Here is a 60,948-nt window from a genome sequence, read left to right as displayed (position 1 = left end):
ATACGTGTGTGTGGATTTGTTGGTGTGTCCATGTGTGTGCATGTGTGCATATATGTGTGAGCATGTGCGTGCATGCATGTGTGTGTTTGTGTGTGTATGTATTTATGTGTATGCTGATGTATGTGTGGGTCTGCTTGTGAGTGTGTGTATCTGTGTGTGAGTGTGTGTCTGTGTGTGTATCTGTGTGTGTATGTATGTGAGTGAATGTGTGTATGTTCGTGAATGTCTCTGTATGTGTGGGTGTGTTTGTGAATCCTTGTGTGTATGCATGTGCATGCATGGGTGAGATTGTGAGTGTGTATATGTGTGTGTGACTGTGTGTGTTTCTGAGTGTGTTTGTGTGTGTTGTGTGTGTGTGTCTTTGTATATGAATGTGAGTGTGTGTGTGTGTGTGTGTGTGTGTGTGTGGGCATGCTTGTGAGTGTGTATGTGTGCCTGTGTGTCTGTGTGAGTTTGTGTGTGTGTGTGTGTGTGTGTGTGCATGTGTGTTGCGAGTATATGTGTGTGGCAGTCTCTGTGTGTGTATATGTGTTTGTGAGTGGGAGTATGTTTGTGTATGTGTGAATGTGTTTGTGAGTGTGTGTGTGTGAGTCTGCATTGTATCAATGTCTCTCTGCAATTTTCGACAATCCTCTACACTATCCACCACACCACCAACCTTTGTGTCGTCTGCAAACTTGCCAACCCACCCTTCCACCCCCACATCCAGGTCATTAATAAAAATCACGAAAAGCAGAGGTCCCAGAACCGATCCTTGTGGGACACCACTGTGTGTTTGTGTCTGCTTGTGTGTCTGTGTGTGAGTCTGTGTGTATGTGTGGGTGTGATTGTGAGTGTGTCTGTGTATGTATGTGAGTATGTGTCTGCATCTGTGTGTGAGTGTGTGTATGTGTGGCCTGTTTGTGAGTGTATGTGTGTTTGTGATTGTGTAGGTGTATGTGTGTGTTTCTGCATGTGTATGTGTATGTGTTTGTGAGTATGTATGTGTTGTGCGTGTGTTGTGTAGGTTTGTCTGTGTGTGCCTCTGTGTGTGTATGTGTATGTGTTGTGTGTGTGTGCGTATCTGCTTGTGTTTCTGTGTGTGTGTCAGTGTGTATGTGTGTGTGTATGTGTGCTTGGAGAAGGCAGGAGATTGGAATTGAAAGGGAAAAGGATCAGCCATGATGAAATGGCAGAGCAGACTCAATGGGCCAAATGCCCTAATTCTGTTTCTGCATCCTTTGGTCTTATAGCCTAATTAATTAGTTAATGCTTAGAACTTGAATTGTGGAGTCCTTGAAAGTGAGTCTGTAGGCTGTGGAATCAGTTCAGTGTTGAGATGAGTGAAGATATCCAGGTCAGTTCAGGATCCTGATGGCTGAGGGGTAAGAACTTTTCCTGAACCTGGTGCTGTGGGACTTAAGGCCCCCATGCCTTCTTCCCAAGGGTAATACAATGTTAAGTTTGACTCCACCTACTCCTTTAGGAGGATGTGTTGGATCCCTATTTGAAAAAATATCAGAAAAATTCTGTCTGTTTTCTACACATTTTGAACTGCTTATCTGGTCATCATTACATTGCTGCTTATGAGAGCTCCTGAACCTGTGTTCATGGGTGTTCATGTCTGGTTGAATGACAAACTTGAACTTGAACTCGAGAGTTTACGGTATAAACACTGGCTGATAATTTTCGCAATCACAACATTGATTACAAGCACTTCATCTGATACTATGAATACAAGGCTTTCTTTCTTTCAAATAACCCTGTACGAGCAAAACCATCAAGGGCTCAGTTGACTGAATAGCCTCCTTTTCTACTGTAACAATGCAAATAAACATATCCACCTACTTTAAAAATTATTCTGTGTGGACATAATTTGCATATTTTAGTTGCACACTGAATTCCTCATTGAATAAATTAATCATCGTCGAATTCTTATGGCTTTTGGTATTGAACTTTGGTATTGGTACTTGGCTAAATGCCTGCTTTATAAACACGCTCGCTCAGAATGGTAACACAGCAATTTTCCTGTTACAAGCATCTGAACAAGAAAATGGCCTGAAAAGCAAATAAAATCATGAAAGGATTTTGCAAACATAGCCCCAGAGCATAAAGGAACAAGGTATATGTTGTTTGTTGAAGAGTAAACTGTACTATAAAGACTGCTTTAATCTTCAGCATGTTTGGCTCCAGGCCAGTCGTCTTTGTTAAACTAATCTCTACATCAGTGGAAAAAATCCTTAAAGCTTTAAGTATTATCTTGACAAGTGTATCGGAGAATAAGTGAAAACTTCACAGCTGAGCTTGCCCAACAATTGGAAAGATACTTTCCCAGTGCTAGTTAAGGACAGTATAAAAGCAATATAGAGCATAAGAGCAAGGATGTATAAGGCATAAGGCATTGGTCAGACCACACTTGAAGTATTGTGAGCAGTTCTGGGCCCCTTATCTAAGAAAGGATGTTTACAAGAATGGTTCCGGAATGAAAATGTTAATGTAAGAGCACTGTTTGATGGCTCTGGGCCTGTGCTCACTGGAGTTTAGAAGAATTGGTGGGGGGGAGGGTTGCAGGGGAATCATTGAAACCTGTCAAATACTGAAATGCTTCAAAAGAGTGGATGTGGACAGTGGGTTAACACACACAAAATGCTGGAGGAACTCAGCAGGCCAGGAAGCATCAATGGAAAAATGTACAGTTGACGTTTTGGGCCGAAACCCTTCAGCAGGGCTGGAGGATAAAAAGCTGAGGAGTACATTTGAAAGGTGTGGGGGTGGGAGGGGGGGAAGGAACAGAGAAACACCATGCGATAGGTGAAACTTGGGGGGAAGGGTTGAAGTAAAGAGCTGGGAATTTGATTGGTGAAAGAGACAGAAGGCCATGGAAGAAAGAAAAAAGGGGGGAAGAGCACCAGAGGGAGGAGATGGGCAGGCAAGGAGATAATATGAGAGAGGGACAAGGGTATGGGTTAGGGTGAGGGGGGTGGGGGAGATGGAGGCATTACTGAAAGTTTGAGAAATCGATGTTCATGCAGTCAGGTTGGCGGCTACCCAGACGGAATGTGGTCTTATCACAACAGTGGCAGAGGCCATGGATGGGCATATTGGAATGGGAATGAGAAATGGAATTAGAATTAGAATGGGTGGCCACTGGGAGATCCCGCTTGTTCTGGCGGGTGGAGTGTTGATACTTGGTGAAGTGGTCTCCCAATCTATGTTGGGTCTCACCAATATACAGGAGGCCACACCGGGAGTACCAAACAAAGTAAATAACCCCAACAGACTCACAGGTGAATTGTCACCTCACCTTGAAGGACTGTTTGAGGCCCTGAATGGTAGTGAGGTATATCAGTGAGACCTGACGTAGATTGGGAGTTTGCTTCGCTGAGCATCTTCTACCAGAACAAGCAGGATCTCCCAGCAGCCACCCATTTTAATTCCACATCCCATTCCTATTCTGATATGTTCATCTATGACCTCCTCTGCTGTCGGGATAAGGCCACACTTAGGCTGGAGGAACAACACCATTTGGGTAGCCTCCAGCCTGATGGCATGAACACCGATTTCTCAAACTTCCAGTAATGCCTCCATCTCTTCTGCTCCCCTTCACCATTTCCCATCCCCTTGTCCCTTTCTCACATTATCTCCTTGCCCACCCATCACCTTCCTCTGGTGCTCTGCCCCCCCTTCTTTCTTCCATGGCGTACTGCCTCTTTTTTCCAATCAACTTCTTTATTTCATCCATCCCCTTCCAAGTTTCACCTATCGCCTGGCATTTCTCTCTCCTCTCCCTCCACCTTTCAAATCTACTCCTCAGCTTTTTGTCTCTAGTCCTGCTGAAGGGTCTCGGCCGAAATGTCAGCTGTGCTTTTTTCCATAGATGCTGCCTGGCCTGTTCAAGTTCCTCCAGCATTTTGTGTGTGTTGCTCGGATTTCCAGCATCTGCGGATTTTCTCTTATTTGGATAGTAGGCTAATTGTATACTGTAAATTACCTCCAGTGTATAGGCCTTTTATCCATGTGTCTGTCTAAGAGTCTCTTAAGTGTCATTGTTCCATTCCTCATTCTGGCTTTCTTCTTACCCCTTCTCTTTTCCTGCCTATCTCCTCTCTCTGTGCACTTCCTCCTGAGCTTTCTCCCATGGCCCACTCTCCTCACTTATCAGATTCTTGGTTTCAGTCCTTTACCTCTTCCACCTATCACCTCCCAGCTTCTCTCTTCATTCCACTCCCCCACCCACCTACTTTCCTCCTCCACTGACCTCACCTATCACCTCCCAGCTTCTCTCTTCATTCCACTCCCCCACCCACCTACTTTCCTCCTCCACTGACCTCACCTATCACCTGCCAGCTTCTCTCTTCATTCCACTCCTCCACCCACCTACTTTCCTCCTCCACTGACCTCACCTATCACCTGCCAGCTTCTCTCTTCATTCCACTCCCCCACCCACCTACTTTCCTCCTCCACTGACCTCACCTATCACCTGCCAGCTTGTACTCCTTCCCTTCCTCCACCTTCTTATCCTGGCTTCTGCAACCTTCCTTTCCAGTCCTGATGATTGATGTCAGCTTCTAAACCCATGAACTTTAGTGGAAATAAATCATCTTTAATCCGAAGGGAATGTCTAAAACGATGAGACAAAGTTATTAATGACCAAGTAAAGTGGTCAACAGTGAAGTTATTGGAAAAATTCTGGGGGGGGGGGGGGAGCAATTAATCTATACATTGAAAACTAGGTGTTGATTAGAGATAGAGAGCATCATGTTCTTGGTGGGGCTTCCTGTCTGACTAATTTGATTGAGATTTTGAGGAAGTAACTAAATATATTGATCGTAAGACATGGGAGCAGAATTAGGCTATTCAGAATAGGCCATGAAGCAGAATGGTGGTTGACTCTGCTCGACCATGGCTAATTTATTATCCCTCTCAACCCCATTCTCCTGCCTTCTTGCTGTAACCTTGGACGATAGAAGTTCAGTTGATGTAGTCTACATGGACTTCAGTAAGACCACGTGGAAAACTGGCCCAAAATGTTAGAGCCCTTGGGATCCAAGAGAAGTTGGCAAATTGGCTTGGTAATAGGAGACAGAGGGTGATCATGGTGAAGGTGTTGGTAGTGATGAGAATAGCTGTAGGTTACAGAATGATATTAATCATGTGGTTAAGTTGGGCAAAGTTTATAATTCCAGATGTAAATTGATATTGAACCACATCATATCGATTCCAAGAATATAGCAAGTGTGGCCAATTGATTCCAGAATGAACCATTTGAGCCTCCTATGTGCAGAAAGCACTCTCTTTTGGCACCGGTTTTACAATAGACAATAGACAATAGGTGCAGAAGTAGACCATTCGGCCCTTCAAGCCTGCACCGTCATTTTGAGATCATGGCTGATCATCTACTATCAATACCCGGTTCCTGCCTTGTCCCCATATCCCTTGATTCCCCTATCCATAAGATACCTATCTAGCTCCTTCTTGAAAGCATCCAGAGAATTGGCCTCCACTACCTTCCAAGGCAGTGCATTCCAGACCCCCACAACTCTCTGGGAGAAGAAGTTTTTCCTTAACTCTGTCCTAAATGACCTACCCCTTATTCTCAAACCATGCTCTCTGGTACTGGACTCTCCCAGCATCTGGAACATATTTCCTGCCTCTATCTTGTCCAATCCCTTAATAATCTTATATGTTTCAATCAGATCCCCTCTCAATCTCCTTAATTCCAGCATGTACAAGCCCAGTCTCTCTAACCTCTCTGCGTAAGACAGTCCAGACATCCCAGGAATTAACCTCGTGAACCTGCACTTAACCTGCACTTCCTCTACAGCCAGGATGTCCTTCCTTAACCCTGGAGACCAAAACTGTACACAATACTCCAGGTGTGGTCTCACCAGGGCTCTGTACAAATGCAAGAGGATTTCCTTGCTCTTGTACTCAATTCCCTTTGTAATAAAGGCCAACATTCCATTAGCCTTCTTCACTGCCTGCTGCACTTGCTCATTCACCTTCAGTGACTGATGAACAAGGACTCCGAGATCTCTTTGTATTTCTCCCTTACCCAACTCTACACCATTCAGATAATAATCTGCCTTCCTGTTCTTACTCCCAAAGTGGATAACCTCACACTTATTCACATTAAACGCCATCTGCCAAGTATCTGCCCACTCACCCAGCCTATCCAAGTCACCCTGAATTCTCCTAACATCCTCATCACATGTCACACTGCCACCCAGCTTAGTATCATCAGCAAATTTGCTGATGTTATTTTCTATGCCTTCATCCAAATCGTTGACGTAAACGGCTGTGGTCCCAATACCGAGCCCTGTGGCACCCCACTAGTCACAACCTGCCATTCCGAGAAACACCCATTCACCGCTACCCTTTGCTTTCTATCTGCCAACCAGTTTTCTATCCATGTCAATGCCTTCCCCCCGATGCCCTGAGCTTTGATTTTACCCACCAATCTTCTATGTGGGACCTTATCAAATGCCTTCTGAAAATCGAGGTACACTACATCCACTGGATCTCCCCCGTCTAACTTCCTGGTTACATCCTCGAAAAACTCCAACAGATTAGTCAAGCGTGATTTACCCTTGGTAAATCCATGCTGGCTCGGCCCAATCCTATCACTGCTATCTAGATATGCCACTATTTCATCCTTAATAATGGACTCTAGCATCTTTCCCACCACCGATGTCAGGCTAACAGGTCGATAGTTCTCTGTTTTCTCCCTCCCTCCTTTCTTAAAAAGTGGGATAACATTAGCCATTCTCCAATCCTCAGGGACTGATCCTGAATCTAAGGAACATTGGAAAATGATTACCAATGCATCCGCAATTTCCAGGGCCACCTCCTTTAGTACCCTAGGGTGCAGACCATCTGGACCTGGGGATTTGTCAGCCTTCAGTCCCATCAGTCTTCTCATCACCGTTTCCTTCCGAATGTCAATCTGTTTCATTTCCTCTGTTACCCTATGTCCTTGGCCCATCCATACATCTGGGAGATTGCTTGTGTCTTCCTTAGTGAAAACAGATCTAAAGTACTCATTAAATTCTTCTGCCATTTCTCTGTTTCCCATAACAATTTCACCCAATTCATTCTTCAAGGGCCCAACGTTGTTCTTAACTATCTTCTTTCTCTTCACATACCTAAAAAAGCTTTTGCTATCTTCCTTTATATTCCTGGCTAGCTTGCGTTCGTACCTCATTTTTTCTCCCCGTATTGTCTTTTTAGTTAAGTTCTGTTGTTCTTTAAACACTTCCCAATCATCTGTCCTCCCACTCACCTTAGCTCTGTCATATTTCCTTTTTTTTTATTGCTATGCAGTCTCTGACTTCCTTTGTCAACCACTGTGGCCCCTTTCCTCCCTTTGAATTCTTCCTTGTCTGGGGGATGAACTGATTTTGCACCTTGTGCATTATTCCCAAGAATACCTGCCATTGCTGTTCCACTGTCTTTTCTGCTAGGCTATCCGTCCAGTCAACTTTGGCCAGCTCCTCCCTCATGGCTCCATAGTTTCCCCTGTTCATCTGCAACACTGACACCTCCGAGCTGCCCTTATCCTTCTCAAATTGCAGATAAAAGCTTATCATATTGTGATCACTACCTTCTAATGGCTCTTTTATTGCGAGATCGCTTATCAAATCCTGTTCATTACATAACACTAAATCCAGAATAGTCTTGTCCCTGGTCGGCTCTCGTACAAGCTGTTCCAAGAATGCATCCCGTAGGCACTCTACAGACTCCCTATCCTGTGGTCCAGCACCAACCTGATTCTCCCAGTTCACCTGCATGTTGAAATCACCCATAACTACTGCGACATTACCTTTGCCACATGCCAATGTTAACTCCCTATTCAACTTGCACCCAATATCCATGCTACTGTTTGGTGGCCTGTAGACAACACCCATTAGGGTCCTTTTTCCCTTACTGTTCCTCAGTTCTATCCACACAGACTCTACTTCTCCTGACCCTATGTCCCCCCTTGCAAAGGACTGAATCTCATTCCTCACCAACGGGGCCACCCCACCCCCTCTGCCCACATTTCTGTCCCTACGATAGCACGTATACCTTTGTACATTCATTTCCCAGGTCTGATCTCCCTGCAGCCATGTCTCCGTTATCCCAACAACATCATAGTTACCCATTCGCACCTGGGCTTCAAGCTCATCCGCCTTATTTCTGACACTTTGTGCATTCAGGTATAGAATTTTTAGCCCATTTCTCCTCTCTCTGTTTGAATCGCTGCCTATTGTGCTTAACCCAGCTCCCCGAACTCCCATCGGGCTATACGCCCCTAGAATTTTGTTGTCCTTCCTAAATTTACTTATTCTTTCTGCACATTTAACTCCATGTTCCGTCAGACCATCCCTCTGTACATGAGTCCTCCTTATCACTTGTTCCGCCCCACCTTCCTCTACTACACACTTAATATTCCGGAACCGGATTGCACGTTTTTTGTTTTGGCTAGACCAATTTGTCACTGCCGCATTATAGGTTGCCCAGCAACTAACATGACTCAGTAAAAATGTTCTTGTCCCATTGCCATTCTTGCTCCACACATACCAACAAAGTTCAACGTACAAAGTAAATTGTTTATCAAAGTATGTATATGTAATCATATAATAACTTCAGATGAGATTCATTTCCTTGGAGGTTATTACAGGAAAAATAAAGAAATTCAATAGAATCTATGAAAAGCTATACATAAACCAAGACTGACAAACACCCAATGCCCAAAAGAAGACAAACTGCAAATGAAAAACTACTGAGAACATGAGTTGTAAAGAGACCTTGAAAGTGAGTCCGTAGGTCATGGAATCATTTCAAAGTTGTGGTGAGTGAAATTATCCATAAGTGTGAAAACATGCATTTATGGAGGACTAATAAGAGACAGATATACTGTACACTATGAATGAGAGGACTCTAGGAAGTACTGAGGAAAATTGGGATCTTGGTGTGCAAGTTCAATCATCTCTAAAGGTGAAGAATAATGAAGAATGATAGCTGGTCATCATTAGCTAGGGCATAGGAGAGTCATGATGAGACAGAATAGTCATGGAATGAAACCCAGATAGATAAAGTTGTAAGAGCTTTTGGCACATTGGCTTTCTTGAATCAAAGTATTGCATGCAGGATGTTATGTTGAAGTTGTATATTTGGAGTATTGTGTACAATTATGTCTACTTACTTACAGTAACGATGTAAACAATGTTGAAAGACTTCAGGACAAATTTACAAGATTGTTGCCAGGTCTGGAGGACCTGAGTTATACAGAAAGATTGAAAGATTTAAAAAGTTAGAACTGTATTCCTTAGAACATAAAAGATTGAGAGTAGATTTGATAGAGGAATACACAGAACAGGCATGACCTAGAGAGGTTACAGAAATTTACCAGGATTTTACCTGGTATAGAGTGTCTCAAGAGAGATTGGTCAGACTGGATTTGTTTACCTTGGAGAAGAGGCAGACAGGAATCCACTAGGGGATTATGAAGAGCATAGATGGGGTGGACAGTGCTAAATCTTACCCCATTTTAGACTTAGAAATACACTTCAGTATGCGGTGGAAACCATTCTTTATCTCCCAGTAACAACTTTTAGTTCCTTACAGGATGGTTGTCATTACCTTGGTTGTTTGTGATGAACACTGAATTAATCTAAAGGAGCACTGGTTTGGAACCTGAGCTACTGAGTGCAGCTAAATGCTTTTCTACAACATATGCTAAATTATAAACACATTAAAAAGTAAACCAATGTCCTTGGAGATCAGGCAGCATCTATGGAGAGACCACTTTGTCAAGCACCTTCACTCCGTCCACAACAAAAGGCAGGATTCCTCAATGGCCTTCCATTTCAACTGAACTTCCCATTCCCATTCCAACATGCTGTCCATTGCCTCCTCTACTGCAACATTGAGGCCACACTTAAGTTGGAAGAGCAACGCCTTATATTCCATTTGGGTAGCCTCCAACCTGACGGCATAAACATCGATTTCTCTAACTTCCAGTAATTTCTCCTCCCTTCTCCTTTCTTTTTCCACTCCCCATTCAGATTTTCCTCTCACCCCTTCTCTTCTACGTACCAGTATATTTGCTTCCTCTGGTGTCCCTCCTACTTCCCTTTCTCCCATTATCAATGGTTGTCTCCTCTCAAATTCTTGCTTCTTCAGCCCTTTACCTCTTCCACCTATCTCCGCCCAGCTTCTCACTTCATCGGTCCTCTCCCATTCACCTGCCTTTCCCATCACCTGTCAGCTTGTACTCCTTGCCCTCCCTCTACCTTCTTATTCTGGCTTCTTCCCCCTTCCTCTGCTGTCCTGATGAAGGGTCTCAGCACAAAACATCAAATGTTTATTCCCCTATGTAGATGCTGCCTGACTTGCTGAGTTCCTCCAGCATTTTGTGTGTGTTGTAGAGTCAGAGTCATAGAAACGTAAAGCACATAAATAGGTCCTTTGGCCCATCTAGTCCATACCAAACCATTTAAACTGCCTAATTCTATCAACCTGCACCAAGACCATAACCCTCCATACCCAACCATCCATGTAGCTCTCCAACCTGGCAGCTTGTTCCACACTTCTCATGACCCTTTGAATGAAGAAGCTGCTCCTTAACCTTGAACTTTAAACTTTTCACCTTTCACCCTTAACTCATGACCTCTAGTTGTAGTCCCACCTAACCTTAGTGAAAAAAAGCCTGCTTGCATTTACCCTAATTATAACCCTCATAATTTTGTAAACCTTTATCAAATCTCCTCTCAGTCTTCTACGTTCCAAGGAATAAAGTCCTAACCTATTCAATCTTTCCTTATAACTCAGGTCCTCCAGTCCTAGCAACATCCTTGCAAATTTTCTTTGGATTCTTTCAACCTTGTTTACACCTTTCCTGCAGGTAGGTGACCATACAATACTCCAAATTAAGCCTCACTAATGTCTTATACAACTTTAACATAACACCCCATCTCCTGTACTCAGTACTTTGAGTTATGAAGGCCAATGTGCCAAAAGCTTTCTTTATAACCTTATCTACCTGTGACACACTTTCAATCAATTATGTACCTGTATTGCCAGATCCCTTTGTTCTGCAGCAATCCTCAGTGCCCTACCATTCACTGTATAAGACCTACCTTGGTTGGTCCTACCGAAGTGCAACATCTCACACATTACTGCATTTAATTCCATCTGCCATATTTTAAGCCCATTTTTCCAGCTGGTCCAGAGTCCTCTGCAAGCTCTGATAGTCTTCCTTGTTGTCCACTACACCCCGAACCATGGTGTCATCGGCAAATTGGCTAATCCAGTTAACCAATCATCAACCAAATCATGGATATACATGACAAGCAACAAAGGACTGAACACCAATACCTGCAGTACTCCACTAGTCACAGTCAGAGAGGCAACCAACTATGACCACTATCTGGCTTCTCCCACAAAGCCAATGTCTCATCCAATTTATTAGCTCATCTTGAATGCTGAATGACTGAAACTTCTTGACCAACCTCCCATGTAGAGCCTTGTCAAATGCCTTACTAAAGTCCATGTAGTCAGCATTCACTATCTAGCCTTCATCAACTTTCCTGGTAATGTTCTCAAAAAACTAAGATTGGTTAGACATGACCTATCACGCACAAAGCCATGCTGACTATCCCTAGCAACACACACAAAATGCTGGTGGAACACAGCAGGCCAGGCAGCATCTATAGGAAGAAGCACTGTTGACGTTTCAGGCCGAGACCCTTCATCGACTATCCCTAGTCAGGCCATGTCTATCCAAAAACTCACATATACAAACCCAAAGAATACCTTCCAATAACTTTCCCACAACTGATGTCAGGCTTACCAGCCTATAAATTTGTGGTTTATTTTTTAAGGCTTTCTTAAACAATAGAGCAACATGAGCTATCCTCCAATCCTCCAGTACCTCACTTGTTACTAAGGATGGTTTAAATATCTCTGCTAGGGCCCTTAGAATGTCTGCACTTGCCTCCCTCAGTGTCTGAGAGAACACTTTGTCAGATCCTTGGGATTTATCCATCCTAATTTGCCTCAAGAGAGCAAACACTTCCTCTTCTGTAATCTGCATAGGGTTCATGAAGTTGGTGCCGCTTTGCCTCACTTCTATAGATTGTGTCTAGCTCCCAAGTAAATACAGGTGCAAAAAATCCATTAAAGATCTCCCCATCTCTTTTAACTCCACACATGGTTTCCCATTCTGATCTACCAGAGGACCAATTCTATCCCTTGCAATCCTTTTGCTTCTACCATATTTGTAGAAGCCCTTAGGATTCTGCTTCACCTTGTCTGCTAGAGCAACCTCTTGCCTTCTTTAAGCCCTCCTGATTTCTTTCTTATGTGCTCTCTTGCATTTCTTATACTCCATAAGCACCACATTTTTTCCGACTGGCTGATACCTGCTGCATATGCACCTTTATCTTCTTAACCAGGGCCTCAATACCTCTTGAAGTCCAAGGTTCTCTGAACCTGTTATCTTTACCTTTTATTCTGACAGGCATATACAAGCTTTGTACTCTAAAAGTTTCACTTTTGAAGGCTACCCACTTTCCAAGTACACCTTTGCCAGAAAATAATCTGTCCCAATCCACACTTCCCAGATCCTTCTGATACCATCAAAATTGGCTTTTCTCTAATTTAGAATCTCAACCCATGGACCAGACCTACCTTTTTCCATAATTACTTTGAAACTAATGGCATTAGGATTACTAGATGCAAAGTGTTCCCCTACACAAACTTCTGTCACCTGTCCTGTCTTATTCCCAGTATTGCACACTGTCTCATTGCGACTTCTATGTACTGATTAAGGAAACTTACCTGAACACATTTGACAAACTCTTTCTCATCTAGTCCTTTTACAGTATGGGAGTCCCAGTCAATATTTGGAAAATTAAAATCACCTACTGCAACAGCCTTATGTTTCTTGCAACAGTCTGCAATCTCTCTACAAATTTGTTCCGTTAAATCCCACCAACTGTTAAGTGGTCTATATAATCGTCCTATTAATATGGTCATACCTTTCTTATTTCTCAGTTCCACCCATAATGCCTCACTAGTCAAGTTCTCCAGTCTGTCCTGACTGAGTACTGCCGTGACATTTTCCCTGACTAGCATCGCCACCCCTCCTCCTTTAATCACTCCCACTCTGTTACGTCTGGAACAACAGAAGCCCAGAATATTGAGCTGCCAGTCCTGCCTCTCCTGCAACCAATGGCTACAATATCACAATTCCATGTGTTGATCCATGTCCTGAGCTCATCTTCCTCTCTTACATTGAAACTTAAGAGTATTTTGCATTGAAATATACGTAGCTCAGGACACTAGTTGCATCATGCTCAACTTTTTGGTTCCCGACCTTGTCTGAGAGCTTATCAACATCTATCTCCACAACCTCTCCACTATCTGTTCTGGCACTGGTTCCCATCTCCTGCAACTCTAGTTTAAACTCTCCTGTGCAGTATTAACCAACTTTCCCACTAGGGTATTAGACACCCTTCCAGTTCAGCTGCAAACCATTCCTTCTTACAGGTCCCACCTTCCCTGGAAGAAAGATCAATGATCCAAAAATCTTGTGTCCTCCCTCCTACAAAATTCCTTAGCCACATATTAAACTGTAGAATTTTCCTATTTCTGGCCTCACTAGCGCATGACACAGGTAGCAATTCTGAGATTACAACCCTGGAAGTCCAGCCCTTTAATTTAGCACCTAATTCCCTGAACTCCTCATGTAGAAACTTGTCACTCTTCCTACCCATGTCATTGGTACCTACATGGACTATGACCTCTGACTGTTCACCCTCCCACTTGAGATTGCTGAGGACTCGATCTGAGATGTCCCAGACCCTGGCACCCAGGAGGCAGCATACCATCTAGGGATCTCATTCTTGCCCACAGAATCTCCTGTCCATTCCCCTAACTAACAAATCCCCTATCACCACAGTGTGCCTCTTCTTCCTCCTTCCCTTCTGAGTCACAGAGCCAGATTCAATGCCAGAGATCCGACCGCTGTGACTTTCCTCTGTTAGGTCATTCCCCCTTCCCCCAACAGTATCCTGTGATATACCTATTGTTAAGGGGAATGGCTACAGGAGCACTCTGTACTGGCTCCTTCTCCCTTTCCCCTTCCAGACTGTCACCCAGTTTGCTGTGTTCTGCACCTTGGGTGAAACTCCCTCACTGTCTGTCCTATCACCCCCTTTAGCCTCCCTAATGATCTAGAGTTCATCGATTTCCAGCTCCAACTCCTTAACACGGAGTGTTAGAAGCTGCAGCTGAATGCACTTTACAGTTGTCATCGTCAGGGACATTGGGGGTCTCCCTGCCTTCCCACATCTCGCAAAAGGAGCATTCCACAATCCTGTCTGGAACCTCTAATATTCTAACTGAGCAGATATAGATGAGGAAAAACAATAAATAAACTGAGACCTGTAGTGTTTTTGCCTTCTCTCACTCAAGCCTCTCCTCACTGAAGCCTCAAAGAGCTAAATCTTCAAAATCCCCACTAATTTATTTTAATTTGCTCTTGCCAATCAATCTTGATCGTTGATTGGCCGCTGCTCAAAACACCAAACTGCTGCGCATTCATGCCTTACGAACTCTGCAAACCTGACTGAGCTACGTCTTCTCGCGCTTCAGATCTTCGATTGGCTACTGCTCAAAAAACCTTGTTGCACAAGTTTTCCAGCATCTGCAGGATCTCCTGTATTTATAATCAATGTCCTTGCCTCCTCTGATAGACGGCAGCTTGGAGTTGCAGGAACTGGATTGAGTGGAACAGAGTTTAGCTTTTAGTTCAACTCTGACTCTACCTGCCAATGCTACACTCAGTAGCCAAATTATTAAGTGCCTCCTGTACCTAATAAAGTGGCCACTGAGTGTATGTTTGTTGTCTTCTGCTGCTGTAGCCCATCCATTTCAGGGTTTGATGTGTTGTGTATTCAGAGACACTCTTCTGCACACCACTGTTATAAAGTATGGTTATTTGAGTTACTGGCACCTTCCTGTCAGCTTGAACTAGTCTGGCCATTCTCCTCTGACCTCTCTCATTAATAAAGTGTTTTTGCCCACAGAACTGCCACTCACTGGATTTTTTCACTCCATTCTCTGTAAACTCTAGAGGCTGTTGTGCATGAAAATCCCAGGAGATCAGCAGTTTCTGAGATACTCCAACCACCCTGTCTGGCACCAACACTTATTCTAGAGTCAAAAATCACTTAGACCACACTTCTTTTCCCCAGCCTAATCCCAAAGGATGGTCAATGGTGTTGTAAACTTATTTCCTTCAATTCCCTAGCAATGCTTCACAGTGCCAACTGTAAAATTGAGGTTCAATTCCCACTGCTGTTTATAAGGAGTTTGCTCATACTCCCTGTGACTGCATCAGTTTCCTCCAGGTCAATATTAGTGTTAGCAAGCTATGTTGGTGCTGGAAGCATAGCCACGTATTTGATTTGATACAAACAATGCACTTCATTGTATGTTTTGATGTACCTGTGACAAATAAAGCTAATCTAATCTAATCCAATTACTTTACAGAAGTTGACTTTAATAAGAATAAAAACGAGGAGCAATGCAAAAAGGATTCTAACTTATTACAGTCTATCATCGACAAAGGTCAGCATCTCCTGTATGTGTGAGTGCAATTGTGAGAATTATCTGTGAAAGTGTGCAGAAGTTGCACATGAGTGTTTGAATGTAGAATTGTGTGCCGACATAACAGTAAGTGTCAACGTGGCTGTAAGTGTGCTCATGTGTATTTGCTTTGGTGAATGGGTGCCACTGTTTTTTGCTTCCTGGTATGTTTACAATTCTTTCTGAGTACTCACCTTAAGAGAAGTTTAGATAAGTACGTGGATGGGAGGGGTATTGAGGGCTATGGTGCAAGTGAGGGTCAATAGGAATAGGTAGAATAACAGTTCAGCATGGACTAGATGGGCTGAAGAGCCTGTTTCTGTGCTGTGGCACTCTATGACTCTCTACATCAATTATTTGGCAATTCATACAAAAGGATCAATGTTGCCTCTGTAACTCAGTTGTACAGGGAACTGACAGTATCTGCAATTTCAATCATATTATATCATTCCATTTGCAATGGTGGGTGAGATGGATTTAGTCTGCTGACCATTTGTACTGTGGTTATATTCTCCACAAATCACTGACAGCCTGTGCATGTCAATGCCAGATTCTACAGGGAGCTACCAACTCAGGAAAATGGCAGATGAAGTAAGTTTTCCAAGCGTGAAACCTTTCCATTGTTAATTCTGAAGACACCAGCAGCTGTTCCATTTCCAGTTGGTGCACTTCAGAACATTTTCTACAGTTCATACCCTGTCAAGATTTTGAAGGCTTGTTTCACAGAGAGAAAATATTCAGTGGGATTGCACTTTTCAGTTTGAGAGGTGCTGGAGCAGGTGAGTGGGTCTCTTTGGCTTAGGGCATACCCCACTGAAACAGATCATTCTGCCCATCTAGACTGTGCCAAACATTATTCTGCCTAGTCTTATTGGCATGCATTAGCCCTCTACATTCCCCACCCCCCATCCATGTTCAAGTTTAAGTTTATTGCCAGTAATGTATACCGCCAAATGAAACAGTGTTCCTCTGAGGCCAAGGTGCACAACGCAATACAGATAACTCACACACAACACAAAGTAAAATAGATTTAGGCTACGTCCACACTACACCGGATGAATCCGTAACCGAAGCTTTTTCTCTTCGTTTTTACCCTCTGTTTTCGCCCCCCGAAACCGGAGGTTTTCAGAAACACTTTCCAGGGTGTGTAATTTTGAAAACACTGCTTGGGCAGATCAGTGTGGACAGGGTAACTGGAGAAATCTGAAAACGCTGTCAGACAGCAGCGCATCATTTCATTGATTTCTTGAACGCAACCTAACAATTTCAGAACAGACGGCAACGAAACTGAAGCCAGAAGAGTTAGAAATGTACTCACTAAATACTTTGACCCATAACTTACTGAATAAATAAGTATACTCACTTTGCCCTGTTTTCTGTCCTTGCTTGTATGAAGGTGGTTTACCTATTTATGCAAGTACTTCTCTGACAGTAGATGTGTAACAGCCTAATGTAACATTGTATGGAAATATAAGATAATACTGATGCAGACATGTTTTATACATTTAACAAGGTGCTTTATTAATGCAACAGAGTTAGTCAGTTTTTCAATGTTCGTCGTCAGCTGGGTCATACAGTCTGTGAACTCCCAGTCGGTTGCCTCCATACACTTCAGTATTTGTTTTCTTTATTTTTAAATCTTCCTGCGTGAGAGCCAACAGCTACCCGTCGTTAAAGTTTTTCTAGTCTGTAACTGAACAAACACGCATCAAGTCTTTCACTGTAAGGTTCAACACCAAACATGTCGCTTGTTTTCGGTAGATGTGTCCTGCGCATGCGCAGTAGGAGGAGATTCACCAAAATATCCGTTTCAATGTAGACAGAGATATTTTTTAAAACGCATAGTGTGGACGCCTATCGTTTTTACATGAAACCGACGTTTTCAAAATTATCCGGTCTAGTGTGGATGTAGCCTTAGTACTCCTTATCTGAAATACTTGGGGCCAGAAGCATTTTGGATTTCAGATTTTTCTTGGATGTTGTAATTTTTGGGATTGCCATAATTTCTGACTCTGAATTTATGTTTTACCGATAAATGTTTTTGTCTTATATTTGCTCATCACACATGTGTACTTAACTGTAAAAATTATTACATACCACAAATTTATTGAAAATATAATATGAGCACAGTAACAAAAGCAGCACAATACCTGAATCAGTTGCTGAACAACAAATTTTTTAAATTTCTCCGCCTAAGATGTTATGTTTTCATTAAAAGGTTACAGTACACTGTATTTGTATTTTACTTTTTTTTTAGCTTTTATGTAAGGTATAAAAACAATCTGCAAGCTTCCTTCCCCTCCCACCACCTTTTTATTCTGGCATCTTCCCCCTTCTTTCTCAGTCCTGAAGAAGGGTCTCAACCCAAATGGTTGATTATCTATTCCTTTCCATAGATGCTGCCTGACCTGCTGAGTTCCTTCAGCATTTTGTGTGTGTTACTCTGGATTTCCAGCATCTGCAGACTTCCTCGTGTTTATGATCAGCATTATAGATTTATTCTGGTGTTGGATTTTCATCAGTGACAATCTCAGCAAATCAGTGGATTTCTGTACTGCTTCATGATCAGCAGACATTTAAAAAAATTTAATGCCATGCCTTTTCTTAATTTTTTGCAACCAGCTTGCTGAATATTCACAATTATCTTCAATTTTCAGTTCTTAATGATAGATCTTTGTTTCATGATCGGCATACTGTTAATCGATATATATTCACTCCAATGCTGATGAATCCACTCTCTCAATACACAATCAAGATCTTTATTTTTTGCTTTAGGCAGCGTTTTTTTTCTATTTTTCATTAACTTTTGTTCATTACACATGTGAGGTCACTTCTCAGAATTGTCTGTTGTGCTCAGAGACCCGTGGATCATCTGGGAACCTTCCCAGTGCCTTATGGAATTTTTCATTTGTGACATCATGTCAGCACTAAAAAAAAAATTGGATTTTGGAGGTTTTCGGATTTTGAAATTTAGGATAAGGGGTATTCAACTTGTATTACCCCAAATAAATTAACAAATAATAAAATATATTCCAGAAGGTCTGCGTTCAGTATAAGGTTCATTTACACAAAAGTCAAAAGTAAACAGTATAACTCTACTAGTGCTTCATAAGTGATGAGACTTGTGTGGTGGCTGGGAGTCTCATGGCCTGGGGGAATAAGCTATTTCCCATCCTAACAGTCAATGTCCTAATGCTACTGTATTTCCTGCCTTATGTGTGTGGGGGGGGGGGGGTAGTCAAAGAGATTGTGAGAGTGATGGAAGGGATCCTTGACAATGCTAATGGCCCTGTGTACACAGCATTCCTGTTACATATCTCTGATGGATAGAAGAGAAACCCTGATGATTCTCTCAGCAGTCCTCAGAATTCTTTGTAGGATCATGGAGTGAGATGCTTTGCAATTCCCATACCAGATGGTGATGCAGTTGATAAGGACATTCTCAATAGTCTTCCTGTAAATGGTCCACCACTCATCAGAACACCACAGACAATTCACACTGACCAATTAACTTACCAACCTGCTCTCCTTTGGGATGTGGGAAGAAATTGGACACCTGGGGGAAACAGCATGCCTGCAGGGTGAACATGCAAACTCCACACAAACAGCACTGAAGATCAGCATTGAACCAAGGTAGCCGAAATTGTGAGGTAGTGGCTCCACCAGGTGTACCACTGTGCTACCCTGATCTTCACCATTCTAACACTAACCGAATTTCAGATCATTACTGTTCTCTGTTATTTTCATCATATTCACCTTGTCTTTTAGACCATAAGACCACAAGACATAGGAACAGAATTAGGTCGTTGGGCCCATTGAGTCTGCTCGGCCATTCAGTCAGGGCTGATCCTATTTTCCCTTCCTCAGCTCCACTCCTTAGCCTTCTCCCAATAACCTTTGATGTTGTGTCTAATCCAGAACCTATCAAGCTCTGCATTAAATACACCCAACAACCTGACCTCCACAGCTGCCTGTGGTAACAAATTCCACAAATTCATCACCCTCTGGCTAAAGAAATTTCCACATATAACATATAACCATATAACAATTACAGCATGGAAATGGGCCATTTTAGCCCTTCTAGTCCGTGCCGAACGCTTACTCTCACCTAGTCCCACCAACCTGCACTCAGCCCATAACCCTCCATTCCTTTCCTGTCCATATACCTATCCAATTTTTTTTAAATGACAATATCGAACCTGCCTCTACCACTTCTACTGGAAGCTCGTTCCACACAGCTACCACTCTCTGAGTAAAGAAGTTCCCTCTTGTGTTACCCCTAAACTTTTGCCCCTTAACTCTCAACTCATGTCCTCTTGTTTGAATCTCCCCTACTCTCAATGGAAAAAGCTTATCCATGTCAACTCTATCTATCCCCCTCATAATTTTAAATACCTCTATCAAGTCCCCCCTCAACCTTCTACGCTTCAAAGAATAAAGACCTAACTTGTTCAACCTTTCTCTGTAACTTGGGTGCTGAAACCCAGGTAACATTCTAGTAAATCTCCTCTGTATTCTCTTTATTTTGTTGACATCTTTCCTACAATTTTAATATTACATCCCAACTCCTATACTCAATGCTCTGATGTATAAAGGCCAGCATACCAAAAGCTTTCTTCACCACCCTATCCACATGAGATTCCACCTTCAGGAAACTATGCACCATTATTCCTAGATCACTCTGTTCTACTGCAATCCTCAATGCCCTAACATTTACCATGTATGTCCTATTTGGATTATTCCTACTAAAATGTAGCACCTCACACTTATCAGCATTAAACACCATCTGCCATCATTCAGCCCACTCTTCTAACTGGCCGAAATCTCTCTGCAAGCTTTGAAAACCTACTTCATTATCCACAACGCCACCTACCTTAGTATCATCTGCATACTTACTAATCCAATTTACCACCCCATCATCCAGATCATTAATGTATATGACAAACAACATTGGACCCAGTACAGATCCCTGAGGCACACCACTAGTCAACGGCCTCCAACCTGACAAACAGTTATCCACCACTACTCTCTGGCATCTCCCATCCAGCCACTGTTCAATCCATTTTACTACTTCAATATTAATACCTAAAGATTGAACCTTCCTAAATAACCTTCCATGCGGAACCTTGTCAAAGGCCTTACTGAAGTCCATATAGACAACATCCACTGCTTTACCCTCGTCAACTTTCCCAGTAACCTCTTCAAAAAATTCAATAAGATTTGTCAAACATGACCTTCCACGCACAAATCCATGTTGACTGTTTCTAATCAGACCCTGTCTATCCAGATAATTACAAAGTATATATACCATCTCTAAATATACTTTTCATTATTGTACCCACCACTGACGTCAAACTTACAAGCCGATAATTGCTAGGTTTACTCTTAGAACCCTTTTTAAACAATGGAACCACATGAGCAATACGCCAATCCTCTGGCACCATCCCCATTTCTAATGACATTTGAAATATTTCTGTCAGAGCCCCTGCTATTTCTACACTAACCTCCCTCAAGGTCCTAGGGAATATCCTGCCAGGACTCGGAGACTTATCCACTTTTATATTCTTTAAAAGCACCAGTACTTCCTCTTCTTTAATCATCATAGTTTCCATAACTACCCTACTTGTTTCCCTTACCTTACACAATTCAATATCCTTCTCCTTAGTGAATACCGAAGAAAAGAAATTGTTCAAAATCTACCCCATCTCTTTTGGCTCCACACATAGCTGTCCACTTTGATTCTCTAAGGGACCAATTTTATCCCTCACTATCCTTTTGCTATTAATATAGCAGTAGAAACCCTTTGGATTTATTTTCCCCTTCCTTGCCAAAGCAACCTCATATCTTCTTTTAGCTTTTCTAATTTCTTTCTTAAGATTCTTTTTACATTCTTTATATTCCTCGAGCACCTCATTTACTCCATGCTGCCTATATTTATTGTAGATCTCTCTCTTTTTCTGAACCAAGTTTCCAGTATCCCTTGAAAACCATGGCACTCTCAAACTTTTAACCTTTCCTTTCAACCTAACAGGAACATAAAGATTCTATACCCTCAAAATTTCACCTTTAAATGACCTCCATTTCTCGATTACATCCTTCCCATAAAACAAATTATCCCAATCCACTCCTTCTAAATCCTTTCACATCTCCTCAAAGTTAGCCTTTCTCCAATCAAAAGATCTCAACCCTGGGTCCAGTCCTATCCTTCTCCATAATTATAATGAAATGAATGGCATTGTGATCACTGGACGTGAAGTGCTCCCCAACACATACCTCCATCACCTGACCTATCTCATTCCCTAACAGGAAATCCAACACTGCCCCTTCTCTAGTTGGTACCTCTATGTATTGCTGCAAAAAACTATCCTGCACACATTTTACAAACTCCAAACCATCCATCCCTTTTATAGTTTGGGCTTCCCAGTCTATGTGTGGAAAATTAAAATCTTCCACAATCACAACCTTGTGCTTACTACAAATATCTGCTATCTCCTTACAAACTTGCTCCTCCAATTCTCACTCTCCATTAGGTAGTCTATAATACACCCCTATAAGTGTTACTACACCTTTCCCATTCCTCAATTCCACCCAAATAGTCTCCCTAGACAAGCCCTCTAATCTATCCTGCTAAAGCACCGCTGTCATATTTTCTCTGACAAGCAATGCAACACCTCCCCCTCTTGCCCCTCCGATTCTATCACACCTGAAGCAACAAAATCCAAGAATATTTAGTTGCCAATCACACCCCTCCTGCAACCATGTTTCACTAATAGCTACAACATCATATTTCCAGGTATCAATCCATGCTCTAAGCTCATCCACCTTTCTTAGAATGCTCCTAGCATTAAAATAGATGCATTTAAGAAACTCTCCACCTCTTACTCTCTGTTTATCCCTAACGGTGCAAACAACTTTATTTTCTTTTTCTTCCTTCTCACCTACATCTTTGGTCTGAGCGCTCCCCTTCTCTGTCACCTGCCTATCCTCCCTCACACACTGTCTACTCACTTTTTCTATTCGTAAACTAACCTCCTCTCTCCTAGTCTCTTCAATTTGATTCCCACCCCTCAACCATTCTACATATCTATTTCTCCACATCTCTGTTTTAAATGGGTACCGCTCTATCCTGAGGCTGTGCCCAATTGTCCTAGACTCTCCCATCACGGGAAATATCCTTTCCACATCTACTCTGTCTAGGCCTTATAATGTTTGAAAGGTTTCAATGAGATCCCCTGTCATCCTTCTAGATTCCAGTGTGTACAGACTCAGAGCCATCAAACGTTCATCATATGAAAACACTTTCATTCCCAGAATCACCCTTGTGAAATTCCTCTGAACCCTTTCCAATGTCAGCATATCTTTTCTTAGATGAGGAGCCCAAAACTGTTCACAACACTCAAGGTGAGACTTTAGCATTACAACCCTGCTCTTTTATTCTAGACCTCTTAAAATGAATGCTAATGTTGCATTTGCCTTCCTCACCACTGACTCAACCTGCAAGTTAACCTAGGGTGTTCTGCACAAGGACTCTCAAGTCCCTTTGCATCTCAGATTTTTGGATTTTCTCCCCATTTAGAAAATAGTCTGCACATTTATTTCTACTATCAAAGTGCATGACCATGCATTTTCCAACATTGTATTTAATTTGCCACTCTCTTGCTAGTAATTTCCTTTCTGTTGCCTTTCTCCTTTCTTAAAGATTGAAGTGACATTTGCAGTGCTCCAGTCCACTGGCACCATGCCAGAGTCCAATAATTTTTGAAAGATCATTACTAATGCCTCCACAATCTCTACCGCTACATCTCTCAGAACCCTAGGGAGCAGTTCATCTGGCCCGGCTGACTTATGTGCCCTTAGTTCTTTCAGCTTTTTGTGCACCTTCTCCCTTGTAATAGCAACTGCACTCACTTCTCTTCCCTCGCAGCTTTCAACTTCTGGCACACTGCTAGTGTCTTCCACAGTGAAGACTGATGCAAAATACTCATTTAGTTCATCTACCATCTCCTGCCTCATTTTTCTAGTGGTCCTATATCCACTCTCATCTCTCTTTTATTTTTACATACTTGAAAAAGCTTTTACTATCCACTTTGATATTGTTTGCTAGCTGGCTTTCATATTTTACCCTAAATATTAAATCTCTTACCCTGGTCCATATTATCCCTATGCCCTCTAGTTTTAGATTTCCCTGCCCTGGGAAAAAGAGTGCGACTATCCACCTTGTGGTTTTATAAACCTCTATGAGCTCATCCCTCAGGGTAAACAGCCACAACCGATCCACTCCACTTTCTTCAGTTATGAATCCCAGGTGTCAGGGTAATAAGCCACAGTAAGATGGTAGGAGGAGGGGAAGGAGTACAAGCTGGCTGGTGATAGGTGACATGTGAAAGGTGATAGGCTTCTTCCATGATCCCCTGTCCTCTCCTATAAGATTCTTTCTTCTTCAGCCCTTTACCTTTTCCACCTATCCCCTCCCAGCTTCTTACTCCTTTTACCTCATTTGGTCTCACCTACTATCTGCCAGTTGTACTCCTTACTGTCCCACATCTTTTTATTCTGGCTTCTTCCCCATTCCTTTCCAAGCCTGATGAATAGACATTGACTGTTTATGCCCCTCCAGCATCAAAATCAGGTTTAATATCACTGGCATAAGTTGTGAAATTTGTTGTTTTGTGGTAGCAGTGCATTGCAATATATAATAGTTTAAAAAACTATAAATTACAAGAATATATGTTAAATATTAGTGCAAAAAGAGAGGGAAAATGAGGTAGTGTTCATAGACTCATTTTCCATTCAGGAATCTCCATAGTTCCTCCAGCATTTTGACTGTGAAACTATAGCTCGTTCGCTCTCAAGTCCCCTATCATTATTACAAGGCAAGGTCACAATGTCTGTTGTCTTCGGTTCAGGCATGATTAAATAGAAGTAGAGGTGGACCACTCAGCCCCTTAAACCTGTCCTACCAATCAGGCTGGCCAGCCCCAGGCCTCACATCCTCTTCCATACCAATTCCCCATAGCCCTCAATTCCCCGATCTTCCATAAATGAGATGAGGAGGAATTTCTTTAGCCAGAGGGTGGTGAATCTGTGGAATTCATTGTCACATATGGCTGTGGAGGCCAAGTTATTAAATCAGAAGTTGACAGGCTCTGGAGTAGTAAAGGTGTCAAAAGTTACAGGGAAAAGGCAGGAGAATGTAATTGGGATAATAATTCAGCCATGATAGAATGGCGGAGCAGACTCGATGGTTTGAATGGCCTAATTCTGCTCCTTTGTCTTATGGCTTATGTCTGCATGCACTACCTTGAGATTCACTTTCTTGCAAGCATTCACAGTAAAACAAAGAAATATAATAGAATCAATGAAAAACTGTGCTTCTTTAAATACCCTCTCTTGATCCAACCTCCATGATCCTCTAGGGTAGAGATTTCCAGTGATTTGCTACCTTCTGCAAGAAATTCCTACAGACCTTAGTTTTAAATGACTTAACTTTGTATCTATGTCCCTTATATTCAATACTCTCCCACTGGTGAAAACATTCCAACATCTACCCTGTAATGCCCTATTAGGATCTTGTCTTTCATCCATCATTCTTCTAAATGTCAAAGTAGGTAGATATAATTTCTTTAGTTGCTCATTTTAAGACAACCCTATTATCCCATGCCCCTTCTCATTCTTCCTACCAAGAAGGACCCAAGGGTTAATTTCTTCATGTACAGAATAGAGTTCTGTATATAGAGTGACCATCAGAAGTGGTTGAACATTGAACAGTATTCAATGGAAGTGGTTGAACGTTGAACAAGATGTGCTAATGTTTTAACTTACTACAAGATAAATCTAATGTTTCCGTCTTACAGACCCCTCCATTTTATCTTCATCTATGTGCCTAACTAAGAATTAGCCGAATAAATCTCTTTTGGGCTGCCTCCAATGTCAACAAGTACAGTGGATTCCACTTAATTGGGCCATATCAACACCAATACACCCTATTAAGTGGTTGCCCCAATTAGCTGAAACATAGCACAATACAGGCCCTTCCGCCCACAAAGCTGTGCCAAACATGTCCTTACCTTAGAAATTACTTAGGGTCACCCATGGCCCTCTATTTTTCTAAGCTCCGTGTACCTATCCCGGAGTCTCTTAAAAGACCTTATCATTTCCACCTCCACCACCACCGCCGGCAGCCCATTCCATGCACTCACCACTCTCTGCAGAAAAAACTTACTCCTGACATCTCCTCTGTACCTACTTCCAAGCACCTTAAAACTGTGCCCTCTTGTATTGGCCATTTCAGCCCTGGGAAAAAGTCTCTGACTATCCACATGATCAATGCCTCTCATCGTCTTATACACCTCTGAAGTTTCTTTGAAATAGTTAAACAGGTATAAAAAAAGACCAGCTACCATTTAACTGAGTAACAAATTACAGTATGTATTTAAATGAAATACAGAACAAATTAGAACAGTACCAATGCTACTACAGTACTATAAAACTGTGTATTAATCGTTAGCGATGGAGGAATTTATCCAGTGTATGCTGTTATGTTCTTTAGATTTTGTGTAAATGAACAAAGTCAGCCCAGACACCTCATGCAGATAATGGACTGCCTTCATACAATGCTACTGGTGATTACGTTGTCCAAATCTTCATTTTCTTTGTATCATTCAACATGATTGTCAATACCTTCAAATTCTTCGTAGTTTCTAACTTGTTAAAGTAGTGAAATTATTTCATTTTCACTCCCAGCTGTTTTTAGCATCTCTAAGCCTGAATACTTGAAACCACGTTGAACAAAACAGTCCCAAATTGTCTTACTGCTTAACAGTGAGAAAAATCACTGTTTTTTTGAACACAAACTCATGTAACTATTTTAAAACTTTGCTCTAAGCACGGTGTAGTGCCTGATCACTATACGAGTGCATGCATCTGACGTTAGAAATTTTTTGGCAATGAAGGAAATCCAGGCTATTTTCTCAATTAGCTTTTTTTTAAGAGTTGTCCCAAATGATTGGCAGCTGCAATTAACCGATGGTCTAATTAGCCAGAATACATTGTAGTTCATTTAGTAAGAGGAACAAAACTACTCACAGAGTTGCAGTCACGGCTTTTTAGGATTTGAATTGGTTTATTATTGCCACATGTATCAAATACAGTGAAAAGCTTTCCTTGCATGTTATTCATACAGATCAGACCATTACACAATGCATCAAGGTTGAACAAGGTAACAATGACAGTAACAATGCAAAATAAAGTGTAATAGCTACAGAGAAAATGTGGTGCGGGTAAACAGAATCAGAATCAGATTTAGTATCACTGACATATGTCATGCAATTTGTTGTTTTGTGGCAACAGCACAGTGCACTATATAAATTATAAAACACAATAATAATAAAGTATATAAGTAGTGCAATGGAGAGCAAAAATATTGAGGTGATATTTGGGTTGGTTCATTGTCTGTTCAGAAATTTGATGGCAAAAAGGAAGAAACAGTTCCTGAAATATTGAGGTGTGCCTTCAGGCTCCTGTGCCTCATCCCTGATGGTAGCAATGAAAGGAGGGCGTGTCCTGGGTGATGGGGGTCCTTAGTGATGGATGCCGCCTTTTTGAGGCATCACCGTTTGAAGATGTCTTCAGTTCTGGGGAAGCTAGTGGCCCATGATGGATCTGGCTGAGTTTGCAACCCTCTACAACGTTTTCTGATTCTCCCTACCAGATGGTGATGCGACTGTTCTCCATGGTACAACTGCCTAAATTAGCTGGAGTTTTTGGTGACATACCAAATTGTCTGAAATCCTATAGCCACTGTAGTATCTTCTTTGTAATCACATCAATATGTTGTGTCCAGGATAGATCTTTAGAGATGTTGACACCCAGGACAAAGTAGTGTGAGGGTGAAGAGTCTACCTTATTGTACTATTGAACTATTAGTCCATGTGAATATTCAAAGTTCAAAGTAAGTTCATTATTGAAGTATGAATAGATTACCATATACTATCTTGAGATTCATTTTGTTGTAGGGAAAAAAGAAATACACAGATTTTATGAAAGACTGTATGTAAACAGATAATGACTGGCAAACACTAATTTGTAAAAGACATTAAAAAAACTGAGAAATGAGTTGTAACAAATCCTTGGAAGTGAATCTGTAGGTCACAGAATCCAGCTAAGGTCATTACATTATATGGAGCAATGGTAGGGAGCTTGAGTTAGGTTATAGAACAGTAATGATCTTATGAACAGTATAATGAGCTGGAGAGGCTGACGAGCCTGTTTCTTCTCTTCTTGGAAGACCTTGCAAGAGCTTTATTTCATGAATAAGTATAGTCTCTATAAGAGTCCTATCTCCATAATGATGTGTGGGTAAGCAGCACATGGGTTCAGATATCCTTGGGTAGGTAATTAGGGAGCAGTGCTGGGGTCTGCCTGCCTAGCAGATTGAATTAAATGACATGAAACATAAAAATTCTACTGAGCATACTGAAATGTTCGCTAAACTTCGCTCCCTCATACTGTGGGCCTCAGAGCTTTTGTTTTAAACTCAAATATTGTAAGGTAGGAAAGAGAAACAATTAAAATTATGCATGTGAAAACAAAGAGGGGGCACCTGGATTTGAACCAGGGACCTCTTGATCTGCAGTCAAATGCTCTACCACTGAGCTATACCCCCACATGAAGGAGTCATTGCAGATTCAGTAAAACGCCAATAATCCAGCATTCTCAAGATTATGACACTACCAAATTGACAAATTTTCCAGCTCATTGGATGTTACTTCTATTAATACCCTAAGATGTTTTCAACTCACCTTTTTTGGGTGTTATGAAAAACAAATATAATAAAGTTAATAATACTAGTTGGAATAACTATCTTCAGTACGCAGTGCCTCAAAAACACAGCATCCATTATTAAGAACCCCGTCATCCAGGTCATGCTCTCTTCTCATTACAGGGAGGAGGTACATGAATCTGAAGACATACACTCAATGTTTTAGGAACAACTTCTTCCCCCCTCACCATCAGATTTCTGAACAGAAAATGGACCCATGTATTCATGAAAGCAAAAAATTTCAAGACAGATATTAGTGTCAGTAAACCTGGTCCTGATTTTGATTCTGTCACACTCCAATCTGAACAAATATGCAACCAACATGATCTTAATCAAACACAAATAATCAGGTAAACACGAGGAAAGTCCTGACGAAGGGTCTCAGCCCGAAACATTGACAGCGCTTCTCCTTATAGATTCTGCCTGACCTGCTGTGTCCACCAACATTTTGTGAGTGTTGCTCAAATAATCAGGTCCCCTTGGGCTGGGTTTAGGTAGTAAGGCTTTGCTTTCCTCTACACCAGGATATCTGGCACAGATTTGGCACATTATTTGCTGGGTAGCTCTAATGAATTCTGTAGATGTGGCTTTGATGGCTGTGCAGTTGCCCCTAAAAGAGCAGAACAGGAGTGAAATAGAGAATTAAAAAGGGAAAAGCAAAATGCTGAAGAAAGTTGAGAAAAAGCTAGGAACAGCGAGCAGGTCAAACAGCATCTGTGGCATCATCCTGAGTTTCTGCAAAGTTGTCATTTTAATAAAGCTCAAGACGAAAGAGAATGCAGATGCTAAAAATTTGGAGCATTACACAAAGGTACTGGAGGACCTCAGTAGGTCAGGCAGCATCTATGGAGGCAAGTGGACAGTTGATGTTCTGGGCCCAGACCATTCATCTGGAATAGAAAGAAAGACAGGGCACAGTCAGTATAATAAGGTGAGGCAAAGGGATGAAGTAAGAGCTGACAGGTGATAGATGGATCCAGGTGGAGGGAAAGGGTTGATAGAAGGTAAGTGAGGGAAGAAATGTAAGAAATTGGGAGATGATGGGTAGAAATGATGAAGGGCTGAAGAAGATGGGAGATAGTCAGTATAAAAGGATCGTATCAACCAAACAGATCTGATGATGTCATTGATCTAAAACATTAACTGTACCTCTTACCATGGATGCTGCCTGATCTGCTGAGTACTTGTTAGATTTCATGTTTGATTTCACATTTCCAACCTCTGTGGTATTTTGCTTTTGCCATTTTAATTGTGTGTTTCAGTCCCATTCTGCTCAGTCAAACATTAGCCTCTTCGGCATTTCCAGTAAAACACAATAGAACTTTTACTAACATCGCCTCATCTTTCCTTCCAGACTCAGTCATGAGCCCAAAACTTCCAGATCAAAACCATGGCTTCCATGTTTCAGAACAGCTGCAGAAAGCCCAGTGCCATTTTTGTTTTCCCTTCCTCTATGCTATCTCTTGTTTCATTTCTTGTCTCATTATCATTCTATTTGATTTTCCATCACCATCACTCTGTTGGTTAGTCTCTGTTTTTCACCATACACCAATCTTCCCTCTGTCCTGTCCTCTCCTCCTCACTTTCTCTACATCACCACTTTAAATTTTTGTCAACCACTATGACATTTCCTTCATCAACAAGAGATTCTGCAGATGCTGGAAATCCAAGCAACACACACAAAATGCTGAAGGAACTCAGCAGTCCAGGCAGCATCTATGGAAAAGAGTGAACAGTCAATTGTTCAGGCCAAGACCCTTCATCAGGACTGGAGAAAAAAGATGAGAAGTCAGAGTAGGATGATGGGTGCAGAGGAAGAAGTAATACAAGACGGTAGGCGATAGGTGAAATAAGGAAAGAGGGTGAAGTAAACAGCTGGGAAGTCAATGGGTGAAAGAGATAAAAGGCTGGAGAAGGGGGGATCTATAGGAAAAAAAAGGGCAGGGGGAGGTGCACCAGAGGGAGGTGATTGGCAGGTAAGGAGATAGGTGAGAGAGGGATATGTGAGTGGGGAATGGTGAGGGAGAGGAGAGGTAGCATTACAAGAAGTTCGAGAAATCAATGTTCATGTCATCAGGTTGGAGGCTAGTCAGATGGAATATAAGGTGTTGCTCTTCCAACCCGAGTGCGGCTGCATTGCAGCAGTAGAGGAGGCCGTGGATTGACATGCTGGAATGGGAATGGGAAGTGGAATTAAAATGGGTGACCACTGGGAGATCCCACTTTTTCTGGCAGGTGAATGTAGGTGCTCAGCAAAGCAGTCTCCCAATCTATGTTGGGTCTCACTGATTTACAGGAGGTCACACCAGGAGCACTGGGTACAGTATATGACCCCATCAGACTCACAGGTGAAGTGTCGCCTCACCTGGAAGGACTGTTTTGGGCACTGGATGGTAGTGAGGGAGAAGGTGTAGGGGCAGGTGTGGCACATGTTCCGCTTGCAAGGATAAGTACCTTGAGGGAGTTCAGAGGGGAGGGATGAATTTGGACAAGGGAGTTGCCTAGGGAGTGATCCCTGCACAAAGCAGAAAGTGCCTGTGCCATGTGACAGTGAGAATAGGAATAGAGTCAGGTGGAGGATAAATGCGTGGCTGAGGGATTGGAGCACGGGGCAAGCATTCAGATTTATGGATCATTGGGACCTCTTTTGGAGCAGGTGTGACCTGTACAAAAAGGATGGGTTGCAATTGAATCCCAGGGGGACCAATATCCTGGTGGGGAGGTTTGGTGAGGCTACTGGGGTGAGTTTAAGCTAGAATTGTTGGGAGGGTGGGTGGGAACCGAACTGAAGAAACTGGTGAAGATATGGTTAGCTCACAAATAGAGAAAGCTTGTAGACAGTGTGTGAGGGAGGATAGGCAGGTGATAGAGAAGGGACGCGCTCAGACTGAAGGCTTGAGATGTGTCTATTTTAATGCACGGAGTGTTGTGAACAAAGTGGATGAGCTTAGAGTGTGGATCAGTACTTAGAGATATGATGTGGTGGCTATTACAGAGAATTGGATGGCTCAGGGACAGGAATGGTTACTTTAAGTACCAGGTTTTAGATGTTTCAGAAAGGACAGGGAGGGAGGCAAAAGAGGTGGGGCGTGGCACTGTTGATCAGAGATAGTGTCACGGCTGCAGAAAAGGTGGACGCCATGGAGGGATTGTCTATGGAGTCTCTGTGGGTGGAGGTTAGGAACAGGAAGGGGTCAATAACTTTACTGGGTGATTTTTATAGGCCACCCAATAGTAACAGGGATATCGAGGAGCAGATAGGGAAACAGATCCTGGAAAGGTGTAATAATAACAGAGTTGTCATGATGGGAGATTTTAATTTCTCAAATATTGATGGGCATCTCCGTAGAGTAAGGGGTTTAGATGGGGTGGAGTTTGTCAGGTGAGTTCAGGAAGATTTCTTGACACAATATGGAGATAAGCCTACAAGAGGAGAGGCTGTACTTGATTTGGTATTGGGAAATGAACCTGGCCAGCTGTCAGATCTCTCAGTGGGAGAACATTTCAGAGATAGTGATCATAATTCTACCTCCTTTACAATAGCATTGGAGAGAGATAGGAACAGACAAGTTAGAGAAGCGTTTAATTGGAGTAAGGGGAACTATGAGGCTATCAGGCAGGAAATTGGAGGCTTAAATTGGAAACAGATGTTCTCAGGGAAAAGTACGGAAGAAATGTGGCAAATATTTGTGTAGAGTAGAGTTCTGTATAGGTACGTTCCAATGGGACAGGAACCGTGGTGTACAAAGGCTGTAATAAATTTAGTCAAGAAGAAAAGAAAAGGCTTAGAGAGCTAGCTAATGTTAGAGATCTAGAAGATTATAAGGCTAATAGGAAGTAGCTTAAGAAGGAAATTAGGAGAGCCAGAAGGGGCCATGAGAAGGCCTTGGCGGGCAGGATTAAGGAAAACCCCAAAGCATTCTACAAGTATGTGAAGAGCAAGAGGATAAGACGTGAAAAATAGGACCCATCAAGTGTGACAGTAGGAAAGTGTGTATGGAACCGGAGGAAATAGCAGAAGTACTTAATGAATATTTTACTTCAGTATTCACTATGAAAAAGGATCTTGGTGATTGTAGAGATGACTTTCAGCAGACTGAAAAGCTTGAGCATGTAGATATTAAGTAAGAAGATGTGCTGGAGCTTTTGAAAAGCATCAAGTTGGATAAGTCGCCAGGACCGGACAAAATGTACCCCAGGTTATTGTGGGAGGCGAGGAAGGAGATTGCTGAGCCCCTGGCAATGATCTTTGCATCATCAATGGGGACGGGAGAGGTTCCGGAGGATTGGAGGGTTGCGGATGTTATTCCTTTATTCAAGAAAGGGAGCAGAGATAGCCCAGGAAATTATAGACCAGTGAGTCTTACCTCAGTGGTTGGTAGTTGATGGAGAAGATCCTGAGAGGCAGGATTTATGAACATTTGGAGAGGTATAATATGATTAGGAGTAGTCAGCATGGCTTTGTCAAAGGCAGGTCGTGTCTTACAAGCCTGATTGAATTTTTTGAGGATGTGACTAAACACATTGATGATGGTAGAGCAGTAGATGTAGCGTATATGGATTTCAGCAAGGCATTTGATAAGGTACCCCATGTAGGCTTATTGAGAAAGTAAGGAGGCATGGGATCCAAGGGGACATTGCTTTGTGGATCCAGAATTGGCTCACCCACAGAAGGCAAAGAGTGGTTGTAGATGGGTCATATTCTGCATAGAGGTTGGTCACCAGTGGTGTGCCTCAGGGATCTGTTCTGGGACCCTTACTCTTCGTGATTTTTATAAATGACCTGGATGAGGAGGTGGAGGGATGAGTTAGTAAGTTTGCTGATGACACAAAAGTTGGAGGAGTAGTTTATAGTGTGGAGGGCTGTCAGAGTTACAGTGGAACATTGATTGGGTGCAAAACTGGGCTGAGAAGTGGCAGATGGACTTCAACCCAGATAAGTGTGAAGTAGTTCATTTTGGTAGGTCAAATATGATGGCAGAATATAGTATTAATGGTAAGACTGTTGACAGTGTGGAGGATCAGAAGGATTTTGGGGTCCGAGTCCATAGTACGCTCAAAGCAGCTGCGCAGGTTGAATCTGTGGTTAAGAAGGCATTCGGTGTATTGGCCTTCATCAATCATGGGATTGAATTTAGGAGCCGAGAGGTAATGTTGCAGCTGTATAGGACCCTGGTCAGACCCCAGTACTGTGCTCAGTTCTGGTCACCTCACTATAGGAAGGATGTGGAAGCCAAAGAAAGGGTGCAGAGGAGACTTACAAGGATGTTGCCTAGATTGGGGAGCATGCCTTATGAGAATAGGTTGAGTGAACTCGGCCTTTTCTTGTTGGAGCGACGGAGGATGAGAGGTGACCTGATAGAGGTGTATAAGATGATGAGAGGCATTGATCATGTGTATAGTCAGAGGCGTTTTCCCAGGGCTGAAATGGTTGCCACAAGAGGACACAGGTTTAAGGTGCTGGGGAGTAGGTACAGACGAGATGTCAGGGGTAAGTTTTTACTCAGAATGCATGAAATGGGCTGCCGGCAAAGGTGGTGAAGATGGATACAATAGGGTCTTTTAAGAGACTTCTAGATAGGTACATGGAGCTCAGTGACATAGAGGGCTATAGGGAAGCCTAGTAATTTCTAAGGTGGGGACATGTTTGGCACAACTTTGTGAGACAAAGGGCCTGTATTGTGCTGTAGGTTTTCTGTGTTTCTATGTTTCTAGGGGTGAAAGGGAAAGATGTGTTTGGTGGTGGGATCCCTTTGGAGGTGGTGGAGGTTGCAGAAAATTATGTGCTGGACGCAGAGGCTGGTGGGGTGGTAGGTGAGGTCAAGAGGAACCCTCTCCCTGGTGGGGTGTTGGGAGGATGGGGTGAGAGCAGATGTGTGTGAAATGGAAGAGATGCGGTTGAGGGCGGTGTTGATGGTGGAGGAAGGAAAGCCCTTTTTTTTGAAGAAGGAGGAAATCTCCTTAGTTCTGCTATGAAAAGCATCTTGAAAGCAGATGCGGCAGAGATGGAGGAATTGAGAGAAGGGGATGGCATTTTTGCAATTAACAGGGTGGGAAGATGTATAGTCCAGGTAGCTGTGAGAATCAGTAGGTTTTCATAGACATCAGTAGATAAGCTGTCTCCAGAGACAGAGACAGAAAGATCAAGAAAGGGGAGGGAGGTGTCAGAAATGGAGCAGGTGAATTTGAGGGCTGGATGGAAGTTGGAGGCAAAATTGATTAAGTCGATGAACTCAGCATGGTTGCAGGAAGCAGCACCAATACAGTCGTCGATGTAGTATAGAAAAAGTCGGGGAGTGATACCAGTGTAGGCTTGGAACATAGACTGTTCCATGTAGCCGACAAAAAGGCAGGTATAGCTGGGAACCATGCGAGAGCCATGGCTACCTTTTGTTTGAAGAAAGTGGGAGGAACTGAAGGAGAAATTATTGAAAGTGAGGACAAGACCTGCCAGACAAAGGAGAGTGTTGGTGGAGGGGAACTGTTTGGGTCTGGTGTCCAGGAAGAAGCGAAGAGCTCTGAGGCCTTCCTGGTGGGAGTATAGGGACTGAACATCCATGGTGAAAATAAGATGATCAGGGCGTGGGAACTTGAAATCATTGAAAAGTTTATGAGCATGTGAAGTGCTCCTTCATCCTGAAATGTTAACTGACCTTGCTCTGAGTATTCATTTATTCATTTTTTCTTCAATGTTCAAAGTAAATTTTATTATGAAAGTACAAATATGCCCCGATATACAACCAGAAGATTAATTTTCTTGTGGGAATACTCAACAAATCTATAGAATAATAACTGTAACAGGATCAATGAAAGATCAACCAGAGTGCAGAAGACAACAAACTGTGCAAATGCAAATATAAATAAATAGCAATAAATAATGAGAACATGAGATGAAAAGTCATTGCAAGTGAGTTCATTGGTTGTGGGAACATTTCAGTGATGGGGCAAGGGAAGTTGAGGTCAGTTATCCCCTTTAGTTCAAGAGCCTAATAGTTGTGGAGTAGTAACTGTTCTCTAGTCTGGTGGTGCAAATCCTGAGGCTCTTGTACCTTCTTCCTGATGGCAGCAGCAAAAATTGAGCATGACCTGGGTGGTGGGAGTCCCTGATGATGGATGCTGCTTTCCTGCAACAGCGTTTCATGTAGATGAGCTCAATGGTTGGGAGGGCTTTACCCGTGATGTACTGGGCCACATGCATTATTTTTTGTTGGATTTTCCATTGGTGCTTCCATACCAGGCTGTGATAAAGCCAGTCAACATACTCTCCATTACACATCTATAGAAGTTTGTCAATATTTTAGATGTCATACCAAATCTTTGCAAATGCCTAAGGAAATAAAGGTGCTGTTGTGCTTTCTGCACAATTGCACTCACATGCTGGGCCCAGGACAAGTCCTCTGAAATAGTAACACTATCATAAGGTGGGTGCTGGGAGCGGACACAGACACTGAAGTACTAGGAACTGGACTAGACTAGAATTAGGGACAGGACAGGACACAGACTAGGAGATAGGACAGGAACACAGACTTGGGCTAGGACTTTGGCCAGGAAATCAGGACCAGTACAAGGAACTGGGAACTAGGAGCCTGGGCTTGGACTCCGAGCCAGAGACTGGACAAGGACCCCGAAACTGGGTCTTGACTCGGGCTCGGACTAGGCGAGGACATGACGTGGCTACTGGACGGGACATGGCTTGGGTTCTTCGAGGCTTGACTGCAGGACAAGACATGGAACTCCTGCACAGCACGAGGCACATGGACAGGACAAGAACCCAAAGCCTTGACTTGATCTTGGGACACCTGAACAAAGCCTTGGACTCGAGAGAGACAAGAACATGGAGCCTTGGTCCTGAGAGAGACAGGAACATGGAGCCTTGGTCCTGAGAGAGACAGGAACATGGAGCCTTGGTCCTGAGAGAGACAGGAATACAGATCCTTGCTCCTGAGAGAGCCAGGAACACGGAGCCTTGGTCCTGAGAGAGACAGGAACATGGAGCCTTGGTCCTGAGAAAGACAGGAACACAGATCCTTGGTCCTGAGAGAGACAGGAACATGGAGCCTTGGTCCTGAGAGAGACAGGAACACAGATCCTTGCTCCTGAGAGAGACATGAACACAGATCCTTGCTCCTGAGAGAGACAGGAACACGGAGCCTTGCTCCTGAGAGAGACAGGAACACGGAGCCTTGGTCCTGAGAGAGACAGGAACACAGAGCCTTGGTCCTGAGAGTGTGGTGAACTACATATATCTGTCTGGACACGCCCCTCTGCTGACTGCTCCTGTGGCTCCTCCCACAGACCTCTGCCCTTTGTTGTTCAGGTAGACGATTCTGACATCTGAGTCGGGGCAGTCTTGTCCCGACATTCCACTAACAATTTTTTTTTAAAAATGCATCACTGGGCTTACTTTTTGAAGCGGTTGTCACCAGCCGAGTCCAATTATGATATAGGTAACCAGTAGTTGTTGGCTGGTAAACTGGCATTAGAAGAGTGGTGACACTGGTTGCAAGGAGCTGAGCATCCGTTTGTTGTATGGACGGATCACAAGAATTTAGCTTATAGAAACATAGAAAACCTACAGCACAATACAGGCCCTTCAGCCCACAAAGCTGTGCTGAACATGAAATTACCTAGGGTTACCCATGGCCCTCTATTTTTCTGAGATCCATGTACCTGTCCAGGAGTCTCTTAAAAGATGCTATTGTATCTGCCTCCACCACCGTCACTGGCAGCCCATTCCACACACTCACCACTCTCTGCGTAAAAAACTTAGCCCTGACATCTCCTCTGTACCTACTTCCAAGCACCTTAAAACTGTGCCCTCTCGTGCTAGCCATTTCAGCCCTGGGAAAAAGCCTCTGACTATCCACACGATCAATGCCTCTCATTATCTTGTACACCTCCATCAGGTCTCCTCTCATCCTCTGTTGCTCCGAGGAGAAAAGGCTGAGGTCACTCAACTTATTCTCATAAGGCATGCTCCCCAGTCCAGGCAACATCCCTGTGAATCTCCTCTGCACCCTTTCTATGGTTTCCACATCCTTCCTATGGTGAGGTGACCAGAACTGAACACAGTACTCCAAGTGGGGTCTGACCAGGGTCTTATATAACTGTAACATTACGTCTCAGCTTCTAAATTCAATTCCACAATTGATGAAGGCCAATACACCATACGCTTTCTTAAGCACAGAGTCGACCTGCGCAGCTGCTTTGAGTGTCCTATGGACTCGGACCCCAAGATCCCTCTGATCCTCCACACTGCCAAGAGTCTTACCATTAATACTATATTCTGCCATCACATTTGACCTACCAAAATGAACCACCTCACACTTATCTAGGTTGAGCTTATATCCAGAATGCCAAAGACTTAACTCAGGACAAGCCCATTGGGCATTGTTTTTTAACTGTTTTGATTTTGTCATCGCTTATCGTCTGGTTTCCAAGAACCTATAACCTGGCACCCTTTCCGGGCAATTTGATTCCCCCCACCTATAGATATGTCAGAGTTGATTCTTTCAGAGAATAAACTTTTGGCTCCTGTCACTTGGGATGTTGGTTCTCTCGTTAGACAAGCACTCGAGGGGAGTAATCTAGTTCCCAGTAATGTTCCCCTAGGTCACCTTTCTGTGCCACCCGAACTTAAGTTGGAGGTCCTCAAATGGAGGCACCACATCCAAGATAACAGCCCACCCTGGAATTTCACGCACCCTAGAATTCATAATCCAGCTGCTCAGGATGCTCTCAATACAACCCTTGTAGAATGTGATGAGGATGAGGGGTGAGGTCAAGTTATTATACATTTGTATTCATTTCTAAGATTCCAATTCTCCTCCTCAGGGTCTTCTCCATGCCCTCCCCATCCCCTCCCACCCTTGGCCCTATCTCTCCCTGGATTTTATCACTGTCTTGCCTCCTTCATGCTCCTTCACTGTTATTTTAGTTGTTGTTGATCAATTTTCCAAGGCTTGTATTTTTCCCTCCCTAAATTGCTCACAGCCCGTGAAACTGTGGACCTTTTATTGCAGCAGGTTTTTAGTGTACATGGAATTCCTTCCGATATTGTCTCTGACAGGGGTCCACAACTTACCTCCAAGGTTTTTGGTAAACTTATTGGAGCTACTTCTAGCCTTTCTTCCAGTTGTCACCGACAGATGAATGCTCAGATCAATAAGACTAACCAAGATTTGGAATGCACTCATTGTTGCCTTGTTTCTGATAACTAATCCTCCTGGAGTGACCATTTAATTTGGGCAGAGATAACCCAGAACACCCTTCACCACTCTTAACTTAACATGTCTCCTTTCAAATGTCAGTTTGGATTTAAGCCTCCTCTCTTTCCTGAGCAGGAAGTAGAAGTTGGTGTTTTGTTTGCTAAACAGGTGGCGGAGTGCTGTAAGCAGTGATGGCTTAAAGCCGAGGGCTTTGGACTTACTTTGGTGAGGCAGCAATTCCATGTAAACAAGAGGAGACGAATGGATCCTTCTTTTTGCATAGGTCAGTGGGTTTGGCTTTCTACCAAGACCTCCCCCTTAAAATAGAATCCAGGAAGCTAGCTCCTTGCTTCATTGGGCCCTTTAAGATTGTTAAGGGGTTCAATCCAGGTCTCTCAGAATCCATCCCACCTTTGACAACTCTAAACTTAAACCCCTACTCTGCAGCCCTTTTGCCCTTACTCCGCTTCCCCTCCCTCCTAGAATCATAGACGGAAAACCTATTTACACTTTCTGCAGATTGCTTGACTCCTGGCAAGTTAAGGGGCAGTTCCAGTATTTAGTCAATTAGGAGCGGTATGGGCCGGAGGAAAGGAGTTGGGTTCTGGTCCGGGAAATTTTGAATTACTGATTTTCACCAGCTTCACCCAGATCACAAGAGTCAGCTTTAGAAGAAGCATTTTGTCACAACCTGGGGTTGTTTAAAAAAGAAAATATTTATTTTAGTTAGTATGTGGATTGTGCTTTCTCAGGGTCACCTCTTGAGTATGCAGTGTTCCTTGGTTTGTTTACCTTTTTATATCTGATTGTTTGTCTCTGGGTTTTCACTTTGTTTTGCAGGCGTCTGATTTGGGATCATGGGGATTGTTAAACTCTCTTTGTATTCATCACTTTTATTCAATTTGTGGTAATTAAATGAGCATGGGATTTTCAACGGCTTGCATTATACTTGTCTTTGGGGTTACTGTTTTGTCTGAACAACGAATTGGTCCTGCAATCCTACCTGCTCCAGGGCATTTTTCAGGGGGCACCTTTTTGCTCAGTCATTGTGGATTCCTGTCTGGTGAAACACTTGATTAAGTTCTCTGTGCATCATGATTTCAGTTCCTCAACATTTTGTAGAGTTTGCCTGAGTTCTTGTTAGTCTTGTTAATTTTCTGTTATGAATCTCTTGTTCAGTTTGAATTGCCGAAGTCTTTGTGATTCCTGCATTTGAGTTCACGAGTGACCCTTGACATCTATGGAGACCATACCATCTGAAACCATATAAAAAATCTATGGTGCCTAAGAGTTTTGCACAGTACGGTATATGTCATGATATATAACCCTGAGATTCATTTTAAGCTGCCCGCAACACATCGCCATGGTTCACCAGTGCCATCTTGCCTAGTCACCTCGTTTCCACGAAGATTTCCTCCGGGTGCTCCAGTTTCCTCCCACATGCCAAAGATGTACAGTTAGTGTTTGTGAGTTGTGGGCACGATCTGTTGATGCTGGAAGTGTTGCAACACTTGCAAGCTTCCAAGCACAATTTTTGCTGATCTGATTGACAGAAATGATGTATTTCACTAGATGTTTCAATGTACATGTGACAATTAAAACTAACTTTTAGTTAACCTAACCTTTCAAGTGAAGTGTACACTTGATTATTAAATTCCTCTCAATTTATTAAGCATTCTTTTGGTTCATCACAAAGACCCTTATCTGAGACATAACTTCTCATTTCTAACATCAGGGAGGAGATAAAGGAGCCCACATTTAGGAATGGCATTTTCCACTCAACCATCAGATTTCTGAATGTTTTATGTAGCCATGAACACTAATTCTTTATCATTTTATTTATTTATTTATTTACAGCATAGTAACAGGCCCTTCTTGTCCAACAAACCCATGCCATCCAATTATACCCATGTGACAATTAACCTACTTACTTGTAGGTCTTTGGAATATGGGCAGAAACTGGAGAACCCAGATGATACCCATGCAGTGATGGAATTGAACCCAGGTCACTAGCATTATCAAAGCTTTGCGCTAACCACTATGCTACTGTCTAGTTTTGTAATTTATAGTAAATTTTATGTCTTTGCACTGTACCTGCTGCCTCAGCACAACAAATTTCACATCATAAGTCAGTGACGATAAATTTGATTCTGATTTTATAATCTTTTCCATTCTGGAACAAACAATATTGGACTGGAAATAGATACGGGGAGAGTACATATAAATATCATTTACACTTCCACGTACTTTTCTCTCCTTCAATTGGTTATTGGAATAACCAATAGCAACAATGTTCCTGAAACCATAACCACTAACTGGACTGATTATGGAATTGGGAATGCTATGCTTACTCGATGATGTTCTCAGGAAATGAAAGGATAGATTCTCTCAGGGGTAAAAAGAAGATGAAAGGCAACTTAGTAGAAGTGTACAAGATGATAAGAGGCAACGACGAAGCAGATAGCCGGAGACTTTTTCCCAGGGCCAAAATGGCTAATACAAGGTGCATAATTTTAAGGGGATTGGAGGAAAGTATGGGGGGAGAGTTACAACAGAGATCACGTTCTTTCCACAGATAGTGGTAGGTGCATGGAATACATTGCTAGGCAGGTAGAGCCAGATATTTTAGAGACATTTAAGAAATACTTAGATAGGCACATGGATGAAAGAAAAACAGAGGTAGAGGGCTATGTCGGAGGGATTGATGTTAGAGTGGGTTAAAAGGTCAGCACAACATTGTGGGCTGAAGTGCCTGTACTGTGCTGTTCTATGTCCTAGCTACATAACTGTGCAAAAGTCTAAAGCACATAAACATAAGTCAGGTGCCTAAGATTTTTGCACAGTACTGTAGTAATTTTATGTATTGCACTGTACTGCTGCAAAAAAAAACAAATTTCATGATGTCTGTGACTGATGATAACCCTGATTCTGATACGGGTCTCTATTGTGGACTGAGAGTGGGAAGGGGAATCATGGCTGGTAAAAGTGGAAGGGAGGAGGGAGTGGGAAGCACCAGAGAGACATTCTGTAATGATCGCTAAATCAATTGTTTGGAATCAGGTGACCTTACCTGGTGTCTTCACCCACACCACACCCACTGCTAGCACTCCTCTGCCACCTGTCCCACACCCCTCCTGCGGTGCCCCACCCTCACCATTCCTTTGCTCCTGCCAGATTTGCAAATTCGCTCTTTGCTCTACATTAGCCAATACAGTACTGGGCAAAAGTCTTAGGCACTCTAACTATATATCTGTGCCTAAGATGTTTGCACAGTACTGTATGTCCTATGTTCTATGAAATGAAATCCAAGCTGTAACTGGATGTGTGGATTAAGATGTGTAATACTGTTCTCAAGTACATCAGCTCCCCCTGCAGTATTAGTCTGATCTAAACTATTTAAATCTATTAGTTTAATAGTTTATAAATTTGCACAAGTAACAAAGATTAGCTTACTTTGTCACATGTACATCAAAACATAGAGTGAAATATACCATTTTTGTCAAATCATATTAGTAAAGATTGTGCTATGGCAGAGCCCACAAGTGTTGCCAACTTATCAACTCTAACCCTAGCCCTAACCTAGGTATATCTTTTGTAATGTGGGAAGAAACCTATGCGGTCACGGGAAGAACATGCAAACTCCTTACAAACAGTAGTGGGAACTCAACCCCAATCAGTGATCACTGGTGCTGGAAATTGTGATTGTGCTAACCACTGCACTACCTTGAGGCATGATGTTAAAAAGGTGAACCTGGAGATTGTCTTTGCTTGTGTTGGATCTACTTGAAGAGCAGAGGGCACAACTCTGTGACTCTCTGACAGTTCCGGTTAAAATTCAGATGACTTTTCTCCAATCCTCTTCATCAAATTACTTTAAGCTTAATGGCATGATTTTCTACATTTCCTCAAAAAAAATGTGGAAAATTGAAATAAAAACAGAAAATGTTGGAAACGTTCGGCAGGCTGCATCTAGTTAGGCCACATCTGGAGTATTGCATACAGTTCTGGTCACCCCACTATAGGAAGGATGTCAAGGCTTTAGAGAGAGTGCAGAAGAGGATAACCAGGATGTCGCCTGGATTAGATGGCATGAGCTATTATGAGTGGTTGGACAAACGTGTTATGAGCATGGTGGACTGTCACTTTAAGAGCACCTGAGATTGAGGCGAGACTAACTATGATGTCAGCCACCCGCTTTCTTGGCTCACTTCTGATTTTTACACAGAGAGAGAGACACAGAGAGAGAGAGAGAGAGAGAGAGAGAAAGAAACCATTGGAATGAGAGAGACAGAACAGCTACTCTCATAGTCTGAGTAGGACTTGGAACTAAGATCTGCCGGGGTAAGGTTTGCTCCAGAATGTGTGTCTGTCACTTTGTATAATCCAAAGGAGTGGATTTAGGAATGTCCGGTGGGACCACTCGAAGTTAACCCTTGCCTGGGTATGTTATGTGGTAATCACTTGAAGACGACATTCCTCTGACAGGTCACTTTGGTGATATATCTAAGTGGATTTTGGAACGACTCAATGGACACGAACTTTGACGACGGCTTATTTGTTTACTTGTGGAACTTGACGTAATCACCTTCTCTCTGCATTTGCCCTAGATTACAAATATCTCTCTTCCATAATTCACTTTGTGGACAACTGAACTTTCCTATTTTACCCTCGTAAGACTCTAAGCTTTGTTTCCAAGTTTGTTACCTTGGAAGCCACACACACATATACCTGCATAACACTGTTAACTTTTGTTTATCCTGTTTAAGTTACGATATTATGAGTAGTTACTAATAAAGACAGTGGTTTTAACATCAAAACCAGACTCCATGTGTAATTCCATTGCTGCTGGATACGTAACACTTGGGTTGTTTTCTCTGGAGAGGCAGAGGCTGAGAGGAGAAATAAAGAGGTTTATATGATTATGAGAGGCATAGACAGAGTAGGCAGACAATGGTTGAAAATTCTAATACCAGAGGGCATGCATTTAAAGTGAGAGGGGGCAATTTCAAAGAAGATGTGAAAGGCAAGTTTTTTTAATACACAGAGAGCAGTGGGTGGCTGGAATGCTCTGTTTGGTGTGGTGGTAGAGGCAGAAACATTAGGGGCTTTTAAGAGCCATTTAGATAGGCACATGAATGTGAGGAAAATGGAAGGATATGGACATTGTGTAGGCAGAGGGGATTAGTTTAGTTAGTCATTTGATTACTAATTTAATTGATTTGGCACAACATTGTGGGTTGAAGGACCTTTTCCTGTGTGGTACTGTTCTATGTTCTGTGTTCTATATTCTAAAATGAGAATGGACATCTCATGGCCCAAACCAGAAGTCCTGGCTGAACATAGAGGTGCACTCTCTACTAAAAGCCCAGGATGCTGTTTCAAGGCTGGTAACAGAGCAGCTCTTAGAGCACCCAGGAGAGCCCTCATCCTAGGCATCAAGGGAGCAAAGACTGGAACACTTGTCCGATAACGATCCCCAGCATATGTAGCTGGCCATCAAGGACATTACTGACTATACAAGGAAAAACAGCATTGACTGTACCAGTGAACCTCCCTCTCTGACCCTCGAAACAACTTTTATTAACCCTTTGAGGTATGCAATACCACACCAACCATGAAAGCTGCCTCCCTCCCAGGTGAGTAGGCACTGTCCGAACATAGAACATAGAATAGTACAGCACATTACAGGCCCTTCAGCCCACAATGTTGTGCCGACCCTCAAACCCTGCCTCCCCTATAACCCCCACCTTAAATTCCTCCATATATGTCTGTAACAGCATAAAACGTGAAGAATACTCTGCAGAGACTCAACCCCTGTAAGGCAGCCGGGCCAGACCACATCCCAGGCTGAGTATCAGGGAGAGTGCACATCAGCTCATTGACATCATCAACACTTCACTCATCCAGGCTGCTGTCCCCACACGCTTCAAATCAGCCACCATCGTCCCTGTATCACACAACTTGACACTTGGTAGCAGAGCAGCTAGTGCAATGCTATTACAGCTCAAGGCATCAGAGTTCAATTCTGGCATCCTCCATAAGAAGACACTATACCCATGGAATGTGTAGGTTTTCCCTGTGATTTTCGTCTTCCTCCCACATTTCAAATACGTACTGCATTGGTTAATCGGTCATTGGAAATTGTCCTGTGATTAGGTTAGGGTTAAACCAGAGTTGTTGGGCATTGCTGAAGCAGTGCAGCTCGAAGGCCAGTGAATCTACTTTGTACTCTACCTCAAAATAAATATAAAATAAATGACTACCACCCAGTGGCACTGACACCAATAATCATGAAGTGATTCAAAAAGCTGATAATGATAAATATCAAAAACTCCATTCATAAGACCATAAGATATTGGAGCAGAATTAAACCATTTGGCCCATTAGATCTGCTCCACCATTTCATTATGACGGATTCAATTTTCCTCTCTGCCCTGATCTCCTGCCTTCTCCCCATATCCCTTCATGCCCTGACCAATCAAGAACCTATCAACCTCTACCTTAAATATACATAAAGACTTGGCTTCCACAGCTGCCTGTGACAATGAATTCTACAGATTCACCACTCTCTGGCTGAAGAAATTCATCCTCATCTTCGTTCTAAAAGGACGCCCCTCTGTCCTGAGGCTGTGGCCTCTGGTCTTAGACTCTCCTACCATAGGCAACACCATCTCCACATCCATTCTATCAAGGCCTTTCACCATTCGATAGGTTTCAATGAGGTCACGCCTCATTCTTCTGAATTTGAGTGAATACAGACCCAGAGTCATCAAACACTCTTCATCTGACAAGCTGTTCAATCCTGGAATCATTTTTTGTAAAACTCCTTTGAATCCTCTCCAGTGACAGCACATCCTTTCTAAGATAAGAGGTCAAAACTGCTCACAATACTCCAAGTAAGGCCTTACCAGTACTTTATAAAGTCTCAACATTACATCTTGTTATTATATTCTAGTCCTCTTGAAATGAATGCTAACATTGCATTTGCCTCCCTCACCAGAGACTCAACCTGCAAATTAACCTTTCGGGTATCCTGCACAAGGCCTTTTGCATCTCAGATTTTTGTATTTTCTCTTCATTTAGAAAATAGTCAACTCTTTCATTTCTTCTACCAAAGTGCATGACCATACATTTTCTGACACTGTTTTCCATCAGTTATTTCTTTGCCCATTCTTCTAATCAATGCTCCTCAGACAGGATGAAGAGATCAATACTCCCCAATGCCATTCGGCTTTACAATTCAACCGCCAGGAGTAAGATATGTTAAAGTGCCGGGGTTAGGACTCAATGTATTTAAGTAAACTACTTAAGAACTTTTTTAAAGCTATTATTAATGCTTTTTGAGAGGGTGATTTTAGATGCATATCATATTTTTACTGAGTTAAGTATTGTATGTAATTAGTTTTGCTACAATAAGTGTATGGGACATTGGAAAAAATGTTGAATTTCCCCATGGGGATGAATAAAGTATCTATCTATCTATCTATCTATCTATCTATCTATCTATCTATCTATCTATCTATCTAAACTGTCTAAGTCCTTCTGTAGCCTCTTTACTTCCTCAAAACTACCTACCCCTCCACCTATCTTCATATTGTCTGCAAACTGTGCAATAAAGCCATCAATTCCATCATCCAAATCATTGACATATAACACAAGAAGAACCAGTCCCAACACAGACCCCTGTGGAACACCACCAGTCACTGGCAGCCAAACAGAAAAAGCTCCCTTTATTCTCACTCTTTGCCTCCTGCCAATCAACCACTACTTTGTCCATACTAGAATCCTACCTGTAACACCATGGGCTCATAGCCTCATTTATGATACCTTGTAAAAGGTCTTCTGAAAATCCAAGTATGCAACATTAACCAATTCTCCTTTGTCTATCCTGCCTGTTATTTCTTCAAAGAATTTCAACAGGTTTGTCAGGCAAGATTTTCCCTCAAGAAATCCATGCTGATCATGGCTTATCTTATCATGTGCCTCCAAGTACCCTGAGACTTCATCCGTCATAATTGACCAACATCTTCCCATCCACTGAGGTTAGACTAACAGGCCTATAGTTTCCTTTTTTTCTGCGTCTCTCCCTTCTTGAAGAGTGGAGTGACATTTGAAATTTTTCAGTTTTCCAGAACCACCCCAGAATCTAGTGATTCTTGAAAGATCATACTAATGCCTCCACAATCTCTTCAGCCACCTCTTTCAGAACTCTGGGGTGTGCACCATCTGGTCCATGTGACCTATCTACCTTTAGGCCTTTCAGTTTCCCAAGAACCTTCTCTGTAGTTATGGTAAGTTCACACACTTCATACCCTCTGACTCCTGGAACTTCCACCATTTTGCTAGTGTCTTCCACAGTGAAAACTGTTGCAAAATACTTATTCAGGTCATCTGCCATGTCCTTGTCACCCAATACTATCTCTCCAGTATCATTTTCCAGTGGTCCGATATGCACTCTCGGTTCTCTTTTACACTTTATGTACCTGAAGAAACTTTTGGTATCCTTTTTAACATTGTTGGCCAGCTTACTTTCGTACTCCATCTTTACCTTCTTAATGTTTTTTTTAGTTGCCTTCTGTTGGCTTTTAAAAGCTTCCCAATCCTCTAACTTCTCAGTAATTCTTGCTATATTATATGCCCTCTCTTAGGCTTTTATGGTGGCTTTGACTTCTCTTGTTAGCCACTGTTGTATCATCTATCCTTTAGAATACTTCTTCCTCTTTGGGATTTATATATCCTGTGCCATCTGAATTTCTTCCAGAAATTCCACCCATTGCTGCTCTGCCATCATCCCTGCCAGTGTTCTTTTCCAACCAATTCTGACCAACTTCTCTCTCATGCTGCTCTAATTCCCTTTACTCCACTGTAATACTGAAACATCTGACTTTAGCTACTCCTTCTCAAATTTCAGGGTGAGTTCGACCATATTATGATCACTTGTTCCTGAGGGTTCCTTTACCTGAAGCTCTCTAATCAATTCTGGTTCATTGCACAACACCCAATCCAGAGTAACTGATCCCCTAGTGGGTTCAACCATGAGCTGCTCTAAAAAACCATCTTGTAGGCATTCTAGAAATCCCTCTTCCTAGAATCCAGCACCAAGCTGATTTTCCCAATCTAGCTGTATATTGAAGTCCCCCGTGACTATTGAAACATTGCCCTTTTGGCATGTATTTTCCATCTCCCATTATAATTTGTAGACCACATCCTTGCTACTGTTTGGGGGTCTGTATACAACTCCCATAAGGGTCTTTTTACCCTTGCAGTTCTTTAGCTCTATACATAATGATTCAACTCCTTCTGACACTATGTCATCTCATGATTTGATTTCATTTTTTACCAACAGAGCAATGTGCTCCCTCTGCCTTCCTGCCCGACCTTTCAATACAATGTTTATCCTTGGACATTAAGCCATAATCTTCTTTCAGTCATGATTCAGTAATGCCTATAACATCATACCTGCCAATCTGCAACTGAGCTGCAAGTTCATCTATACTGCACACACTCAAATATAACAGCTTCAGTCCTGTATTCACCCTTTTTGATTTTGTCCACCTTTTGCATTGCAACTCATCCTGTTGCTGCAATTTTGCCTTATCAACAGCCTCTCCTCATGACACATTGTAAACCAGTTACCTCATCTTCAGCGGTATTATCTGCCTTTCTTACGGTACTTCTTGCATTGAAATACAGGCAGCTCAGGTCACTAGTTGCACCATGCTCAACCTTTTGCTTACTATCTTTGTCTGTCTTCTCAACATCTGCCTCCACAACCTCTCCACTAACTGTTCTGGCACTCCAGCTCCCATCTTCCTGCAATTTTAGTTTAAACCCCACTGTGCAGCATTAACAAACCTTCCCGCTAGAATATTAGTCCTCCTCCAGTTCAGGTGCAAACTTTCCTTCTATAGAGGTCTCTCTGTCCCTGGAAGAGAGCTGAATGATCTGAAAAACTTACGCCCCCCCCTCCTTCACCAACTCCTTAGCCACGTATTAAACTGTATAATCTTCCTTATTCTGCCCTCACTGGCACGTGACACAAGTAGCAATCCTGAGATCACAACCCCGGAGGTCCTGCACCTTTATCTTAGCACCGAACTCCCTGTGCAGAACCTCATCATTCATCCTACCCATGTCATTGGACCATTACTTCTGGCTGTTCACCTTCCCACTTAAGAACGCTGAGATGTCCCGAACTCTGGCATGTGGGAGGCAACATACCATCCAGGAATCTCATTCTCACCCACAGAACCTCCTGTCTGTTCCCCTAACTAACGAATCCCCTATCACTAGAGCATGCCTCTTCTCTCCTCTTCCCTTTTGAGTCACAGAGCCAGACTCAGTGCCAGAGACTCAACCACTGTGACTTTCTTCTGTTAGGTCACCTCCCCTGACAGTACCCGAAGTGATATATCTGTTGTTGAGGGGGATGGCCACCGGGGTACTCTGTACTGGCTCCTTAACCCCTTTCCCTTTCCTGACTGTTACCCACTGTATTCTGCACTTTAGGTGTAACTACCTCTCTATATATTCCTGCTGTATTGGACATTCACCAATATGATTACCAACAGAACTGCTCTATGACTGATGCATCCATCATGCATTTGGGCCTGACACACCTAGAAAACAAGGACACTTATGTCAGAATGCTGTTTCTGGGTTTCATTTTATTATTCAACACTATTGTCACAGACCTTGAAAAAAACTCCTACTCCTCGATCTAAGTACACTGCTGTGTTACTGGGCGATGGATGTCCTAAAGAACAGACTTCAGATAGTCAGGACACTCCTCCCTCCCCATTATCTTCAACACAGGAGCTCCCCCCAGTGTTGTGTGCTGAACCCATTACTGTACACTCTGCTCACACACGTCAGCACGGCCAAATACCCTAACAATGACATCGTCAAGTTCGCGTCTGTCTAGTTTGTATTTTCTGTTGTGTGTTTATTATGGGTAATTTGTCATGTAGGTTGGGGAGTGGTCTTAGTTCATTGGTTAATCTAGTTGAGAGAGGCAATTGGGAAATGATTTTTTTGTTGACCGCTTGTTTACAATCTTTGCTAATCATGACAATTTCACTTATTTTGTTATTTTACTTATTTCTAATATTGCTATAAAATTGCCCGTTTTGCTGGTTTCATAATAAAGGATCAAACTTACTTTTTTTGACTTGGAACTCAGTTATTTGGAAGCGCATTACACAGTGTCAACTCCCGTACTTAATCTCTCAGTGGTTTTGAAGTAACTGCTACATTTTGTCAACAAAAATATAGTTACACCAAATGAACGTCAGTCTACAACATAAGATTGCCTCGGACCTTTTGGAGAGACTGGAGTAGCTCGCAGCAAGTAAAGACCTTTTGTGGAGTCATGCTGTGCATTTGTGGTATGAACACAATTTTGAATGGTCAGCACTATCTGTTCATTGGGGACCGTTCCTCATTCATAAAGTGTTTGCCTGAGAGTTCGTTGCTTTGTTTTATTGGAAGGTATTCTAAGGAACTGGATACATTTGGTCACTGCAATTTTTCCCCATTCTTCTTTACAAAACTGCTCAAGCTTTGTCAGATTGTGTGGGGATCATGAGTAAACAGCCTTTTTCAAGTCCAGCCACAAATTCTCAATTGGGTTGAGGTCTGGACTCTGACTGGGCCACTCCGGGACATTAATTTTGTTGTTTTTAAGCCGGTCCTGTGTGGCTTTGGCTTTATGCTTGGGGTCATTGTCTTGCTGGAAAAACAAATCTTCTCCCAAGTCGCAGTTCTGTTGCAGACTGCATCAGGTTTTCCTCCAGGATTTCCCTGTAATTTGCTGCATTCATTTATGATTGACTTAACTGTACTCTAAGAGATATTCAGTGACTTGGAGATTTTCTTGTATCCATCTCTTGACTTGTGCTTTTCAATAACCTTTTCGTAGAGTTGCTTGGAGTGATTTTTGTCTTCATGGTGCAGTTTTTGCCATGATACTGACTCACCAGCAGTTGAACATTCCAGATACAGGTTGATTTTTACTACTATCAGTTGAAACACCTTGACTGCACACAGGTCTCTAAAAACAGATCTCTATTTAACTAATTATGTGACTTCTAAAACCAATTGGCTGCACCAGTGATGATTTGGTGTGTCATATCAAAGGGGTAAACACTTATGCAATAAATTATTTTGTGTTTTATATTTGTAATTGTCACACCCTGGGAAAGGTTTCATTGCTAATGTAATGGTCTTTCTGTAGAAGCAGTGCTTGGGTTATGGTTAGAAATAACATGTGCTTTGCAATGGGAGCCGTCCAATGACGAGAGTGTGATTTCGTGCTGTTTGCTTCACACCAGGGTGATTTGGGTCTTTTGTTCTGCAGGAGACCAAGAGAGAAAACACCAGAGAGAAGAGGTCGTAGGACTCGACCCGGAACGGAGCCATGATCACGATGAAGGCCAGGGAGATTGAAGGAGGATCGATGAAGGAGAAACCATGAGCTCCAACTTGTGCACATTAAACTGTTTCATTAAAATGGGCCCTTTTCTCTTTTTTTTGCTTTTTCTTTACTAACTTTTCTTTACTAAATCATTTAATTGTATATGGTGTACTGTCTGTTATTTCATGGTACTGAGTTGGAACAGGGTAACAAATCACGCAGCATCCACACAAACAGGGGGTTTCGGGTGAGCTTACACCTCAATCTCACTCATTTGTCCTCCCTAGACCTGGGCAGCTGACTGAACCTGAGTATTACATAGTTAATTCAGATCACTTTGTAGAGATCTGTTTTCACCTTGACACGAAAGAGTCTTTTTCTATTGATCAGTGGCAAAAAAAAGCCAAATTAAATTCAATGTTGTAAAACAATAAAACATGAAAACTTGCAAGGCACTGCATTCAGGATAGTCAGCATAGCTTCATGCATAATAGGTCATGTCTAACTAATCTTAGTTTTTCGAGGAAGTTACCAGGAAGTGGATGAAGTGGATTTCATCTACATGGACTTCAGCAAGGCATTTGACAGGGGCCCATGTGGAAAATTGGTCAAGAATGTTCAGTCACTCAGCATTCAAGATGAGGCAGTACACTGGATTAGACATTGGCTTCGCAGGAGAAGCCAGAGAGTTGTAGATGGTTGCCTCTCTGATGCCACCAAGATTGGGGGTATAGAGGACAGCGAGGAAGACAATCAGGATCTGGAGCAGAATCTGGACCAGCTGCAAAAATGGTATGACAAATGGCAGATAGAAATTAATGGAGACAAGTGGAAGGTATTGCACTTCAGTAGGACCAACCAGGGTAGGTATTGTACAGTGAATGGTAAGGCACGAGTGGTAGATCAAAGGGAGCTGGGAATACAGGTTCATAATTCATTGAAAGTGGTGTCACGGGTAGATAGGGGCATAAAGAAAGCTTTAGGCACATTGGCTTTCATAAATTAATGTATTGAGTACAGGAGATGGGATGTTATGTTGAAGTTGTATAAGACATTAGTGAGGCCAAATTTGGAGTATTGTGTTCAGTTTTGTTCACCTACTTACAGTAAAGATGTAAACAACATTGAAAGACTTCAAAGAAGATTTACAAGATTGTTGCCAGGTCTAGAGGATCTGAGTTATACAGAAAGATTTAAAAGGTTAGGACATTATTCTTTAGAATGTAAAAGATTGAGAGGAGATTAGATAGAGATATGCAAAATTATGAGAAGTATAGGTAGGGTAAATGCAAGTAGGCTTTTTCCACTGAGGTTGTGTAGGACTAGACTAGAGGTCATGGGTTAAGGATGAAAAGTGAAAAGATTAAGGGGTACATGAGGGGAAACTTCTTCGTTCAGAGAGTCATGAGAGTGTGGAACAAGCTGCCAGCACAAGTGGTGCATGCGAGCTCGATTTCATTGCTTAAGAAAGTTTGCTTTTCAGCTATGAAATATTGCTGGTGCAATTTACAAATGTGCTGTGGTGGGTGAACAAAGAATTAACTGCGAGTTGCACAATAAGGAGAAAGTCACATGAGTGAATCAAAGCATGGAACCCTGAAGATGGGGCTCTCAAAGGAGAAATTAAATTTACTTCCAAAGCTAAGGCTAATCAAATCGAAGTTCTTCAAAAGGAGTATGAGACAAATGTGAACAAAATTAAAGGTTTAGTATCATCAGTTAAGGATCTTATGAAAAATAAAGAAAATCTCTTACAAGTGCAATCTTATCTCGAGGATGACTAATCTCTGTTAAGCTATTGCTAAGCAACATCACATGTTAGTCTCATTACTTCCCAAGAACAAACAGAAAACAAAATGGATGTTTTCAATAGTTTCAATAGTTCCATTTTTATATCAGAAAAATGTATACAATATACATCCTGAATTTCCTTTTCTTCACAGACATCCACAAAAATAGAAGAGTGCCTCAAAGAATAAATGACAGTTAAAATGTTAGAATCTCAAAGCCTCCTACACACAAGTAGCAGCAAAGCCATGACCCTCCCCTACCCCACACACTTCTATAAAAACTCATCAGCACCCTCCACCCACCATGCAAGCAATAACAAGGCCCCAAAAAGACCATGATCTGCAGTACAACAAAAAATAATCATTCGCCCAACAACTCGACATACCATATTCTTTCTCTCTCTCTCTCTGTCTCCCAAATAAAGGAAAAAAGAGGTGTCTGCTTTCACAGCGAGAGGAGAGACATGTCAAAACAACTCACTGATTTATGGTGTTAAAAGTCTGATGCACCGTCTTTTTTTCCATGTTCTGTGACTCGAGAATCACCAACAATCTCTCACCCACCAATGAGAGAGAAAGAGAGCATGATTCTCCAACTACACAGCATCTGACAGCTGATCTACTGTTCCTGAAGTTTGTTCTCCCCCATGATGCTTCAGTCAGCAGCACCCACTTAGAATCAGTCTGCCACAGGGCTGCAAAATCTCAGAACCCCGGAGGTGCACTCCTCTTCTAGACCGTGTCCTCAGGGTATCAAAAAACAGCTGACTGTGAGCCCCTGAGAACGAATTCTACCACCACAAAGAACCAAAGCCTGAGTGTAACTCCAGGTCAGGGTCTTCAACAGATCCCCATCCACCCTGAAAAGGAAAAGGAGAGACATCAAAGGTAGAAATTAAGCTGTTTTCATAGATGAACATGAAGGAGTCGCAATTTAGCACCATCATGGCTCTGCCTCTGCCTATGTTAATAGCTATAGTGGTGCATTCTTAGAGATTGTGAAACAATGGTTGATGCAAAAATGTTTCATTGAAGGTCATGTTGCTGCAATGAGTGAATATGTGTCACACTTTCTATCAACAATGTCTCTCAAATTCCAAGGCATGTTTTGACTATGCATACAGCAGAGGAACCACAAGATGATGCGAAACTGAGCCACAGTGTATCAAATGTTAGCACTCAAACTTCTGTTGCAGGAAGAAAATCTTCTGTAGCTACTATATACCTCTGCATGTATTAAATCAAAAGCTGATTTTGCTGCGTTAATAGCACGTCAGCAATTATTGAAGGACAAATATGTACTGTAGGAGCAAGAGGAATGATTAATTGCAATGGAGCTACAGAGAAGGAAGGGACAGAAGTTGGAGGAGGAAATTTCCACACATGTGGCCAAAGCTAAGTGCTTCAGGTGTGGTGAGTGCTAAAAGTGCTCCAGCAGGACATTCCTATGGTGTGAGTTCCTATATTGAAAAGTCACAGAGAAAAACAAAAAGGTTGAGTGAACTCGGCCTTTTCTCCTTGGAGTGACGGAGGATGAGAGGTGACCTGATAGAGGTGTATAAGATGATGAGAGGCATTGATTGTGTGGATAGTCAGAGGCTTTTTCCCAGGGCTGAAATAGCTAGCATGAGAGGGCATAGTTTTAAGGTGCTTGGAAGTAGGTACAGAGGAGTAAGTTTTTTACGCAGAGAGTGGTGAGAGCGTGGAATGAGCTGCCGGCAACTGTGGTGAAGGTGGATATGATAGGGTCTTTTAAGAGACTCATGACAGGTATATGGAGCTCAGAAAAATAGAGGGCTATGGATAACCCTAGGTAATTTCTCAGGTAAGGACATGTTCGGCACAGCTTTGTGGGCCAAAGGGCTTGTGTTGTGCTGTAGGTTTTCTATGTTTCTAAAAACTACTACTACTACTGCTATGTTGACTCAGGCCTAGGGGGCATTAGCCATGCCGCTATCTTCTGGAGTGTGTTGACCATAGTTTTGGGAGGGTGCCCAGGGTTCATCCTCCCATGCTTGGGCTCCCATGTGATGACTAGACTGGCAGATAGCTCAGGGTGGCGTAGACAGTGCCCCACGAGTTACATTCTTCTTGCCCCAATTTTAGTAGTGAGCATCGGTAGGTCGTCATAGAGCTCAATGTTCATCATGTGCTGTTGCCAACTCACGTCAAGAGCCATCTGGAGCATTCATGCATAGCAACCGTCTAGTGGTCTTAGTGAGTGTCCATGTCTCGCATCCGTATGTGAGAATGGACTCTATGACTGCTATGAAGATCCTCTTTGAGCCCTCTGGTCCAGTTCGACCTCCAGATTTCCTTCATAGCCCTCCATGCCAGCGCCACTCAATGTTAATGTTGGTTCATCTGTTCCTCAAATGTTTCAAAGTTCAAAGTTCAAATTAAAATTTATTATCAGAGTACATACATGTCACCACATACAACCTGAGATTCTTTTTCCTGTGGGCATCCTCGGCAACTCCATAGAATAGTAACTGTAAACAGGATCAATGAACAACAAACTGTGCAAATGCAAATATAAATAGATAGCAATAAATAACGAGCATGAAATAACAAGATAGAGTCCTTTAGTGAGATCATTGGTTGTGAGAAGACCAGAAGATGAATTAGTGTAGTTACCCTCTTTTTTTCAGGAGCCTAATGATTGAGGGGTGGTAACTGTTCTTGAAGCTGGTGCTGTGAATCTTGAGGCTCTTGTACCTTCTACCTGATGGCAGCAGCAAGAAAAGAGCATGGCCTGGGTGGTGAGAATCTCTGATGATGGATGTTTAGGATGCATGAACAATACCCCCCAAGAGGTAGTTCAGGGTGCTTACTCTCAGCCTGCACTATTGAAGCACTCTGAACCTATGTCACACCAGCAGCTCAAAGAGCTCATGGGGACATTCACTTACAACATGGAAACACTCTTGTTTCAGATGATAGATGTCAGAATAGTATTATAGATATTATGAGGAAGCCACATGAAATAACAAACTTATTGGCACAACAGCAACACGTTTTTATCATTGCCTAAACGAGGTTCAAATCTTTGATGGTGATCTATGCAGTATCATGCATTCATGAGGGCTTTTGTAAACAGTGATGAAGGTAAGCCTGATAGCTATAGTGACTGCTTCTATTTCCTTGAACAGTACACTGAGGGTTGCCTGAGAGAACTTGTCAGAAGTTGTCCTAAGAAAGGATATGTAAATGCTAACATTTTGAGGGGTGTTAATGCTAACACTAACATTTTGGTAGTGAACAGAAAATTGTATGTAGACTCTTTCATGGGTATCCATCAAATCTGAAGGCATAAAAGCTCTTCTAGATTACAGTCTTTTTGGAAGAAGTGCAGTACATGTGTGAGCTGGCCATGCCTGCAGATTGTTATAAAGAAATTGCCCTGTGTGCTTAGGGATAAATGGAGAACAGTGGTCTGTAAACTGCAAAAAAGGCACAGCCGTAAGACTACTATTGCTGAGTTTGTTGATCTTATTTGCTACACACCTGGTGTTTATAAACATACAAGATGCTCTATCACTTGTAATAAGCAAAGGTGTGAATAAAACATGTATAATATGTATAATGCATCATTTCCTGTCTTTGGACCTTTTGAGATGAAGAACAGAAGGAGTACAGTGAAGAGCTATGTGGTAACATTTACCTGTCTAGCTATACAAGCTGTTCATGCTGAAGTGCCATCTTCTTTAGACACAGATTCCTTTGTTAATGCACATCGACTCTTTATAGAAAGACGAGAACAGGTTTGTGAACTGCGCTCTGAAAACGCGACTACCTTTGTTGGAGCTGAGCATGAGTTAAGAAGTGGAATCATTCACAGGTCAGTGATGGCCTTCTTCAAAAAGGAATTGTGGATTTTTTAACCTCCCCCCCCCCCCAGAGGAAGACTGATCAGATCTGTGTGAAATATCCTCAATTCAACCAAGAATGTACAGAGCCTTGACAAAGAAGGTTTCCACACAGTCCTTTGTGAACTAGAGGCTATTAGCAACGCTTATCCAATTATTAAGGCATCATCCAATCCCAATGATTTGGAAGCTATAACACCTAACCATCTATTGCATCTGAAGACCTCACCATCATTACCACAAGGAGAGTTCCAAAAGGAAGACATTTATGCTCATTGTAGATGGAAGCAGGTCCAATACATGTCAAATTTGTTTTGGAAATGGTCGGTCAAGGAGTATTTACGACAGTACAAGAGCATCAGAAACAGTCAGGTATGAAACACAATTTCCTCCCAGGAGGCAATGTGTTTATAATTAATGACACAGTGTCTCAAAACTCATGGATCATGGGAAGAGTCATACGAGTCTTTCTAGACTCTCTCTGACAGAAATATTTCAAATGTCATTAGAAACGGGGATGGTGCCAGAGGATTGGCGTATTGCTCATGTGGTTCCATTGTTTAAAAAGGGTTCTAAGAGTAAACCTAGCAATTATAGGCCTGTCAGTTTGACGTCAGTGGTGGGTAAATTAATGGAAAGTATTCTTAGAGATGATATATATAATTATCTGGATAGACAGGGTCTGATTAGGAACAGTCAACATGGATTTGTGCGTGGAAGGTCATGCTTGACAAATCTTATTGAATTTTTTGAAGAGGTTACGAGGAAAGTTGACGAGGGTAAAGCAGTGGATGTTGTCTATATGGACTTCATTAAGGCCTTTGACAAGGTTCCGCACAGAAGGTTCGTTAGGAAGGTTCAATTGTTAGGTATTAATATTGAAGTAGTAAAATGGATTCAACAGTGGCTGGATGGGAGATGCCAGAGAGTAGTGGTGGATAACTGTAGTGGTGGATTAGAGTAGTGGTGCACTAAGGAGCACCAGGCCATTGTCTCCTATACCATCACCAACCTTATCAGCTCTGGGGATCTCCCATCCACTGCCACCAACCTCATAGTTCCCACACTCCGCACTTCCCGTTTCTACCTCCTACCCACGATCCACAAACCTGCCTGTCCAGGTAGACCTATTGTCTCAGCTTGCTCCTGCCCCACTGAACTCATTTCTGCAGACCTTGACACTGTCTTATTCCCCCCTTGTTCAATCTCTTCCCACCTATGTTCGTGACACTTCTCATGCTTTGAATTTGTTCAATGATTTTAAGTTCCCTGGCCCCCACTGTCTTATTTTCACCATGGACGTCCAGTCCCTATATACCTCCATCCCCCACCGAGATGGTCTCGAAGCTCTTCGCTTTTTTTTGGATTCCAGACCTAACCAATTCCCCTCTACCACCACTCTCCTCCGTCTAGCAGAATTAGTTCTTACTCTCAATAATTTCTCCTTTGGCTCCTCCCACTTTCTCCAAACCAAGGGTGTAGCCATGGGCACCCGTATGGGTCCCAGTTATGCCTGCCTTTTTGTTGGCTTTGTGGAACAGTCCATGTTCCAAGCCTGTACGGGTATCCGTCCCCCTCTTTTCCTTTGCTACATCGACAACTGCATTGGCGCTGCCTCCTGCACGCATGCTGAGCTCGTTGACTTCATTAACTTTGCCTCCAACTTTCACCCTGCCGTCAAATTTACCTGGTCCATTTCCGACACCTCCCTCCACTTTCTTGATCTTTCTGTCTCCATCTCTGGAGACAGCCTATCTACTGATATCTACTATAGGCCTACGGACTCTCACAGCTGCCTGGACTATTCCTCTTCCCACCCTGTCTCTTGCAAAAATGCTATCCCCTTCTCACAATTCCTCCACCTCTGCTGCATCTGCTCTCAGGATGAGGCTTTTCATTCCAGGATGAAGGAGATGTCTTACTTTTTTAAACAAAGGGGCTTCCCTTCGTCCACCATCAACTCTGCTCTCAAACGCATCTCTCCCATTTCCCGCACATCTGCCCTCACCCCATCCACCCGCCACCCCATTCGGGATAGGGTTCCCCTTGTCCTCACCTACCACCCCACCAGCCTCCAGGTCCAACGTATAATTCTCCGTAACTTCCGCCACCTCCAACGGGATCCCACTACCCAGCACATCTTTCCCTCCCCCCCCTTTCTGCTTTCCACAGGGATCGCTCCCTATGCGACTCCCTTGTCCATTCGTTCCCCCCCCCCATCCCTTCCCACCAATCTCCCTCCTGGCACTTATCCTTGTAAACTGAACAAGTGCTACACCTGCCTTTACACTCCCTCCCTCACCACCATTCAGGGCCCCAGACAGTCCTTCCAGGTGAGGCGACACTTCACCTGTGAGTCGGCTGGTGTGGTATACTGCGTCCGGTGCTCCTGATGTGGCCTTTTATATATTGGTGAGACCCGACGCAGACTGGGAGACCGTTTCGCTGAACACCTACGCTCAGTCTGCCAGAAAAAGCAGGATCTCCCAGTGGCCACACATTTTAATTCCACGTCCCATTCCCATTCTGATATGTCTATCCATGGCCTCCTCTATTGTCAAAATGAATCCAAACTCAGGTTGGAGGAACAACACCTTATATACCGGCTGGGTAGCCTCCAACCTGATGGCATGAACATTGACTTGTCTAACTTCTGTTAATGCCCCTCCTCCCCTTCTTACCCCATCCCTGACATATTTAGTTGTTTGCCTGTTCTCCATCTCCCTCTGGTGTTCCCCCCCCCTTCTTTCTCCCGAGGCCTCCTGTCCCATGATCCTTTCCCTCCTCCAGCTCTGTATCACTTTCGCCAATCACCTTTCCAGCTCTTAGCTTCATCCCACCCCCTCCGGTCTTCTATCATTTCGCATTTCCCCCTCCCCCCCACTACTTTCAAATCTCTTACTATCTTTCCTTTCAGTTAGTCCTGATGATGGGTCTCGGCCCGAAACGTCGACAGCGCTTCTCCCTATAGATGCTGCCTGGCCTGCTGTGTTCCACCAGCATTTTGTGTGTGTTGTTGTTTGAATTTCCAGCATCTGCAGATTTCCTCATGTTTGTGGATTACTGTATGTCAGGTTGGAGGCATCTCAGGGATCTGTACTGGGTCCAATGGTGTTTGTCATATACATTAATGATCTGGATGATGGGGTGGTAAATTGGATTAGTAAGTATGCAGATGATACTAAGGTAGGTGGCGTTGTGGATAATGAAGTAGGTTTTCAAAGCTTGCAGAGAGATTTCGGCCAGTTAGAAGAGTGGGCTGAATGATGGCAGATGGAGTTTAATGCTGATAAGTGTGAGGTGCTACATTTTGGTAGGAATAATCCAAATAGGACATACATGGTAAATGGTAGGGCATTGAAGAATGCAGTAGAACAGAGTGATCTAGAAATAATGGTGCATAGTTCCCTGATGGTGGAATCTCATGTGGACAGGGTGGTGAAGAAAGCTTTTCATATGTTGGCCTTTATAAATCAGAGCATTGAGTATAGGAGTTGGGATGTAATGTTAAAATTGTACAAGGCATTGGTAAGACCGAATTTGGTGTATTGTGTACAGTTCTGGTCACCAAATTATAGGAAAGATGTCAACAAAATAGAGAGAGTACAGAGAAGATTTACTAGAATGTTACCTGGGTTTCAGCACCTAAATTACAGGGAAAGATTGAACAAGTTAGGTCTTTATTCTTTGGAGTGTAGAAGTTTGAGGGGGGACTTGATAGAGGTATTTAAAATTATGAGGGGGATAGATAGAGTTGACGTGGATAGGCTTTTTCCATTGAGAGTGGGGAGATTCAAACAAGAGGACATGAGTTGAAAGTTAGGTGGCAAAAGTTTAAGGGCAACACAAGGGGGAATTTCTTTACTCAGAGAGTGGTAGCTGTGTGGAACGAGCTTCCAGTAGAAGTGGTAGAGGCAGGTTCGATTTTGTTATTTAATGTAAAATTGGAAAGGTATATGGACTGGAAAGGAATGGAGGGTTATGAGCTGAGTGCAGGTAGGTGGGACTAGGTGAGAGTAAGCATTCAGCATGGACTAGAAGGGCCGAGATGGCCTATTTCCGTGCAGTAATTGTTATATGGTTATATTTAATTATGTTGTACCTCCAAATGCTTTCTGCAACCAGACAATTCTTTATTTAGACCTATGTCTAACACTGTTAGGGAACAATGTCTGGTATGCCACCTGTTGCTGGGTAAGGTTCCCTTTTTGGCTGTCCAGCAACTAAC

At 42.7% G+C, this 60,948-nt stretch overlaps 1 long non-coding RNA gene and 1 other non-coding gene across 2 annotated transcripts; one reads left to right on the top strand and one right to left on the bottom strand.

The window, feature by feature from the left end:
- The first annotated feature begins 1,988 nt into the window (after nucleotides 1-1,988).
- On the top strand, nucleotides 1,989-51,223 carry LOC140741613 (uncharacterized). The gene is made up of 3 exons (XR_012102094.1): nucleotides 1,989-2,101; nucleotides 15,523-15,600; nucleotides 51,005-51,223. It is a non-coding gene; the product is annotated as an uncharacterized lncRNA (long non-coding RNA).
- On the bottom strand, nucleotides 28,211-28,282 carry trnac-gca (transfer RNA cysteine (anticodon GCA)). The gene has a single exon. It is a non-coding gene; the product is annotated as a tRNA-Cys (tRNA).
- Nucleotides 51,224-60,948: the final 9,725 nt, after the last annotated feature.

The sequence above is a fragment of the Hemitrygon akajei genome, chromosome 18 (assembly GCF_048418815.1).
Source record: "Hemitrygon akajei chromosome 18, sHemAka1.3, whole genome shotgun sequence".
Taxonomy (NCBI): domain Eukaryota; kingdom Metazoa; phylum Chordata; class Chondrichthyes; order Myliobatiformes; family Dasyatidae; genus Hemitrygon; species Hemitrygon akajei.
Note: the sequence above shows the minus strand (reverse complement) of the source record. Positions and strands in the feature narration are given on the sequence as shown.